General features: G+C 42.0%; 1 protein-coding gene across 3 annotated transcripts; it reads right to left on the reverse strand.

Moving 5' to 3' along the window:
* Nucleotides 1-3922: 3922 nt before the first annotated feature.
* Nucleotides 3923-57785, reverse strand: sf3b2 (splicing factor 3b, subunit 2). 3 transcript variants are annotated; one of them, XM_060897667.1, is made up of 22 exons: nucleotides 57622-57785; nucleotides 57125-57171; nucleotides 47856-47915; nucleotides 47493-47681; nucleotides 46957-47019; nucleotides 46683-46812; nucleotides 34899-34999; nucleotides 34547-34655; nucleotides 34372-34463; nucleotides 32061-32258; nucleotides 31787-31906; nucleotides 31616-31696; nucleotides 31282-31509; nucleotides 27456-27605; nucleotides 23060-23149; nucleotides 21125-21232; nucleotides 11863-11970; nucleotides 10589-10731; nucleotides 10363-10464; nucleotides 6303-6402; nucleotides 5507-5710; nucleotides 3923-4159 (listed from the first exon to the last, which is right to left on the reverse strand). In XM_060897667.1, exons 1-22 carry the CDS (start codon nucleotides 57725-57727, stop codon nucleotides 4088-4090), a joined length of 2601 nt encoding a protein of 866 aa, XP_060753650.1. In that variant the 5' UTR covers nucleotides 57728-57785; the 3' UTR covers nucleotides 3923-4087. The 3 variants fall into 3 exon arrangements, with proteins under 3 accessions (XP_060753650.1, XP_060753730.1, XP_060753801.1); XM_060897747.1 differs by lacking the exon at nucleotides 57622-57785 and adding an exon at nucleotides 57329-57368; XM_060897818.1 differs by lacking the exon at nucleotides 57125-57171 and having other exon boundaries at nucleotides 57622-57644.
* Between the last annotated feature and the right edge of the window lie 11438 nt (nucleotides 57786-69223).

Consider the following 69223-nt stretch of genomic DNA (forward strand, 5'->3'; position numbering starts at 1 on the left):
AAATAGCCTAGTGTAAACTAATTGGTGTATTAACTGTTTTATCCACTCATTGTCTATTTTATTTTCTATCTGAAACTTACCCATTTTAAATCACTCTTGGTTTAATATTTTATATTACTCTTTATCTATCTATCTATCTATCTATCTATCTATCTATCTATCTATCTATCTATCTAGTGTTCCAAGGCCATGACTATGGTAAAACCATAATAAATTGCAATGGAATTGAATTTATTGACTGGTTATATAATGACCTTTCTTATTTTAACATAAGATACGTATTTTAGCCCTCAATTTGGGAAATAACTGGTACCACTGAAAGCAAATAAAAATAAATGTATAGTTTATTCACAAATGCACTCTATAAACCATAAGCATATTGAGTTTGGGTCTTGGCTATCACCAACATGCACCAGAGTACAGGAAATCAAATATACTAGATAGAAAATTGCCCCCCATTCAACTACACACCCACTTTTGGTGAAGGGTATGACTTTCCGAAATTTTCCCTTATTTTGAGTTAAAAATCTGGAAAATATCCCTTTTTTTCAAACCTCAAAGTTGACAGGTATGGTACCCCGCCTTTCGCCCATAGTCAGCTGGGATAGGCTCCAGCTTGCCTGCGACCCTGTAGAAGGATAAAGCGGCTAGAGATAATGAGATGAGATGAGATGAGTTTGTCATTCCATTTGTAAAGATCATTCGTGGTTTTATTTATTTGCCGTTGGACAGCATGTTGGAGTAGCAGGTAGTGCTGCCGCCTCAACTCCAGGGCCGCTGGTTTAATCGTGACCTTAGGTTCGTGCCTGTTACTCCCACCTCCCAAATACATGCCACTGGAATCAGACTGCATGATATTTTTGTCTTTCACGAGGGTCACCATGTCAGATTAGGTGATCATAGTGCCATAAACACTTGCCCAGGAGACTGGCAATACTACAAGTTTGACCTTGACCAATCAATCATTGTTCATGTCTTTGCATGTTGTCAAGAAACTGCCGCTCATGACCCTCAAGGAACACGGTGTAGTTGTTGTCAAACTCGGTGAGAAAATACAAATCTGATACGTTCAACTTTTCATCAGGGAGTCATCGGGCGGCCCAGACACCACATCGCTTTTCTTCCAAGGCCTGTTTTATCATTCCTGACATTCATATTCAGGCCTGCGGCTGGAAATGTGTCAAAATGAGGCTGAAACCATGTTGCCTGATAAACCGCCCCGTATGTGGGAATATGTCTGTTGACGTGGCTCCAACATGGACCATCCTCACATTCAGGGTGTATTCCCGGGACTGACCCAAGGTCCCCCATGAATGATCAGGATAAAGCGGTTACTGAAAAGTGAGCGAATGTTTTTTAAATTTAAGAAACCCTGACATTAGATTAAGCATCAGTTACAGGCAACAAAGACTACTGGACTGTTGTGGCGTCTGAGAAAGATGCTCTCAGCAAAAGACCAGGCACATGAGCATGGAACTCTTCACAGAGAGGAGAAAAAAAAAAATTCTCTCCTCCGGCATCATGTACAGTCCCTTTCACGCATACTTACAATCCCATCCAACAGCCAGTTATTTTCCATGTCTGGTGTTCATCAGAAAAGAAAGAAAGCGCACAGTGCGTTTGCTCTGGTAGCCATCACTCCACAGAGCTTACACAAGAAATGTGTTTATTCAGTTCATCCAACTCGCACACAAAGCTTATAAATGCAATGAATGTGAAAATAGCCGGCTGGTGCTCGAGTGTTTGCTATCTTCCTCATGAACAAAGCACATTTACTACATTTGATCTCCTTAAATGGAACAGAGTATTAATTCCTGGTTTATGAACCTGAATCACTGCCAGGAGGCACTCTCAACGCAGCAAATAAAAGGAGAAGAGAGTGTGCGCCCTGACAGCTGCGACTTAAAAAAAAAAAAATGGCTGCAGCCACTTAACTCGATCCAAGATGAACAAACTCGAGCTGAAGTCCTGCACTGCTACACAAAGCTGCAGAACGGATCCTGTCCAGCTCAGAGCCAGGAGACTTCCTGATAGTGTGTGCGTATACATGGCCAGAGGTTAAGTGTGTGTGCGCGCGCATGCATGGAAGCGAATGTGTACTTAAGTTAAGGCCGTGTGTGAGATGGAGTCAGTTAAGTAGGTCAAGCTGAACTCCAGACATCAGGTGACTCACATTTCTAGCAATTCGGTGCACCCTCTGCTGGCAAAGTCTCCTTGCACACCAGAGCTTCACAAAATGCTGCTGCTTGACATTATAAATGATCTCGGGTGGGTTTCCTAAAAGCCTCTTAACACTAAGAGCATCTTAACTAGGAGTTAATGATGATCTTTGTGCTGTGATGCTTTTGGGAAACTCAAGACAGTTTGTTTTCGGCAGGAAAAAAAAAAAAAAAAATCCTGAATAACGTTTAAACCTCGTGTCACGTGTGCATCTTTATTAGGTACATCCATTAATACCCTGTCCACACTAGGGATTTTGTACCGATACGATACTACTTTCGTACCGCAACACCTGTCCACACGAGCAACTATACCGGTACTGTAGCGGTATAACTGTATCGGTACGAAACCCACAAATGTATGGGTTTCGTACCGGTACAGTATCGGTACTGTAGCGCTTCGCTGTAGTGTGGACAGATGAAGCAGCTCTGTATCGATACAAATATAATGCGCAAGCGAAAACGAAATGACCATGGAGCTACATGGAGCAAAGAAAGGGGGGAGAAAGGGAGGGGAAGAGAAGGGAAGAGGGAGAAAGGGAGATTCATTTTCTTTGTTTCTTTCTCAACTGCCTCGCGCGTTTTATACGGTTCGACTGAATAAATGGCCACCAGAAATACAGACTGTACATTGACAACAAAAAGCACACACGCGTTGTTTCATCCGCCATATTCTCGGAAGGAAGTTACTCGGTAACCATGGAAACATTTCGCGCACATGCATTTCAACTTCCGTGAAAGAAAAACGCAAACATTTCTTGCTAGTGTGGACAGATGCACTAAACTGTACCGGTATACTTTGTATCGATACAGTTATACCACTTTCCTACCGGTATAAGTGTGAACACAGCAATAGAGGCTTAGCTGATCATGGAAAGCCAACGATGCTGCCAGACTGATGGTCATGACGGCCCAAGAGTAGCGCCTGCCCCCACTGTCACGCGAGCAAGAGGCAGCAACAAGCAATAGTGTTTAAGGAGATCGTCAACGATGGCGTAGCTCACTGCGGCTCCGTCTAGTCCAGAAGGAACGATCTAAAGTGGGCCAACCTTGCATGATAAATATTGCAAGCTATATCCACCCTAGGAATACTGACCTATTTACCAGAAAGAATCCAAAATGGCGAGGAATTGACCAAGAAGAAGCGATTTTTGTTGAAATTAGTCCATAACTTCATTAATAATTAAGCAAATTTGGGTAGAAGTTATATGCACCCTAGGTACCCCGACCTTCATGCCAGCAAGAATCAAAATTGGTGAAGAATTAAGGGAGAAGTGTGTGGAAACTACTCATTAGGGCTTATCTTCATTATTAATTGCAATTATGCAAATTTATGCAGAAGCCATATGCACCCCAGGCAGACCGACCTTCCTGCCAAAAAGAATAAAAGTCGGTGAAGAATTGAGAGAACAAGTGATTTTCGTGAAACATGGATGACGACCAGACGATGGACAACACATGACGGCATAAACTCATCACCCGCTGGCCGGATGAGCTAACAAGTTGGCTTTAGAGGAACTATATTTTCACTGCTGATGTTTCTCATCTGAACTACACAAAGACGGGGGATTCTGGACAAGTGACTTTTTGCTTGCCTGAGGCTATCCCGCACTGCAGATTTGAAATTCTGCTTTAATTCGGACCCAAATGGCTATCCAGCATGTAGATGACACCCATTTACAAAAGAATCTGTGAATAACAAATAAAAATCACACGGATTTATTTTATTTACAAAAAAACACACTGAAACATGAAAACATTTGCTTCTCATCAGCTCACACATAGGACACCCTTATTTCTACAGAACTGACTAAAAGGAAAAATATGATCTCGGTATGATTATCGGTGGGCTCATGCTCGTCTCCGGTTTAAAACTTGAACTCTTTGTATTTCTTGGCACCGGTGCGAGTGTCCTGTGGTTGGCCTTTCCTCTTCTTTTGCTGTCGGATGCACACAAAAAGAGCAGTGAACAAAAAGAAGTCTGTAACATTTATAATCCTGCAGAGAAACACATTCCATTCCGTCAGTAAAGAAAAATTAGCATGAGTTTGAAACCTCTCACTCCGGTGAAATTGTGAAGAACAGACTGAGCACTTCAGTTACTGTTAAACATGGCTGTTTCAGGTTATTCATAACAACCCTGAAATTAAAATGTGACTTGAAATGATCGGACTCGTCGTGAAAATGTCTTGCTCGGATTGTGAAATCAATTTTTTTTTTTAAAAAGGTCAAGAAGTATTTCTCAGTACCTTTAAAGAAAAATAAGTCCCGTTGACAAAACCTTTCACAAGGGTAACTTTCCGACAAGTTCACCTGATAATCGTGGAGGTCGTCATTGTAACAGAACCTGCATGAACTAGCTAGAGAGCTAATACATACATGTTATTTCCCAGCTGGGAGGTCCGTATGGTGAAATACCGTGACCGAGGTCTTGAAAGTACTGACTGAGGCCCTCTGGGCCGAGGTCACGGTATTTCACCATACGGACCGACCTTAAGCTGGTAAATAATATATTTATTTTTACCAAATTCTAACAGAAAACGAGAGCGCCCGAAAGGGAAAACCGAGCCGCCATTTTGAATCCTCATTCACGGCTGTAATGCAAATGGCTTCCTCCTCGGTATACAAGTGCACTTCCATGGCAGGAAAAAAAAAAAACCCACTACATTTTGCCGCCTACGTAGTCCCCTATTTATACAAATAGGAGTCATTCAGGATTCAGCCATGTTTTTGCTCGGCGTTAGCAACAGTTACAGGTTTTAGCTTTCTCCTGAAATGTTTTCTTTTATTTCTTCTTCCTCAGGGTAGTAAAACTCGCTTTCGCGGTGAACACTGTCATTATCACTATCCATGCTGTAAAATGAATGCTATTCTCCTGAGAAATGCTGGCAAACATTTATAAGATTTTTGATAATCTTATAAATACATCTTATTAAAAAAATATATAATGTTTGTTGTTGTGAACGAGCGAGTCGCCAGAGGTCCGTAACCGAGGTCCGTACTGTAGGATACGGACCCGCTCGCCAGCCAATAAGAGCGCAGGATTTGGACCACGGAAAAAAAGCTCTTTATTTATTTATTTGCTCATGTGAACAAATTTGGCTGCTATTAAATAAATCATTGGGTATGAGGAGACGAATTGAGACTTGGATAGTAAAAGTCACATTTCATTCCCAGCATGCACCTTTAAATTCACATTTGTATTAACACAAATCCATGTGTCACTGCACACATTTCTGGGTAAAATCTAGTGTGAGAGAGATGAGACTGTGAAGCCGTGGCGGTACCTTCTGTTTGGCGGCGTGCTCAGCCACCATGTCGCTGAAGTCCTCCTTCTCCACCTGAGCCTGCTGCTCGCGCACATGCTCCTCGTATTTCTGCGTCATGGCCATCGGGTCGAGCTCCAGCTCCTCTGGGGCCAGAGCCACCTCCACGCCCTGAGAGTCTCCGCCCAACCCGGTCACCCCGGCCACCTTGCGTGCTGCCCCCGCCTAACAAAAAAGGGGAATTTCCCAAAAAAAAAAAAGGGAGAGAGTGAGAGCTAGCAAAAGAAATAGATCAGACACGGATGGTAAGAGCTTAAAAATCGGTTTATTCGTTAGTATGCACACTGATGCACTCAATCGCCCGAGTCATTTACAGTGTAAACACGGCCGGTCTGGAAGGATGGAGTCTGATTTCTAGTTAATGCAGTTCTGGGCTCACAGATGAACAGGAGGTGAGATTAGAGCATGGCATAACCCACAGAGAGAGAATTACTGCTCCCATCTGAGGACTAAAGCCTGCACAATTTAGGCAGACGATCAAACAGAGCAAACTGACGCTCCCGGCCTCATGCGTCTCAGTCACGCGCTTCTATAAAATCACAGCTTGCGTTGTTCTAGTTTAAAGGAACCGCTAATGATGTATTAATGGGAACAAATATTCTTTTAATGGGGCTTCAAAAACATCATAAACAGTTGCCTGATTGAGTAAAGTATTCCTCACATCATATTCAGCTCTCTGTACATCATATGCGTAATGATCCCTGCACTCATCTCTTTATCTAAAAAGTCCTTTAGTCGCGCATGCGTACACACTCACCGCAGACATGTCGTAGATGTGTGTGGACGCCATCATGGCCGATCCCACAGGGCCTGTTCGCCTCTCCGGCAGCACCGTGTACAGCTGAGGAGTTTCATTTCTGTTCACACGCACACACAGATGAGTTACACCACCACAATATACTAAATATTTCCCAGGAAACACAGTTCACAATTAAATAGTCCATCCTTAAAGCTTAGAACGTAAAAAGCAAAAACAAACCAACCCCCCCCCCCCCCAAAAAAAATCATTTTAAATAAATAGCTGAATTTAATGATCAGACTATTCTGGCTACTGTATGGCTATATGGGCGTGGCCCTATTTATTAGCACTTACAGCTAAAAATCAGTACTTTTGGTTTGGTTTATTTCATGCTGAATGCAATGAAACTAATCTAAATGCAAATAAATAAAAAGGCCAAGTGTCTGGGCCAAATGTAAGGCTGAAAACTCGTGTGATCGCCGCCTAAACAAACCACGCCGAGGGGGAAACATCACAATTTATTCTATTCTACCCACATTCACTGGACATGAGTAATTGCACACTGATTGGCTACTCTACAACTAGGCTATCAGCTCATATACCGTGAGCAGAGAAAAACAAAACGGCAGCGCGTGTTGCTGAACCAACCGAGGATGAAAAAAAAAAGCTACTAGAAAACAAAACCCCAAAAATGCTACAAAACATGGAATAATCTTATTTTTCAAGAATTATTACAGCATTTTTCACAAATTCCTCCGTCATTTCACCGGTTTGTTTGCAAATTTGCAAAAGATGAAAGTAAAAATGCTCCGTTTCTCAAAACCCAGTGAATGTGGATAGAATAAAACAGTTATTCCACTCAGTCTCGTCGTACATGGATTATAGGCGATTCGGTGCTACGCGCCTCGTCAGCCATCAGCTCATATACGACTCGATTTCGTGGAATAACTTCAAGAACTCAAATGTATGACGACTACACGCTGTACATGTGAAAGAACCCTCAGATGCCACACAAGCAGATTTATACAACTCAAGCATTGCTTTTACAAACAAGTTTTGCCACAAGTTTTCCTGCCTTAAAGGAGGAATTAAGGTACATTTTTTTTATAATCAAAATTCTATTTATCTCCTTTTATTAAATATCGGAATGCATTTCTGATCGCTATTTTGTCGCTGCTATAGCAAGTTGAGTGTTTGAAATGCGCTCTGTAATACATATATCAGTCCATATGTCAAAGCAATGGCCGTAAACGAGATTCGTTGAGACCTGTACGAGATATTGTAGGATGGAAGTAAAACGTACAGCGGAAATCAAAGTGACCGACACTGCGTCCGAAATCACTCACTTGTTCACTATCCCCTACTACCTATATAGGGAATTACTACTACAAAATGGCATCCTCACTATATAGTGCCCTATACAGTGAGTAAGGAGTGATTTCGGACACAGGGATTGTCAAAAGACGCACGCGCCCTATTTCGAATGCTGACGTAATCAAGCCGGAAGTTTTGTTTTGATAGCGATCAGGAAAGTTTGAAAAAAAGTAGGCAGTAATCGTCATTTAAACTTGTTTTTGTGCAATACTTCGTTTGGAAAACAGTTTTCAAAATGGCGGCACTGACCCCTGGCTGACACTTCACGTTTCGAGGTCTCATGAAGATCGTGTGGATAAGCGACGCCTCCCGTGGACCAAACGAACTACATTCAGCATGGCTAAAAACCCAATAGGCCGATAAGTATAATATTTAATTGCAATTAGTTGAGTCACGATATAAGGTTACTAAAACCGAAAACACAATTGAATAACACGTTAATTAAGAAATAAAGCAAGTTTTAAAATCACTTCAGTTCTCTTTTAACATTCTGATTAAAATTTACAAGGAGGAACAAGTGACATCGGCCTTGTGAGCGGTAAAGAGGACACGTTTTATTCAAGACTAGCCATACTCCATTTACCTAAAGTGAAAAATATTGACAAAAATACACAGACACACTGGGAAATCACCAGTTATTCATACCAGCTACTAACATCAGCGTAATCAGGAAGTGATCACAGATCTTATACGAAGGTCTCACATAGCCGGAATAACTTCACGGTAGACGATTTTGAGCCTTCTGGGACCTTCCTTTGGAATACGCAAGAGCCGGGGAGCTACTTTGACAACCAGGAGGGTGTGGCTTCGATCCCTGGAAAGTTTAGTCATGTTGAAAACTGCTGTGGGTCAAATGCCCGATGAATTCATCCGCCACAACTGTGAAGGCATCTGTGAGCATCCCTGAGGCACACGTAAGGCTTAATTGGCTATTGCAGCATTCCGTCAGGCTCAAAACATTTTCTGCAGGAAGTGAAAAGCTTGCCTAGGGGGCGTGGCTTTGCCGTACTGCAGCTGTGAAAACCATACACTGCCGTCATTACTGCAAAGCCATTAGGGCTGTAACAATATGCGTATCAAAATCGAAATACACAGAGCCACGATCCGTGTCGCGATACAAGGCAGAATCGCGGTACACCCTTTCAAACTTCTCCTCAGCCCAAAAACAGAGGCGCTTCCAAACTTCAATTTATGAATACTTTACTTTTTATTTAAATTACATTTTAAACTTACTTAAATTACTTTTATTTTTTATATCTATTAGTAAGTCGTTTTTTCGCCGACCTGCGACAATCTTCTGCGAGTCACGCAACGTCCACACTCGCCACTGGCAGAGCATTCATTTCTTTTAAGCGGTCGCCATTCTGGTTGCGACGCGGGGAGCGAATCTGTAAACAAGCAGCTCATTGGCTGGCTAGGTGTGCCACAAGCCAATCACAATCACTTGACCGGAAAGGCATGCAGTGTTGCCAGATTGGGCAGGTTTAGGTGCTTTTTGGCTGGTTTTGAACATATTTTGGGGTGGAAAACGTTAGCAATATCTGGCAACACTGAAGGCATGTCTGCTTGGGCGGAAGCCTTCTGCGGCAGTTACATTTTGACACGCGAGCAATGTTTCACCATAAAAATTCCGTAATTTCCATCTGTTTTCCGCAATCACAGAAAATCATTGGCCCTATGAGAGTGAGACAGTGAGAGAGCCACCCCCCCAAAAAAAAAATCTTAACGGATTTACACGACTTGGAAAAATGACTTTTTCAGAACCGAAAAAAACCAGAGCTTCCGGCTCAACAGTATTATTTTGAGAAATAAAACAATCTTTGGATATACATTTGTTCATTTTTGCATACATATTACTCATTCTCTGCAGTGGTCTGAATTATTTGTTATTAAATAGTTAATGTAAGTAAGTAAATGTTAATAAGTCAAATTTACTACTTTAAAAAAACATTTAAAAAAAAATCGTGGGCGTATCGAATCGTGGGTTAAAAATCGCGATACGAATCGAATCGTGAGTTGGGTGTATCGTTACAGCCCTAAAAGCCATACATCACTGCTGCGACTTCATTTACATATTTACTCCGCCCAAATTTATGCGACTGACCACCTCCAAAATCTACTGGAATGGCCACGGTAGCTACAGCCATGGTTCTCATGGATCAACCGGCTGTGTATGACCTTAGCATTAGGCTCCTTGGGCTTTAACACACAATCTCTCTAGCCGCTTTATCCTGTTCTACAGGGTCGCAGGCAAGCTGGAGCCTATCCCAGCTGACTACGAGTGAAAGGCAGGGTACACCCTGGACAAGTCGCCAGGTCATCACAGGGCCGACACATAGACACAGACAACCATTCACACTCACATTCACACCTACGGTCAATTTAGAGTCACCAGTTAACCTAACCTGCATGTCTTTGGACTGTGGGGGAAACCGGAGCACCCGGAGGAAACCACGCAGACACGGGGAGAACATGCAAACTCCACACAGAAAGGCCCTCGCTGGCCACGGGGCTCGAACCCGGACCTTCTTGCTGTGAGGCGACAGCGCTAACCACTACACCACTGTGCCGCCACACAACATAATACTTAAAATGAAATTATATATTTAAAAAAAACAAAAAACACTACATTCAAGGAACTTTGGACTCATTTGACCACCCTCCCCCTTTGATTTCTCTTCCTCACATACATTCACACACTCACCCATCCATCGCCTCTTCAATCTTCTTCTTCCTGAGCTCAATCAGTTCTGGAGTCTCCATACCAGCAGGAACCGAGGAGAAGCCTCCGGGAGTGATTAACCCGCTGAGACACGGACAGGCAGAAAAATCAGACAAGTTTTCACATCTCATAAGCTTAAAAACATCTTTATCTCAACATGCAGCATAATCAAAAGTGAGCACAACCTCTGGAGTAAAAGCAGCGTTACCTGTCGGCAGGTGTAAAGAAACCGGACTCGTCTGGTTTGTCCTCGTCGCTCTCTTCCTCCTCTTCTTCTTCTGAAGACTCTTCATCTGATGGTTCGAGCTCACCCCATGGGGTTCGGTCCACTTCCTCCTCCTCCGCTTTGGCCTGTTCAGGCAGTTACATTGTTAGCTTAAAGAACTAACAGATTAAGTTCTTTTTTTCCAGCTTAGTGTGTGTTGCATGACGAAAATACATGCACTTAATTGCAAACGTTATTTTCACATTCATTTTACGTACACATTTTGAAACAAAATGTACAAAATGAACAAACTGGAGCCACGTTTTAGTGGCTAAATCTCAAACAGTATGGAATTCTTTCCCTGTGTCTGAAATCGCTCACTCGTTCAACTTCTCCCTATCTAGGGAATTACTCTATAGAGGACTACACAGTGAGCTCACTGATAAAATGAAAAGACACTTTCGGACATTAGTCCGTCACGTCGTTATTTACATCAATACTGTCGCACAATTAAAACGTGCCAGATCAGTCGGCTGGTGGGTTTTCAAAATAATAAACACACGCATGCGTTTTTGTGATCAATCCATATTATACTGAGCGCATTTCCTACATTAATCAATACAAAGTCCCTGCATCTTTCAGTTCTTTTAAAAGATTTAAATCAAGGCTGAATACTTTCTTCTTCGCCGCTGCCTTTTATTCAATCCAATTTCAGACTTTTAATTTCTTTCAGCATGACCGCAATGCATGATGGGATATATTGCTTTGGTTAGTGACCATACATTGTGGGATACTTTGAGTGCACTATATAGGGTGTAAATAATCCTCACTAAGGTTTCAGACAGCGCTACAAAATGGCGTCCCCACTATATAGTGAGTAGGGAGCGATTTCGGACACTGGGTACATCTGCTCTCTTACACTTGTGCAGGAATTTTAACTGGTGTGTGTTAGCACAAATCTTAACGATGCTGGATTTTTACGAAGCTCTTGGTACAATGAGAAACGTTACTATGGGAACGAATCAGAAATATATATATTAAAAAAAAAATAATAATTCACTAGCAGGCTGAATAATGTCTTTGCTTAAAAACTGAAATGTTCACCTTCATCAGTGGTTTATACGATATGAAGATGAACACAACATGCATAATTAATGCTACTGCTAATACTGGCTGTGGAAGTAATTACAAGCTAATTAATATTTCAATGCACTCAAAACACTTAAGCAGCCAGGATGGAAATGATGGTGTGCATTAGTGGGTGTGTTGCTTCTTACTTGGAAGTCTACAGCGTTGGTTCCGAACACGTCACCGTAAAGAGGTTTTCCTGTCTCGTCCACAGGAGGTTTACCCCATCCTCCAGCATGATAACCAAAAGAGCAGTTCTGGGTGGAGAAAAAAAAAATAATTTTTTTTTTTTATTGAACAGCTACTCAAGGTACCAGACTTTAATTATAAAAAAAAAAATGATATAGTGTGTGTGAGATTATTAGTATAGGTAATCGTATGGTTCCTCATAAAATTAAGGATTAATTTCACGAGTGACTTTGAAATCACGAGTGAAATTGATCCTTAATTTTACAAGGAACCATACGATTACTTGTTTATAATATATGGGGCCAAATTCATACTTCGCAAGGATGAGAATGAAAAATATTAAAAAAAGTCAGAAAAAAGCCAGGGGTTTGGGGGCCTACAGGCACCCAGCGGGGCCCAGGGGGCAGGAGCTAATGATTTTTGGCTATTTTTTTTTTTTTTACCCCCAAAGCCATTAAATTTTCAGGGATGCAAACACAACCATGGTCCAAAAAAAGAGTGAGGTAGCGCGGCGACGCGGACCCACCACACACACACAAAATATCAGTCAGACAACAGTTTCAACAAAACAGAACATTTATTAAATTACTATTATTTATTAATTCAGTTCCCAATCCATCTTCAGTTCCCCACCCCAAAGTCAGTCCATCTTTACTCCTTTTTCTTCCTTTTCTTTGCCACTTCCTGAAGTTTGTGTAGTGCCTTGGATGTATGCACCACGAACTCATAACACACACACAGGTTACACATTACCATTTGATCACTCGATGTTCTAAAATAGCAGCTAGTCGGGTGCTAACGGTTAGCATTTTAACTAAGCCAGATAGCCACAAGCTTTAATAAGACCAATTCTTGCACGTATAGAACGGTATTACGGCACTTAAATATTATCTAGGAACAAAAAACAATAGTCATTAACCCATGTAGACACTACGTTGAGAACATATACAGTCATCATGCAACTCCTCAAATAACATTAAGTTTTCCAGGCGTTTTTTACCCCAAGGATAGGTCATGGCTAATATGGTTAGATGAAGGAGCCTAGGTTACGAGAGACAAAGTTTATTTATATATATATATATATATATATATATATATATATATATATATATATATATATATATATATATATATATAAATGAGTGATTCCACGCTTATGGGTACTGAAATGGGGACATGAACTTATTTTTTTTTTTTTAAAGATATTTTTTTGGGCTTTTTGCACCTTTATTGGATAGGACAGTGTAGAGACAGGAAATGAGCGGGAGAGAGAGACGGGAAGGGATCGGGAAATGACCTCAAGTCGGAATCGAACCCGGGTCGCCCGCATTCATGGTATGGCGCCTTAACCACCTGAGCCACGACGCCCCCATGAACTTATTTTTAAAAATTCACCTAAAACCATTTCTTTTTTTTATCATCAGGTCACAAAACATGTAATCTTTAATGAATGATATGTTAAAAGATAACTTTAATTTTCTGAGATGTAATAAAAACATATTTATATGCCAAAGAAGTGTTGTGGACATATATATTCTCAGTTTTAACAATGTAGAATTACTTTTTGAAACATAGGAAGGTGATGTTTTAGCAAATATAATTAATAAACATGTGTAGTAGAATAAACATACACATTCTTTCAATAAGATTTACATGGTATATAGCTAGATTGTAATTAATTTGTAACAGACGCGAGATGGACAATCGTAACAGAAGTAATGGAACAGACATCATTTTGGAACTCATAGGCTTGACTTTGGCATATAAATATGTTTTTATTACATCTCAGAAAATTAAAGTTATCTTTTAACATATCATTCATTAAAGATTACATGTTTTGTGACCTGATGGTAAAAAAAGAAATGGTTTTAGGTGAATTTTAAAAAATAAGTTCATGTCCCCATTTCAGTACCCATAAGCGTGGAATCACTCATATGCACAATTATTTTAACACTTGCGCTTTGATTGTAGACGAGTAAATGACTTCCACTTCAACGCTGATCGTTTACTCCCAGTCACCGAGGCTCCAAAGAAATACACACTAGTAGATGAAATTCAGCAAGTTGATAAATGAACACACCTATCTGAGGAAAAGCCCGGGAGTCACGTTCCTTAGCAACCAGATTGCCCAGCCATCGGTTCCAACCACTGACAGTGTAGCAGCTCGCAGTTTGTAACGGAACGCTGTTGATTATTATAATAGCAGCCAGCAGCTACACTGTCAATCTTACTATCTCTGCTGTCAATGGTTCCATATATCCACCAGGGGGAACCAAACGTTGTATGGTCTGCACAGTACTCGGGTCTATCATTAAGACCAGAGTGGATTACCGGAGAGCAACCCCCCCCAAAAAACCCCTCTTCGGATCTGCACGAATTACACAAGTCGCCCAAAATGCCGGGGGAAAAGCGGAATGCGCCGAAAAGCGCGCCGTTTGCATGCCTGAATTTTATCAGCAAAAAGTTGCAATGTATTTGGAAATAAATTCCCCAAATTCCCCTTCTTGGTGGACTACCACGTGAAAATGATTAATATGGTACAAGAGACTTGTTTTAAATCAATTCACATTTGATGATTTCAAAAAAATTAATCAATGCACCTTTTAATATAAACGAGCTCTACAGTATTATATTTCTGCATTTTTGCTATTCATGTCTTTGAATACTCCAATCCTTTAAAATGAAGTGCAAACCAGAAAAAAGTTCTATCATATAATTCTCTGAAGCTTTCTTCTGATGTTATCATGGTAGCAGGAGGTCTTGCATATTAAGCAGGCAACATTCAACATCACTCATCACTTCCCTTTCAGCTGCTGTGTGGACTAACTAGGTTTTATCTGGACAGGATGTTGTGTAATGTAATACAGATACCATATGGTCAGATGGTGATTTTGAATTAAAGAACAGGTGTGTACAATTGGCATTACATATTGGAAATTTATTTTTTTTAAATCAAAAACCAAGTTCATCTTGGCCTAAAAAATGTGGGCAGACGCTCCTGCGCGGCACATGCCAGCAATTCCCCCCCATGAAACAAGCAATAAGTAGGAGAGTTATACCTGGTATCTGTGTTTTTTGGTGTGTATGTGTGAAGTTCGATAGTCCTTGCCCCTCTACTAATGTAGTTTATCATGTCAGAACACAACGAGCAAAGTACTTTTCCTGGGACGTCTATTTTCTGTATGTGATCACCGAGCTTTGTTGTGATCGACATTGTGTTCTTTCTAACCAAGCCCATCAAAAACAGTTCTTTATTCCTGCACCTTTATCAGTCTCCCTCGCTCGATCCTCTTCTTCCTCATCTAGGACTTTTGCCATTGTCGATATGCTAAAATATCCCGCCTGAATACGTGCGTCTTTCCGATGTTACCAATGTGTATCGTCAAACAGTGTGTACAGTCGGTGAACGGCGATTGCAAGCCACGCGTGGAGAGCATGCGCACTTGTGTTTATACACTGCACGCAATGGGATTTCCCAAAAATTCTACCGCAAGCAAGTCGAACACTGTCGCAAAAGTGAATGTTAATTACGACATGTCAAAAGACTCGAGTGTGTAAACCCGGAGCCCACCAATTTCTCAATGGATTTACATCGCTCTCAAAAACGATCATTTTGGTCTGAAAAACTCGGAAATCCGCCGATCGGCAGAAAATTCTCATCCCTGACTTCGGAAGCCGTTCAAGTTCACAACGTTTGTCATTCACGTTTTCTGAACCAATCAATCAGGGCGCAGGACTATCTTGCACGTTTGAATCGGTTTCTAAAGCATCTTTCATCACGACTCTGTAGTTTTCCTCATTTTTTTTCCCTCACTTCTGCATAAAACTGCGATAGCACCTTGTCTAACTCACAGCATTCATATCCCATAGGAGTCATTTATTTGTCTTTCTGCGGCCCATTCCTTAAACACGGAAAGCCAAAAATTCATCCTTTTTTTTGTATTTTTCATTTGCAGCTTTCAATTGGTTCATCATTTCTTCATCAAATATAATAGCATTGCAGAGTCAGCCATTTTGTTGACAAAATTTGCTAATTTTTGTAACCGTAACCAAGCAACAAACGAGCCAATAGCATTTCAGAAATACGTCCCTGTGTTAAGGAAAAAAAAAAGCTCTCCTTGATTGACCAATCAGTATTGAGTAATTTGGCCCTACACTACTGTTCAAAAGTTTGGGGTCACTTTGAAATGTCCTTATTTTTGAAAGAAAAGCACTGTTCTTTTCAATGAAGATCACTTTAAACTAATCAGAAATGCACTCTATACATTGCTAATGTGGTAAATGACTATTCTAGCTGCAAATGTGTGGTTTTTGGTGCAATATCTGCATAGGTGTATAGAGGCCCATTTCCAGCAACTCTCACTCCAGTGTTCTAATGGTACAATGTGTTTGCTCATTGCCTCAGAAGGCTAATGGATGATTAGAAAACCCTTGTACAATCATGTTAGCACAGCTGAAAACAGTTTAGCTCTTTAGAGAAGCTATAAAACTGACCTTCCTTTGAACAGATTGAGGCCATGTACACACGTAGCCGGGTATTTTTAAAACCGAACATTTTCCCCCCCTCCGTTTATAAAAATGTTTTATCCACACCACCTCATCTTAAAAAAAAAAAAATCCCTTCCACACATAACCGAACATCTGCGTTTTCAATCACATTCATAAGCATTCCAAACCTGTAGATGGCATTATTTCCCCAAATCCTACCCCCTAATCACATCAGAATAGCCCTCTGTTGGCGTCACTTCCGCCTAAACATAAAACATGGCGCCAAGCTCGTTCGTCTGGACAGACTCGGAGACAGAATTGCTTTTAAACACAATTTTGGAGTATAAACTTCAAAAGACGCAAGAAAACGTTGATTGGGAATCTTGTCAAAGCAAATATGTGGACATATTGACCCTGTTTTTGGAGCAGTAGTTGGGCTTCTAAAATTAAACATGTAAATAGCACCTGCACAATAATTAACGCTTTCAAGGCACTACTCCGATCCATTACTCTTTGTCCATGCTTAATCTGGCTTCTGCAGTAAACAAAGGTCGCACGTTTGACGTCAGGGCAGATTTGTCGTCATTTTTTTGGCGCAGATTGTGACGTTCTAAAACGCAAAACTCCGGTTATCTCTGTCTACATGAAAAGGCATACACGGAGTTTTCAAAAATCTTCACTTTGCCCGGAGTTTTTTTAAATATTCGTTTTTGATGAGTTTTCATGTGGATGACAGGCCAAAACGTAGAAAAATATCTTCGATTTAGCAGATACCCAGCTACGTGTGGACGGGGTCTCAGTTTCTGGAGCATCACATTTGTGGGGTTGATTAAATGCTCAAAATGGCCAGAAAAATGTCTTGACTATATTTTAAATTCATTTTACAACTTAGGGTGGTAAATAAAAGTGTGGCTTTTCATGGAAAACACAAAATTGTCTGGGTGACCCCAAACTTTTGAACGGTAGTGTATGTGTTATAATACATATTATATGGACACTAGTGGTTTACTGTGAAATACACCACTTGTATTTTCCATGAGCTCCACCCGGAACACGGAGAACCAAAACCGTGACATAACACTCTTAAGGTCACTTGTGAGTAAATCAGTAAATTGTTTTGATAATTTGGATACCTTTTTTTTGTTAACGTGCCTAGATCATAAGAAAATTGCACGTTGGCTTAAAGACATGAAGTTTATCATCTTGTGTTGAAAAACTCACATTTCTCATAGGAAATACATCGCGGACTGGAGTAACATTTAAATAACGTTGGCTGGCTTTGGGTTTTTTTTCCATGGTATATCAGATATATTCCATTCAGCTAGCATGCCAAGCCAATATTATGATTATTATCCATACACATTCTTTTCAGGTCTTCAACACGTCTCTCTCTTTCAAAGTCTTCCATACAACGAAGTAAGCCTGGCGGCAATGTTTGCCACAGTCGCTCGCTAGCGCGGAAGTTTTATGTCTCCAGCATGTCTTGACAACCATGCAATATCAAACCATATTCAATGCTCATTCTCCATTGGGTAGTGATGTAATACACGTAGAATAAGCGATATGCTAAGGGGTCATCCATAATTTTCACCATTATCACGAGCGTACAAACTGTACGCCGGGGGGGGGGTTTAATGACCAGGCATACACTTTTTAAAAATGAAAAAATGATGATCTGTCAATGTGCGAATCGGTGGCCGCCATGTTAAAAATTTCGCGCCACATCGGTGTTGCCAGCGAGCTCTACACGCTTTCTTTCTTCAATACAACAACAATGGCTGACCCACATTTTGACTGCATTTACAAGTTTATGAATAGCAGAAATACCGCTATTCACAAGACTCCTTCAAACGAGTACAAGCAGTTTTTAAACATTTATTGTTTCCTGCATTCATCTGAGAAGCGGCAGGAGGTAGTTAGGGCAGGACAGGCTGCTTGGAAAGAATCAAAAACGAACGTTTCAAAGCCAAAACGCAACAGCTCCCCTTAAAAAGACAGTTCCTAATTTTCAAAAATCAGACCCTCCAGGATTTCGCGATGTTGCGATTTGCAACTTCAATGCAAATTCAACCAATCCCCGCAAATTCAGGGCGGTGTTGCAATTATAACCAATCACCGCAACTTTTCCGCAAATTTGACCAATCGTTGGCGTCGTCGACAAACTACCTTCCGCCTTACTTCCGTGTATACGTTCAAGAGAAGCAGCATGTGCGAGCAGTGTTGCCAGATTGGGTGGTTTTAAGTGCATTTTGGCGGGTTTTAGACATATTTTGGGCTGGAAAACGTCAGCAGTATCTGGCAACACTGCATGATGCACGAGTCAGTGTTTATATAGGCTTAAATTCTGTTACTGAAAGTGTGTTACGTTTACAGTGAAGGACTGTGTGCACTTTACATTATTTTTTTTTACTTAATACAGGAAATTAATGGATGCCAACATTTTTGCCAAAATGGTATTTTATTTTCCATTGTTTAGGCAGCTTCAGCATCATACTGTGAGATTCTGTTCAAATTGTTTTTTTTTTCTTCTATGAAGCCTGAGACATTTATTTTATTAGTTTATAATTATTGTTTAATTTAGTCTTCAGGAGAGACTGCCTGCACACAGTACTAGTATTAATAGTTTTTTTTTCTTACATGAAAGCTGAGGCATTTATATTATATTTTAAGGTAACTTCATGTTGTGCTGTGAGGTTCTCTGCACTTTAACTTTTGAACCAACAGGTGCATTTGGATAAGTAAAGCCTATTTTTCTGCATTTTTGTAGTCCTGGTAATCTTTTATATTGGTAAAGTTGTTTATAGGACCATTTCTCAGTGTCTTTGTTTTTTTTAATCAATAGTTTTTCAGTACTAACTTAATATTTAACATATCACTCAATTTTAATCACAAAAAGAGAAAACCGCAACAATTTCTCGCAACTTTCACTTCCTCCCGCAATGTAATCACAACAAAAACCTAAAAAACACCGCAACTTTCATCGCAATTTTTTGGAAAACCCCCCGGCAACATCAGACATTTTAGCCCGCAACAATCACAAAAAAGGCCCACGGAATCCTGGGGGGACTGTAAAACGAATCGCCTGCTTTCTATGAAAACTTCTGGACCCGTCTTGTGTCTTCTTTTCTTCTCTTGTGAATCTTTGTATTGTCCTGTCATCTGATTTTAATAAAAAGTAATACAAGACATGGTTTTATTTTGAATTCCTATTCCACGTAGATCCATCATTTTTTTTGTCCGCTAATGTACACTTTTTTTGGGGGGGGGTTGCTCAAAAGTCTACTCTTTGTAGACTCATGATAATGATGAAAATTATGGATGACCCCTAACAATACTGCATGCCATCAATAAACCCGCTAGAAGGGAATAGAATACGAAAAAAAAGTGTCCTGTATGCGTAATATTTAAATAATATTGGCTGGCATCGAGTGGTCTATCAAATATATTCCATTCAGCGAGCATGACACTGAACGAGTCGAAGACAAGTAGCTGAATGGAAAGTATCTGATAGATCACGAAAAAAAGCCAGCCAATATTATTATTAATGCACATTCAATGGAACAATTATAGATTTTACAAAAAGTTAAGAACGGGGGCCTTTCAGGTGTTCAGTGCAGCTTTCGCTTTCAAAATTCTCTCAAAATCTTCTGCCTTTAACAAAGCAAACCTGGCGGCCATGTTTGTTTACAAACTGTCCCAGTTGCTCACTTGTGTGGAAGTTTTACACGTAATACGCATCTTATTGCATTTTCAATTCACTGCAACAGGTTACTGCGGGCGCCGCTGGCAGAACAGAGAAATGCCGATACACTTCTCATTGAATATTCGCATCATGTTGTCTTGATGACCATGCAATGTCGTAAACCATATTCAACGCTCATTCTCCATTGGGTAGAGTGACGTGACAGACATAGGATAAGTGATACGCTAACAATATTGCATGCTATCAAATCAAATGAATGAAACCTGCTAGAAGGGAATAGAACACGTTTTTATTCCATTGAAAAAGTGTCCTGGAAGTATAATAATTCCCGATATTTCACTCCGATGAGGTCACTCCCAGTGATTTCCTGTTGACTGGATGCACGTTTGTCAACATGGTGAACCGGTTCAAAATTACGATTCTTCTGATTAACTTGAGGATTTTTTTTTGTGTGGGGATGTATCAATATATTATAAAGAACATTACACAGTGGCACAAAGATATGAAGTTTATCTTCTTGTGAATATGTTCGCCACTCAAACGTCATATCTTCGTGCAACTGTATAATCTCTATTTTTATACATTACATATAATTTATAATAAATGTTTTAAACACACTTTGAAGCCTTGTACTCAGATGGGTAAGCTTGACAATGTCTCAAAAGCATTTCCTTGTTCAACAGCCTTCATCTCTGGATATTTCCGTCTCCAAATTCCCACAAGCACTCAACTCAACTATGCATTTACACAAACCTAAAAAATATCTGGTCTACAGCGCAGGTTTCCGAGTCCTACAGTAGGCCATATCCTGCACATCCGAGAGTGTTTGTCCTTGTGTTAAAAATCACCCAAATCAAGTCAGTTGATTAGGTTGTTGATTAGATAATTCATTTAAGTAAGTGAGGGGGAAAAAAAAAATGTCCAAGTCAGGAAATATTCCATGACCAGGACTGAACCTGTGGTCTCCAGAAACCAGAGCATTTTTCTTTCATGGAGCTGGTGGTGTTTGGATGCATTTGCCACACACTAACCTCAGGAATAGGGGCGTTGAGGCCAGGAATCTTGAGATTGGGGTAGGACGGGGGAGGACCGTATCTCTGCATCGCAATAAGCCATGGAGGAGGAACCTTATGGGAGTTCTACAGAGAGAGAGAGAGAGAGAGAGAGAGAGACATTGTTATTCACAACATAGCTGTGTCAGAAATGGAGATCAGGGGAAGAAACGTATGACAAAAGTCTGCTCATGCATGCGCACGCAGTTTGAAAACAGCAGAACAAGCGGTTCTCCACATCTGCAGCACCCTCTGCTGGATAAAGTGCACCAAGTGTTGAAAAGGGTGGGTACAATGGAGAAAGGTACCATTTGTTGTTCTTCTCCGAACCAAATAACGGCACCAAAAACACCATGTTCAGTAGCGAGTTGGAGCATTTCATCTGAACAACTACACTCAGATTTAACTTAAACCCTTCACTGTCTGCTTAAAATATAAGCGGTTACCTAAAAATCAGGAAAAGCCTTGGTGTACAAAAACAGTCATTATTATTGTTCCATTTATTTCCCCAAACAGTGGAAATGATCACGTCCCATCACCTCCACTTATGTATAAATGTAATTTAATTTCACAGTAAAGATATTGTTCTTTCAGGATTTACTTAAAGGAGAACTGAAGTCATTTTTAAACTTGCTTTATTTCTTAATTAACGTGTTCTTCAATTGCATTTTCGGTTTTAGTAACCTTATATTCTGACTCGTATTGGCAACTAACTGCAATTAAATATTATACTTATCGGCCTGGTCGTTTTTTAGCGGTGTTGAATTTAGTTCGTTTGGTCCACGGCAGGCGTCGCTTATCCGCGCGATCTTCACGAGACTTGTGCGAGACTTCGAAACGTGAAGCGTCAGCCAGGTGTCAGTGATGCCATTTTGAAAACTGTTTTCCAAATGAAGTATTGCACAAAAACGAGTTCAAATGACGATTACTGCCTACTTTTTTCAAACTTTCCTGATTGCTATCAAAACAAACAAATCTTCCGGCTTGATTACGTCAGCATTCGAAAGAGGGCGCGCACGTCTTTTGACAACGTTGGCAGATGTCGGTCGCTTTGATTTCCGCTGTACGTTTTACTTCCGTCCTACGATGTCTCGCACAGGTCTCAGCAAATCTCGTTTACGGCCATCGCTTTGACATGTGGACTGATGTATTACAGAGCGTATTTCAAACACTCAGAACTTGCTATAGCAGCGACAAAATAGCGATCAGAAACGCATTCCGATATTTAATAAAATGAGAGAAATAGAATTTTGATGATAAATTTTTTTTTGCCTTCAGTTCTCCTTTGATATACACAGTTTGCTCTAGTTACCAGTAAATTTGACATTTGAAACAGCACAGTAATATTTCACAAATTATGAAATTGAGCTTTTTGGGACTGTGATAGGGGCGGCACGGTGGCGTAGTGGTTAGCGCTGTCGCCTCACAGCAAGAAGGTCCGGGTTCGAGCCCCGGGGCCGGCGAGGGCCTTTCTGTGTGGAGTTTGCATGTTCTCCCCGTGTCCGCGTGGGTTTCCTCCGGGTGCTCCGGTTTCCCCCACAGTCCAAAGACATGCAGGTTAGGTTAACTGGTGACTCTAAATTGACCGTAGGTGTGAATGTGAGTGTGAATGGTTGTCTGTGTGTCAGCCCTGTGATGACCTGGCGACTTGTCCAGGGTGTACCCCGCCTTTCACCCGTAGTCAGCTGGGATAGGCTCCAGCTTGCCTGCGACCCTGTAGAACAGGATAAAGCGGCTACAGATAATGAGATGAGATGAGACTGTGATAGTGGAGAGGCGGGGTCTCCTTCTACACCTGTGCCTCAAGTTGTGTGTGATGGGCGGAGGAAATATCTACCCTGATGAGCCAACACTAATATGCACATGGGGAACAAACACACCACGCAAACGAGATCAACATGATGAAGAACTCACAGGGCCAGTGGGCATGCCCAGAGCGATCCTCAGCTCATCAGACAGATCTCCAGGTTTCTTCTCCTTCAGCCGCGTCTCAAACTCCTTCCCCTGAGAGACGGAGCGCAAAGCAGAACCATGAGGAGGAGTCACACAAAAGGCACGAGAGAGACACAGAGCATGAATATACGAAATCCTTTTTCTGAAAACATGTTCCAGAGAAAGGTCAGCGCTACTCAAACAGTCGGCATTTTTTCACTCAGGGTACACATTTGGAGAAATAAGACATTATGCAGGTGTATTTAAAAAAAAAAAAAAAAGTCACATTTCTTGTATTAAACTTACATGTTTACACTAGTGTCATCGGATCACCACAGAGAACAATTTCTAAATTTTGTTTCCATGTTGATTCATTTTTTTATGCCTTTTTGGTCCATTTTGGCATGTTCGACTGTACACTGAACTATAGATCATACAAAACCCCACATCTCTAGTGCATTTTGTGCTACAAGATTGATATGAAATGATAATGTAGCATCTCTGCTTCATTTAATATATGCATATAAAGGAGTCCTTTATCACCCGGCAAAAATTTTGCAGTTCTTTAATAATGTGTCCGTCGTTATGCCAAATGACGTTTTTGGTCAGTGTTCTCAAAAAGGAACCCAAAAACTCAATCACGGATTCTTTTAATGCTATCCATTTTGGTAGTTTCAATCTCTATACACGTCGGAATAATGCACAGAAAAATGTGTTGACTGTAAGGCACCGACACCTTTCAGCGTTGATTGAAAAGGTTCACTGGGATAATGGAAAAAGCAACGTAGTCTCCGTAGCCCTCTCTAAACTCGGGGTTTAATCAGGGTTAAAGAATTTCCCTTAATGTTTTTATAATTACCATGAGAAGTAAAAGGTATAAAAATGCTTTTAGGGTTGTTATACAATCAGGGTACAAAGTCCCTGTTTTACAATCAGGGGTCCAAAATTCAAATTGATTCAAACTGGTTCTTGTACCAGTTTTTGGGTGTCTTCACACTTGGTCCCTTTCAGCCATCTAACCGAACTCAGATCGATGACTCAGCATTTTTTGCGCATATGTGAACACTCCAACCGTACCCAGACCCCTTTAAAGCGAACCGAACTGAGACCACCTCAGGAGGTGGTCTCAGTACGGTTCGCTAAAAATCAACGGTACGGTTCGCCTAATCTGCGCATTGTGAACAAAAAGCGCACCGGGTTCACTTCGCCTTTTTCACTGGAGTTTAACCTTCTTCGTTTGCCGTAGTTGGTCACGTGACTGTAGCAGGGAAACTCAACTTCCTTTTGGAACTTACCACAGCCGCTTTACAGTTCTCTGAACTTACTGACTGATGAGTCGGCCACAATAATATAACTATATTATAAATATATAATATAAATTATATAATAAATTTATTTTCCTTAATCCGCACTATTTTGATCAAAGAATACAGCAGGGCAAGCATGGCAGCAGACATTTTGATTCAAGAGAAAATTACCCAGAATTCCGTGCACTGGGGGTCTGAGGGCTCTAGAGGACCTGGTGCGAACAGAAAGAGGACTGAGGCCCCATCAAAGCTTAACTGGACCAGAAAGAGAACCCAGTCCTCTTTGTAATAAATTCACAGTGTGAACACAAAAAGAACCGAGTTCTTTTTCTGTTGGTCCACTTTTTGGTCCACTTAAAGAGGACTGAGTCTGGTTCCTTTAAAGGGGACCAGGTGTGAAAACACCCTTTAAGTGAAGGACAAGTTAAAGAACAGATTTCAGGTAATTTTTTTGACGTGTGTGTATGGTAGTTTTGTGTAATCTGCTATAAGATAAAGTAGATTAAGTGTAGCTTTAAGCAGGGCTGGGAGAAACAAATGAAGTGATTCTCGGAGAGGACTTTTTTTTGACAATTCAGAATCCACTACTTCCATAGTGCTTTTAAATACAAGGCTGTAAGCTTTGTGTTAGTTGTCTCTAATATTTATGTCCCAATATCTTGACCACATTTTAGGATGAAAATAATCATTTTAGATATGTTATTTTATATTGAAAAATTAGCTGTCTCGGAGAGGACATTTTTTTGACACAATTCCATACTAATTTGATCAAAATAGTCTGAAAACTTCCTGGCATTCAACATTAAAACTTAACTATGTTTCCAATGATATGGAACCAAATATGTGTTTTATGATATAAAGAATGATGTAAGTGCATCCCTTTTGGAGCTACCTGTGGTCAAAAAAGCACTTTTTCTAAATGACACGAGTCATTTTGCTAAATATGACATGTATTGCCATACATTCACCAAAAATAACGTTATCACCAAATTTTTTTTGCATGGTAAATAGAGCTATCACAGGGCTACAATAAACAACCAAGTTTATTTAGTCAAGCCTTTTGATATTGAAGATAATAAGTGTTAAATGTGGTTTTTAGCTTGCATACCCTGATTGCAAAACAACCCTTTATTCATTACAGACTTGAAGTAATTGCACCGAGTGGTGGTTTAATTGAGAAATGTAGTCTCCGTAGCCCCCAATTCTTCGTTAAGCGTTTCTTCATTAGAAAAGATATTTGATTCTTTATTCATACAAATGTTCATTCAATAAAGAACTAGGTAAAATATCCAAATCCCTTCTGTTAGCAGTATTTTTGTTTTATCGCAGCATAAAATGTGAAAAAAATTGCTCTTAGCGATCAAGATTCAAGAGTGTCATTTCATAATTTTCCAATAAAATAAATGTTATTTCCCAGCTGGGAGGTCCGTATGGTGAAATACCGTGACCGAGGTCTTGAAAGTACTGAGCGACGCCCTCTGGGCCGAGGTCACGGTATTTCACCATACGGACCGACCTTAAAGGAACAGTCCACCGTATTTCCATAATGAAATATGCTCTTACCTGAACTGAGACGAGCTGCTCCGTACCTCTCCGAGCTTTGCGTGACCTCCCAGTCAGTCAGACGCAGTCAGATGCACTGTCACTCCTGTTAGCAATGTAGCTAGGCTCAGTATGGCCAATGGTATTTTTTGGGGCTGTAGTTAGATGCGACCAAACTCTTGCGCGTTTTTCCTGTTTACATAGGTTTATATGACCACATGAAACAAGTTCAGTTACACAAATTGAAACGTAGCGATTTTCTATGCTATGGAAAGTGCGCACTATAATGACAGGCGTACTAACACCTTCTGCGCGCTTCGGCAGCGCATTGATACGGAGCTCAAAAGCGCACAGAAGGTGTTAGTACGCCTGTCATTATAGTGCGCACTTTCCATAGCATAGAAAATCGCCACGTTTCAATTTGTGTAACTGAACTTGTTTCATATCACTGGTCATATAAACCTATGTAAACAGGAAAAACGTGGAAGAGTTTGGTCGCATCTAACTACAGCCCCAAAAAATACCATTGGCCATGCTGAGCCTAGCTACATTGCTAACAGGAGTGACAGCGCGTCTGACTGACTGGGAGGTTGCGCAAAGCTCGGATAGGTACGGAGCAGCTTGTCTCAATTCAGGTAAGAGCATATTTCATTATGGAAGTACGGTGGACTGTTCCTTTAAGCTGGTAAATAAATTGTTTTTTTCTTTACCAAATTCTAACAGAAAACAAGAGCGCCCGAAAGGGAAAACCGAGCTGAGCCGCCATTTTGTGTCCTCATTCACGGTTGTAATGCAAATGGCTTCCTCCTCGGTATACAAGTGCACTTCCATGGCAGGGAAAAAAAAAAAAAAAAAACTACATTTTGCCGCCTGTGTAGTTCCCTATTTATACAAATAGGAGTCATTCAGGATTCAGCCATGTTTTTGCTCGGCGTTAGCAACAGTTACAGGTTTTTAGCTTTCTCCTGAAATGTTTTATTTTATTTCTTCTTCCTCAGGGTAGTACAACTCGCTTTCGCTGTGAACACTGTCGTTATCACTATCCATGCTGTAAAATTAATGCTATTCTCCTGAGAAATGCTGGCAAAAATTTAAGATTTTTAATACTTATAAATAAATCTTATAAAAAAACGTGTTTACAAAAAAAAAAAAAAAAAAAGCTACGTTTGTTGTTGTGAACAAGCGAGTTGACAGAGGTCCGTACCCGGGGTCCGCTTGCCAGCCAATCAAAGCGCAGGATTTGGACTGCGAAAAAAATAAATCTAGTTATACCTTTAAAATTTATATTTATATAATTCACCAAAACGGTGGTCTTGATCAACAGGCCATAGCTTCTGAATCAGATGAGGAGACCTCATGAAATTTTCACACTGTAATATTAAGATATGTGGAAACAAAATGCACCGACTAAAAATCTGAAAACCAAACTTTCAAAAAAAAAAAAAAAAAAAAAAAAGACCATTTTGGAACAGAAACGTGTACCGAGTGAAAAAATGCAGAGTTAAACATGAGAAAGGCCAGTGCATTACCTCGTAGTACAGGTCTCCATGGATGGTGAGCTTCGGCTTGATCTGCCACTTGAAGAAGGCGTCATGGAGCTTCTGGTAGTCGATGTCAATCTTTCCCATCTTTGGGCGAACTTTCTCTCGCATTTTGGTCTTCATAGTTTTTGCATCCTCCTGTTGAAAGGACCGAAACATTGAGCCGGTATAACCTTTCCTTTCCTCACATTTTATTCAAAAGCACAGGGGGAAGGTTACACTGTACTGCAACAGCATGGAATTCCAACGAAAGGAACGGCAAAGCTGATTACATGTGTGGAGCACAAACACCAACCGGTTTTCCTCTTCAGTTAGTGTTTGAATTTCACCAACCTCTCTTACAGCCTTTAAAACCGACAAAGATCCTTCAGGATTTTCTAGATCAGTAAATCATTTTGAACTGTTAAGCCAGTATCTCACTGGGCTGCGACAGCCTGCGACTAGCTGGAGACACAATTGCAATAAAATATGCGAATTTCCACTTGGAATCGCACCGAATTGATATTCGCATATTTTACTGCAATTGTTGCGTCTCCAACTAGTCGCAGGCTGTCGCAGCCCGGCTTTCCCTCGGCAGGCAGAGAAGTAGAGGAAGCCTCACGGAAACTGACTTGAGAAGGGTTCGCGACGGCTTTGCGGCTATTTTGAAAGAAATTTCGGCGCGTGAATTTTTTGAACATGTTCAAAATTTCAGCGACGAAGGAGCTACACTTTGTGACTCATGCGAGGAAATTGAGAAGCCCCGCCAATGTTTCAAGACACTTTTGAAACTCTCTCGCGAATGACGTTCGCAATTTGTCGCAGCCCAGTGAGATACTAGCCTTAGGGCGTTCCATCTGAGATGAAGATCATGACGAGAGCAGAAAGCATGTAGCAGCTCCACACACACGGTGAAACTGCAGTATATTTGCACTAACAGGTCACAGGGATTATGGTCTGGCACTAGTGACGAGATACATCAGGCCACAATGTTAACTTTTTGAGGCCATTTGAGGTGTCAAAAGTTTTTACCCCCCTTGAATTTCCTTTTGCCCTAAAATTTTGCGGTATTTCGGCAAGTTTTCAAGTACACGGTTCAAGGGAATACTGATACGTTTTCTAGCGGTAGAATTGAGTTATCTAGACAAAAGTACATGTTTAAAAAAAATTTTTTTTATTATTTTTAAGAACATTTATTTCTGCAACAGAACAAGACAAGCCCTGATAACATGACGCATCAATCAATATCATACTGTATGTCCAGTACGACTATGTAATACGTCTTTTTATATAGGAGTTTAGGACACAAACACACTGTTTTGCTGATAACAATAACGAGCAATCCTGCAAACATGAATTATAAAACAGGAGTCTGTCCTGCAGTGCTGATTTGCCATTGCATTTAGGAGGCAATTAAACCACCCGTCCTCCTCATTTACTGTAGAGGGTGTGGTTTACTATTTGAGACACAAAAGCACTTCTTTCCGTTCATTGAATACTTACCACGAGCTTTTTACACACACGCACGACTATTTGCTCTTCAGCCTTTTAGCAGGATATACAGGTTAAAAAAAATAATCAAAATGTAGAATTGAAAACTATTTGTTTCAACTGATCCTTCAGTTTCACAGAAACAGCAATAAAAAGATGACTTTTTTTTTAGTAGCGATTGCAGAATTGCTTTATATTTATACTCAAGAATCATTCACGCACAGGACAGGCATTTTACAAGGAACTTTGGTATGTCGCAGCCGGGGCCTGAACCTGCGACCTCCTGCTCAGGGAGGCAAACGCTCTACCACTGAACCGCCGCGGAGTTTTAAGAATATAACCGGGAAAATTCTTGCGAATCAGCATCTTTAACGTAACTTCTTATTCACATAACATCGAGACCGGCATAACACTTCCACTCGAGTTTTTTTTCACTGCTCAAAGCGAATAACTGAGCGGGTCCACATTAAACACGCAACTAAAGAGGAGGGGGAAAAGGGTTTGGGACGTTATTATCCACAGCAATGCTTTTACCCTGGGTATAACTGGACGAGGTGGACATAATTGTTCTCAAAGCTGTTCATGAGTCACACATTAATAGAGAACATCATCTACATCTGAGGTCACTGGTCAAATAAAACATTTGCCCATAGTTTATCAAGACCAGAAGCTACACAATCCAAAGATGATTGTGAATATACAGTGGGGCAAAAAAGTATTTAGTCAGTCACCAATTGTGCAAGTTCTCCCACTTAAAAAGATGAGAGGCCTGTAATTTTCATCATAGGTACACTTCAACTATGAGAGACAGAATGAGAAAAAAAAAAAAAAATCCAGAAAGTCACATTGTCTGATTTTTAAAGAATTGATTTGCAAATTATGGTGGAAAATAAGTATTTGGTCAATAACAAAAGTTCATCTCAATACTTTGTTATATACCCTTTGTTGGCAATGACAGAAGTCAAACGTTTTCTGTAAGTCTTCACAAGGTTTTCACACACTGTTGCTGGTATTTTGGCCCATTCCTCCATGCAGATCTCCTCTAGAGCAGTGATGTTTTGGGGCTGTCGCTGGGCAACACGGACTTTCAACTCCCTCCAAAGATTTTCTATGGGGTTGAGATCTGGAGACTGGCTAGGCCACTCCAGGACCTTGAAATGCTTCTTACGAAGCCACTCCTTCATTGCCCGGGCGGTGTGTTTGGGATCATTGTCATGCTGAAAGACCCAGCCACGTTTCATCTTCAGTGCCCTTGCTGATGGAAGGAGGTTTTCACTCAAAATCTCACGATACATGGTCCCATTCATTCTTTCCTTTACATGGATCAGTCATCCTGGTCCCTTTGCAGAAAAACAGCCCCAAGGCATGATGTTTCCACCCCCATGCTTCACAGTAGGTATGGTGTTCTTTGGATGCAACTCAGCATTCTTTCTCCTCCAAACACGACAAGTTGAGTTTTTACCAAAAAGTTCTATTTTGGTTTCATCTACCCATATGACATTCTCCCAATCCTCTTATGGATCATCCAAATGCTCTCTAGCAAACTTCAGACGGGCCTGGACATGTACTGGCTTAAGCAGGGGGACACGTCTGGCACTGCAGGATTTGAGTCCCTGGCGGCGTAGTGTGTTACGGATGGTAGCCTTTGTTACTTTGGTCCCAGCTCTCTGCAGGTCATTCACTAGGTCCCCCCGTGTGGTTCTGGGATTTTTGCTCACCGTTCTTGTGATCATTTTGACCCCACGGGGTGAGATTTTGCGTGGAGCCCCAGATCGAGGGAGATTATCAGTGGTCTTGTATGTCTTCCATTTTCTAATAATTGCTCCCACAGTTGATTTCTTCACACCAAGCTGCTTACCTATTGCAGATTCAGTCTTCCCAGCCTGGTGCAGGTCTACAATTTTGTTTCTGGTGTCCTTTGACAGCTCTTTGGTCTTGGCCATAGTGGAGTTTGGAGTGTGACTGTTTGAGGTTGTGGACAGGTGTCTTTTATACTGAGAACGAGTTCAAACAGGTGCCATTAATACAGGTAATGAGTGGAGGACAGAGGAGCCTCTTAAAGAAGAAGTTACAGGTCTGTGAGAGCCAGAAATCTTGCTTGTTTGTAGGCGACCAAATACTTATTTTACCGAGGAATTTACCAATTAATTCATTAAAAATCCTACAATGTGATTTCCTGGATTCTTTCCCCCCATTCTGTCTCTCATAGTTGAAGTGCACCTATGATGAAAATTACAGGCCTCTCTCATCTTTTTAAGTGGGAGAACTTGCACAACTGGTGGCTGACTAAATACTTTTTTGCCCCACTGTATAGTAAATGTACATAAGTAACCGAGTGGTTCACCTTCTCCTGCAGGGCTTCTCTCATCTCCTGGATCCCGGTGCGTTTGATGAACTCGGGCAGCTCGAAGGGTGGTTTCTCGATACCCCTCTTCCCCTGCAGGTACTTCCTCTTGAAGCACCAGTGGCGTGGTACGGGTACGGTGTTCCTCGTGGCCTTCAGGTGCACCAGCAGCTTGGGCTCCTGCGCAGTCACGTCATGCATCTCCACCACGTCTGGACGAGCCACCAGCTAGCGAACGAGAGGAAACGGTGATCAAAGATTACACATCGTGTATATATAGATAACGGAAAACTCAGGCTTTATATTTCTACATATACATCTTTGTGTGAGAAACCTGTTTGAGCTCCGCTACAGTCAACCTGTTCATCCTCCTCAGCTTCTTCTTGGAGAGTTTCGGCACATCCTGTTTGGTTTCCTGTGAGAACAGAAAGGAGGGGAGATCTAGTTCAATACAGAACACACGAAATAGAACAGAACAGACCCAAACGTTCCAGGGACATGTCACCTCGTCACTGTCGTCGCTGTCTTTCTTTTCCTCTAAAAATTTCTTCTTATACGAGGTGATTTCCTGCCTCTCAGTCTTCTCCGGCTCTTTCTCCTTCTCTTTCTTCACCTCGTCGGTCAGCTGGGGGACACCACAGAAACCCATAAAAACCTGACAATAATACGTCTTAGCAATCAGAGCGCTGCTGTGCTGAAACGTGAGAAGCGCGTAACACCCGACTCTTGGTTTTCAGCGTTAGTTTGCGCTCTCGACTCGGCAGGATGTAAACGCTCACCTTAAACGCTTCAAAGATCCTCTTGAAGAAAATGTAGTTGGGGTCATAGATCTCCGGCTCCTCGGTGACGTACTCGATCTCCACTGCATGATCTTTCTCTTTGTCCTTCTCAGCCTCGTTCTTTCTCGCCTCCACTTGATCATTCTTCTCCTGACTCCTCTTCTTCTTCTTCTTCCGGTTCCTGCGTCTGCGGCTTTTCTGGAGGTCACATTCAAGTTTTAATGGTCACCATCAATGAAGAAAGTGTTGCATTTTGCTGAACTAAAAGTCATTAATGGCAGTAAAAGGCGTGGGGATGCTGGGAGGTGTTTTTTTTGGGGGGGGGGGGGGGGGGATCATCTCTGCATCGGGACAGGCTGCATTGCTCATCCTGTAGTTAATTAAGTTAAATGAATGGCTGCTAAAAAAATGTAAGCCAGCTGATTGAATTATTGCCACAAACAGACTTGTAAACTTACTTCGAACATTAAAAGGAAGAGGAACTGATTGGAGAAGGAATAAATGTTATATTTTCCAAAAAAAAAAAAGGTTTTATCCTCCTCTCACTTTTTAAACAAACTTGTATCATGACTTTAATGATCAATTAGCAGCACACGTCAATTAGCTATGAACACATACAGTTAGGTCCATAAATATTTGGACAGAGGACAACATTTTTCTAATTTTGGTTCTGTACATTACCACAATGAATTGTGAACAAAATTCAGATGCAGTTGAAGTTCAGACTTTCAGCTTTAATTCAGTGGGTTGAACAAAATGATTGCATAAAAATGTGAGGAACTAAAGCATTTTTTAAACAACCCCTTCATTTCAGGGGCTCAAAAGTAATTGGACAAATTAAATAATTGTAAATAAAATGTTCATTTCTAATACTTGGTTGAAAACCCTTTGTTGGCAATGACTGCCTGAAGTCTTGAACTCATGGACATCACCAGACGCTGTGTTTCCTCCTTTTTAATGCTCTGCCAGGCCTTTACTGCAGCGGTTTTCAGTTGCTGTTTGTTTGTGGGCCTTTCTGTCTGAAGTTTAGTCTTTAACAAGTGAAATGCATGCTCAATTGGGTTGAGATCAGGTGACTGACTTGGCCATTCAAGAATATTCCGCTTCTTTGCTTTAATAAACTCCTGGGTTGCTTTGGCTTTATGTTTTGGGTCATTGTCCATCTGTATTATGAAACGCCGACCAATCAGTTTGGCTGGATTTGAGCACACAGTATGTCTCTGAATACCTCAGAATTCATCCGGCTGCTTCTGTCCTGTGTCACATCATCAATAAACACTAGTGACCCAGTGCCACTGGCAGCCATGCATGCCCAAGCCATCACACTGCCTCCGCCGTGTTTTACAGATGATGTGGTATGCTTTGGATCATGACCTGTACCACGCCTTCGCCATACTTTTTTCTTTCCATCATTCTGGTCGAGGTTGATCTTGGTTTCATCTGTCCAAAGAATGTTCTTCCAGAACTGTGCTGGCTTTTTTAGATTTTTTTTAGCAAAGTCCAATCTAGCCTTTTTATTCTTGAGGCTTATGAGTGGCTTGCACCGTGCAGTGAACCCTCTGTATTTACTTTCATGCAGTCTTCTCTTTATGGTAGATTTGGATATTGATACACCTACCTCCTGGAGGAGTGTTGTTCACTTGGTTGGCTGTTGTGAAGGGGTTTCTCTTCACCATGGAAATTATTCTGCGATCATCCACCACTGTTGTCTTCTGTGGGCATCCAGGTCTTTTTGCATTGATGAGTTCACCAGTGCTTTCTTTCTTTCTCAGGATGTACCAAACTGTAGATTTTGCCACTCCTAATATTGTAGCAATTTCTCAGATGGGTTTTTTCTGTTTTCGTAGCTTAAGGATGGCTTGTTTCACCTGCATGGAGAGCTCCTTTGACCGCATGTTTTCTTCACAGCAAAATCTTCCAAATGCAAGCACCACACCTCAAATCAACTCCAGGCCTTTTATCTGCTTAATTGAGAATGACATAACGAAGGAATTTCCCACACCTGCCCATGAAATAGCCTTTGAGTCAATTGTCCAATTACTTTTTGGTCCCTTTAAAAACAGGGTGGCACATGTTAAGGAGCTGAAACTCCTAAACCCTTCATCCAATTTTAATGTGGATACCCTCAAATGAAAGCTGAAAGTCTGGACTTTAGGTCCATGTCCATTATATAACTATAACTTGAATAGGTTTCAGTAAACATGTAAAAAAACAATTTGTGTTCGTGTCCAAATATATATGGACCTAACTGTACAATAAACCTTTCTACTGACGACAGAAAATGAAGCGAAAGACTGCTGGTAAAACTCACCTCTTTTTTAGAGAGTGCGCTTTCTTCTTCATCATCCGAGTACGGACGAGAGCTGTTCATGTCCACATCGGCCGTGTCGTCGTCTTCCTCTTCTGAGAACACAACACACACAGTGTTAACCCTTCCGTTTCCTTGAGCAGTTTGCTCGGCTCAAGGGCGTTCACTGCGTTCTCACCTGTAGGAGCGGCGGTGAGCTGCTCCTGTCGGATCTCCTTCAGCTGCAGGATCTTCTCCAGAGCCTGAGGGATCTTCGGCCCGACTCCCACATCATCACTCTGCCACGCCTGATCACGCAACATACAAGAGATAAAATATCTGGATCAGCAAAGAACAAAGTAGTTATTTTTACATTAAGACCTGCGACTTTCATGTCATTTCCAAAAGTTAAGACCCAGAACACTCAAAATCCCATCATGCACTGCACTGGCTCGTGTCAAGCTGCTGTAGTGTCATGCAAGCAGAACAGCCAGAACACACTGGTGCAGCGATGAAACCATTTTCGTGAAGCATAAAAGAGCAGGTCATACCTCTCTCGCATCTTCTCCAGGTGGAGGTGGTACTCTCTGCCTCTGACTGCTCTGCGGTACCATGGAAACGCCTGGAGGGGGTGGGCCACTGGTTATCAAGGCTACAAGAAGAAGTGTTGAGATGGTGAGAGGTGAATGAAATTTATAGCTCAGCTCACTATTTCAAGCAAGTGGCTTTTTTGTCCCTCTAGAAAAATTTACAAATTGAGAAGATTGTGTTTGCACCCATACATAATGTAAAAATAGCCTTTTGTTACTAGTTTTTTTTTTTTAAATTAGGTAAAGGTGTAGATCTGGAGGGTCCTCAGGCATAGTGTTTTGGTAAACTGGGATGTATGGATGCTGTCACCCCCCCACTATCACACATTCACTTGAGTTTGTTGATGGTGTAGTGGCTGCTGCTTTATGTCCCGGGGCTCCCTCATGTCTATGTTACCTTCTGGCTCTCCCTTTCAGTTACACCGTCATAGTTGTTGGACGCTGTGGCCTGATGGTTAGAGAAGTAGCTTTGGGCCCAAAAGGTCACTGGTTCGATTCCCTGGACCAGCAGGACTGGCTGAAGTGCCCTTGAGTAAGGCACCTAATCCCCCAAGTGCTCCGGCAAGAGTGCTGGCGTACCTCGTGTCCGATTAGCCAAAGAAAAGCTGATGTGATCAGCTCGGGTGGTTCCCGACTGTCATAATTAGCCTTGCCGGAGTCCTTGCTTACACTCGATGCAAAACGTATACTGTTTTTAACCATTCAGTGACACCGGGCATACCCAACAACTTGTGTTTTCACATCTCGATCTCCTGAGATGGAGATGCTGACCTCTTCGGCTCCTCGGACCTGCCTGATCCATCCTGATGCCCTACTTCTGGTTGGAGTCTCATCACATCGCTCCTGTGGGGGACAGCCCCGCATGGACAGTCGAAAGTCGCACTTGGAAGATGCTCTGGACACTTACAGTTTTGCTATGATGGCTGAGGACTACAACTGACATGAGAACTTTAGGACTGCAGTCGTACTCAAGTCTCCAACAGTTGAGAACTTCAAACAGACTTCATATTTAACACTCTGAGGCTGTGGTCCCCCCGGGGGGACTTTTTGGACTGTTCCAAACACACGTCTGAAGCTCCGCGAGTTTTTGTGCTAGAAACATTCAAGTAACACCACTAGAAACCTTGAATCTTCTAGTTTTCAAAAAAAATATTTATATATCAAACAGCCTCTTAACGACACGCCCTTCAGCTATTCACATGTTAAGCGCATGGAACATCAGTGTCGTCATTCGCTCATTGTGTAGCAAGGAGAGGTGAGAAAACGCCCCATTTCACCGGTATAAACAAGCGCACATGTTCACTTGTTTCCATACCAACTGAGAAACTTTGAGGAATGGCCAATGCAAGGAAGATGTCTCACGAGCAGGTGTTGTCATGCTTTTTCGGTTAGCGTATAGGGAGAACTACATTACATTTAGCAGATGCTTTTATCCAAAGCGACTTACAATTGAGAAAAACAATCAAGCTACAGTAAAACACAGGAAATCATAGAGCAAGAAGTGAGTGCATGTTAGATGGTTAGTGGGTTGTTAGGATAGGAGGTGCTCTTTTGCCCCTTTTCCACCAAATCAGTTCCAGGGCTGGTTCGGGGCCAGTGCTTAGTTTGGAACCGGGTTTTCTGTTTCCACTGACAAAGAACTGGCTCTGGGGCCAGAAAAACCAGTTCCAGGCTAGCACCAGCTCTCTGCTGGGCCAGAGGAAAGAACCGCTTACGTCGGGGGGGGGGGAGTTGTTAAGACCAACAACAATAACAAGACCGCGAAAGGTCGCCATTTTTAAGTGACGAGAAGCAGCAGCTGTACAAACGCGAAGTCAGCCATTATTATTGTTGTTGCTTCTTCTTCCGTGTTGTTTTTGCTTCGATATTTGCGCCAAGGTTTATGCAAACGTAGCGACGTAACTGATGTATACAGCAACGTAACTGACGTATACAGTGACGTAATGACGTGGCTTCCCTTAGCACCGCGAGCTATGGAAAAGCAAACTGGTTCTCAGCTGTCTCGCAAGTTGAACAAGTTGTGAACCAGCACCAACACTGGCCCCGAACCAGCCCTGGAACTGATTTGGTGGAAAAGGGGTATTTGAAGAGAGAACTAGTTGATCGAAACGTGCCGTGTTTTCATCAAGTTTTGAAAACATTTTTCTGTTGCCAAACTATGTTTCACTGATTTACAGTAATTAGTTACCTAAATCAACATGCCCTGCATAGTCATAGTTTATCTTCATTGCTAACTTTAGATTTATTATAGTCCGTGCATAAGATTATGAAATGTAGCTCTGGCTTTTAGGGCTTTTCTTTGCAGTAACTTTCCAAGCAGAGAGGTGTGGGAGGGGGCAGGGAGGTACAGGGGCCAGGGCCTTTGACAAATGGACTACTGACAGTGATTGGGGGGGGGAATTACAGGTGAATTACACCTACCTCATCAATATTCATTTGAAAGGCCAACTGGCTTTGAAGAAAACATAGTCTGAAGTTTCTACAATTAGTATTGAAATTACAGAAAATTTCTGAATGCTGTAATTACTTTTATGTAGCCAACACCTATGTTTACAAGGTTCAGACTTCAAAAGTCTTTTTTTTTGTTTTTTACAAGGTTTGAAGACTCTGAAAATAGTTTTTGTAAGGTTGTGTTTGCACTTAATTGAAATAAAAAATTTGATTACATTCACTTACTCTCATATTATTATTGCTGAGGGCATCCAGAATACAACCATGTGTATCACTTTTGCATGGATGTTTTTAGTTAGATGAAATACTTAATGTTAAGGTTTATCAGACTGCCACAGAGCGTCTGACAGGCCCAGGACCTCAGAGTGTTTTACTATAATTCATTTCCTGGTTACATAGTCGTACTTTGACTATATAGAACACCATTATAGAAGCTTTTTATTTATAAAATCGCGCCAGCATATCACCCAGATGAGGATGGGTTCCCTTTTGAGTCTGGGTCCTCTCGAGGTTTCTTCCTCGTGTCATCTGAGGGAGTTTTTCCTAGCCACCGTCGCCACAGGCTCGCTCATCAGGGATAAACAAATTTATTAGGGACAAAATTAGCTGAGGTGTTTAAAGCCTTTAAATTTTCTGCAAAGCTGTTTTGAGACAATGTTGTTAAAAGCGCTATACAAAGAAACTGACTTGACAATTCAAACGGGGGGGAAAAAAAAAAAAAAAATCTATGCAGCCGTCTACAATATGGCTACATTGATTTATGAACCTAGATCTGGTTTGAATTGAAAAGGAAAAGGTTGCTATTAAAGACAATCAGCATACACTCTACTACTTACCAGAGAAAGCAAGTGAGAAATCTGCAATTCATCCCTGAGTCTTAAGCTGAACACTGACAGTTAATAAAAGCTCATCAGGAAATCTCCACAAAAGCACTGCCATGTGCAAAATTTGAGACACTGCAATGAAATACATGAGCAGCACGAAACCTGGTTATGCTAGAAAGGTAGCAGGGGCTAACGCTAACTAAAGAAGAAACCCGTAATGCTCGCGCTTCTGCTCCACTCAGGGCTGTTAAACCCAACATTTAACTGAACCACATCAGATCAGGAGTGAATTCAAGTTTAGAGAATCATTACTTATTTATTGTTTTGTGGATCATATTATATGGCAATGTACTAAACATCGGATCATATCCGATATGCTACTGCACGGCTCGAAAGTCGCGGTGGTCCGGTCGCCCAAGGCGACTTTTGTCATTTGGTGGGTAATTCCTGTCACTAGCCAGCCCGGCTGGCTAGTTGAAAATAAAAAAAAAACATATGAAGTGAAGATTCAGACACACTATCAACTAAAGCCGCCACATATTAAGCGCGTGCCGTGTCTGTGTTCATCGATGTGTTTATCGGCAGGATGGAAAATACCGAAGAATTCCGAATCATATCGTGTACGAGTCAGGCTGTCAGTTTTTTCACTACTGCGCATGCATATAACGCATCTCGTTGAATATCACGGTAATCAGGTTATCAAATTCAATAGATGTGGCCACATTATCACCCATTTAAACACGCGTTTTTGTTGTTTACATCTACCAAAGCTACATTGCGATGTGGAATTTTCTGAAAGGTGTACAGAAACCGCCAGAGACGGGGACAAAGCGACCTCGGTCTGAAGAGGAGAAAAAGGCCGCCGATAAAGCGTACGAGAAGGAGAAACGACAAAGGACTTATAAGCAAACGTGGGAGCAGGGTAGGCCTCAGCTGCGATACGATTTTTACGGAATAATTCATTTTTTTCAAGTTGATTCCTAGTCAATATGAAGCTCCAAATGCTTTCTCTCTCATAAATGGTTAAATACAGAAAGCATGTTGGACATATTTTGGGTGCTATAGTCATGATAGTAAGTATATTTGTTTTCAATACTCATACACCAAGTTGCCAAGTTTTCCAATATATTATTTGTTGATATTATATTATGGTGCTATGTGTTGTTCTCATTTATGTATTTAACAACAGTATCAAAATACTCGGGTCTTGAAATAAATGCACATTAGTCATGAACAATGCTAACTACTCTCTTTTGCATTATTTTTGACAGAAGTAAAATTCATACATGAACAAATTTTGGCGAGTTGATTTTCTGTTTGGCTGGTTACTTTGGAAGGTAACTAGTCCGGCTGGCTGGTGAAAAAAAATATATGAAATTCTAGGCCTGTACTGGTACCGATACGCATAACGTTCAGTTATTCAGTTGGTTTAAAGGCAATGTGAGGCTCCTGTTTGAAAGCTACACTGCCATTCAAAAGTTTTGGGTCACCCAGACAATTTTGTGTTTTCCATGAAAAGTCACACTTTTATTTACCACCATAAGTTGTAAAATGAATAGAAAATATAGTCAAGACATTTTTCTGGTCATTTTGAGCATTTAATCGACCCCACAAATGTGATGCTCCAAAAACTCAATCTGCTCAAAGGAAGGTCAGTTTTATAGCTTCTCTAAAGAGCTCAACTGTTTTCAGCTGTGCTAACATGACTGTACAAGGGTTTTCTAATCATCCATTAGCCTTCTGAGGCAATGAGCAAACACATTGTACCAGAGGTCGACCGATATGGGTTTTTCTAAAGCCGATGCCGATATTTAGAGGTCAGACTCAGCCGATATGAGCTGCCGATTTTTTTGGGCCGATATGCTATCGTATTGTCCTTAATTGGCATGCTAAAATATCATACTAGTAAGAGGACGCACAACACTGGGTGTGATATGATCCAGGTCCGAATGAGATGAATTACGGGATGGATGCAAGAGTCCATGTTACTATGTAGGAGAAAAGCAATAGCTTTGTGATCCCTGTGGTGCAATTTTAAGAAATATAGTCTACATAGAGGAGGAGAAGGAATAAAAAGTAGTGCAGGGTAATAGTAATGCCAGGGGAATCATTTTCTCATTATCAATCAAGGTTCATGGCGAGCACATGCTTGAGCCAGACGTCCTCGCAAGCTGTCTCAAAAACTACATTACCTCCGTTATTTCAGAAAGAAATCCCGAATTGTGTCTGAGACACGCCAGGATTCCTCCTGACACCCGCACTGCAGTCTCTGCTTATGTAAAATAAAAACAAACCCACCCTGGATCACTATACATACACATCCTATGATTACGTAGACGGAGCGTTGGCTGTTCTGACGCGAGAAATACGGTCACCATCTTGGAGTGGTGAGATAAGCGCGAGATCATAGACATCCTATTATTATACTGTCTGCAAGGGGGTGTATGGGGGATGCAAGTGACCGAAAGGCAATGGAGGAATGGGTGGCCTGCTGTAAGTGTGATAAGTGGCTTCACGAGTCATGTTTTAATGTTGTATGCTAATATTATAGACATTGTTATTAAATGCTTATTCATATACTACCTTTTTTATTTATTTACTAGTTTATTCATTTACTACATTTTTTTTATGTTTGACATTAATTTGTTATAAATAAATGTTTTGATATGCTTTAAAAAAAAAAAAAAATAAATATATATATATATATATATATATATATATATATATATATATATATATATATATATATATATATATATATATATTTTTTTTTTTTTTTTTGTGGTCAATATATGGTCATCACACATTGTCCTACTTACCAAACAAAGTGCCCCACTCAATCTGAATACATCAGCTTTGCTGAAGGGGGGTCAGATTGTGTTGAAGGATGTAAAAGGCTCTTATAAATTCACTGACTAGATTAAATTTCCCCTTTGATATGTTCTTAACAGTCTATTTAAAGAAAACATACACACATTTGAATCATTATAATGGATTTAGATTGTTAAAACCGCATTTTATTTAAAAGTGTCCCACTTTACCTGAATTTACCCTATCCATTGCAACAGATTGGTGGTTGTAGCCGATAGAAAAACGTTAAGCTGTTTATATCTAATGTATTTAGTATTCACACATTTTTTGTAGGATATTAAATCACCGTTTCCTCAACTTCAACAATCTCTGACGTCTGTTCACTTAATATCAGGATATTCTATTAACGTGAAGCCAACTATGAATAATAACCCCGCCGCTATCCTTTATCATAGCTACATGTATGAAAAAAAATGCGAGCCAGTGCATTACACTGAGTGCAGCGTATCACCACTCCAAGATGACGGCCCCGCGTCTCGTCAGCGCTTTTAGAATTTACATTGGATGCTCCGTCTACGTAATAGGATGTCTATGTACATACATACATACAGTCTGCTGAGCGCATGTGCACTCTCGCTCATTCTCGCAGCGCGTGCATTCCCTCGCAACAACACCACACCGTGCTTGCTCCCCCTCAGGCAGCCCGCATATTAAAAATGGCGGTTTGTACAGTACAATATCCAGACCTTCGCGCCGCCAGAAACACTCGTTAAGAACGTGGTTTGTGCGGAAATTACAGCTCTGAATCTGCTTCCGTGTCCTTAGGGTTCGTTCAAAATAAACAGGTGCCTCAGGCTCTCAGACACAAACGAATTTCGTCAACTAGGACATTGAAATGTAAGAATTGAAACCTTACCTGTAGGCTATCTCTGCTGACTCCTGAAACGTTTGTTGGCTTGGGTCTTTTGCACGCCGTGTTCTACGTAGCTGTCGTGCCTGACTTTAAATCGGCGTGACCAAATAAGAAAATCGGCCGATGCCGATTCATTAAAAAAAAATGGCAAAAATCGGCCGATTAAATCAGCTGGCCGATAGATCAGTCGACCTCTACATTGTACCATTAGAACATTGGAGTGATAGTTGCTGGAAACGGGCCTCTATACACCTATGTAGATATTGCACCAAAAACCAGACATTTGCAGCTAGAATAGTCATTTACCACATTAGCAATGTATAGAGTGGATTTCTGATTAGTTTAAAGTGATCTTCATTGAAAAGAACAGTGCTTTTCTTTCAAAAATAAGGACATTTCAAAGTGACCCCAAACTTTTGAATGGTAGTGTACATCAGACCAATACATATAAACTACTTTGCATAATAAATTCTCTCTAACACACAATTGAAGACTTGAATAAACACAGGATATGTCTGGCAGCCATCTTGGCTAGGTAATGTACAACAATGCAGTTAAAGGTGCTGACTGCAAAGTTATCTGAAATTAAAAAAAAAAAAAAATTAATTGGGCGTGACATTTTCCGGTCTCACATGTGGAGGAAATGATCATTTTGATGTCCTGAGGGTCGCTTTCCTCTGTTCTGGGACTGAACATCCTGCCTTGAGGTAAACAGTACGGCGCTACGGAAACAGCCGAACATGAGGAGCTTTAACTAATTAGCATAACTATGGAACTGAGTCACACCAAGATGGTGACGTACGGAAAACATGGTGACTCTGCATCGACCTCGGAGAGTTTTCAGTCACAGGGATATTTTTATAAAATATTATATATATATATATAAATAAAATCAATCACACACACACACACACCAACCAACCGGACATAGTGGTGGTGGACAAAGAGCAGAAGAGGGTGGTGGTGATAGATGTGGCGATCCCAGCTGACGCCAACATCAGGAAGAAGGAACATGAGAAACTTGAGAAGTATCAAGGGTTGAAAGAGCAGCTGGAACGAATGTGGAAGGTCAAGGGTTGCGTGGTCCCCGTGGTAGTGGGGGCACTTGGGGCAGTAACCCCCAAACTGGGAGAGTGGCTCCAGCAAATCCCAGGAACAACATCTGAAGCCTCAGTCCAGAAGAGCGCAGTCCTAGGAACATCGAAGATACTGCGCAGAACCCTCAAACTCCCAGGCCTCTGGTAGAGGACCCGAGCTTGAGGATGACATGGATACCACCCCCCTGCCGGGTGTGAGAAGGAGATTTTTTTATTTTTTATATATAAATTTAATTTACAACTTACGCCAAGAACTCCGGAGCCTCAGGAAGCAGTACAAGGTGGCAGCTGAAGAGGAGAAGCAACCCCTTGCTGAGCTTCGCAACATCTTGAGGAAGAAGCTCATGATGCTGCGCCGTGCAGAAGGGCACCGAAGGCGTAGAAAGGAGAGAGCAAGGAAGCATGCTGCGTTTATCTCCAACCCCTTCACTTTCACCAAGAAGCTGCTGGGGGACAAGCGGAGTGGCAACCTCATGTGCTCCATGGCGGAGACGAACACCTTTTTGCACAACACCCTCAGCGACCCAGAGAGGCACCAGGAGCTTGGACCACAGAGGGCCCTCATTAGCCCGCAAGCGCCAGCAGTGGAGTTTGTAATGAGGGAGCCCAGCTGGGCTGAAATACAGGAGGTCGTGAAAGGAGCCAGAACAGCATCAGCCCCAGGCCACAGCGGTGTCCCATACTCTGTGTACAAACGCTGTCCACAACTACTTCGACACCTGTGGAAGCTGTTGAGGGTGATCTGGCGGAGGGGTCAAGTCACAGGGCAATGGAGATGTGCAGAGGGTGTGTGGATCCCAAAGGAAGAGAACTCAAAGGACAGTCAGTCAGTTTAGGATCATCTCACTGTTAAGCGTCGAAGGCAAGATTTTCTTCAGCGTCTTGTCACGACGACTAACAGAGTTCCTTCTGAAGAACAGCTATATTGACACCTCTGTTCAGAAGGGTGGGATTCCTGGAGTGCCTGGTTGCCTTGAACACACAGGAGTGTTGACGCAACTCATCAGAGAGGCTCGTGAAAAGAAAGGAGACTTGTCCGTACTGTGGCTGGACCTAGCCAATGCGTACGGCTCCATACCTCACAAACTTGTTGAGCGTGCCCTCCTGCAACATCATGTTCCCACCAAAGTCATTGACCTTATCCTGGACTATTACAACAACTTCAGGCTAAGAGTCACCGCAGGATCAGGCACATCAGACTGGCATCGACTTGAGAAGGGCATAATAACAGGCTGCACAATCTCAGTCATCTTGTTCGCACTCTCCATGAACATGATCGTCAAGTCAGCAGAGGTTGAGTGTAGGGGACCCCTGACAAAATCTGGAGTGCGCCAGCCCCCTATAAGAGCGTTCATGGACGACCCAACTGTCACCACCACATCTGTTCCAGGTAGCAGATGGATTCTCCAAGGACTAGAGAAGCTCATCACATGGGCAAGGATGAGTTTTAAACCTGTAAAATCAAGGTCTCTGGTGCTCAAGAAGGGAAAGGTGACAGACAGGTACCGCTTCTCTCTGGCTGGAGCCACCATCCCGTCCATCACGGAGCAGCCAGTCAAGAGCCTTGGGAAGTTCTTTGACTGCAGCCTCAAAGACTCCACATCCATCCTGAGAACCAGCAAGGAGCTTGAGGGCTGGTTGAGATGTGTCGACAGATCTGGCCTGCCAGGGAAATTCAAGGCCTGGATTTACCAACATTCCATCCTGCCCCGCATCCTGTGGCCTCTGCTAGTGTACGCAGTACCCATCACAACTGTAGAGGCCATGGAGAGAAAGATCAGCAGTTACTTGCGAAGATGGCTTGGCCTACCCCGAAGCCTGAGCAGTGCTGCCCTGTACGGCAGGAGTAACACCTTGCAGCTTCCGTTCAGTTGACTCACTGAAGAATTCATGGTGACCAGAACTCGGGAAGCCCTGCAGTACAGGGAATCCAGGGATGAGAAGGTGGCGGCGGCTGGCATCCAGGTGCGGACAGGCCGGAAATGGAGGGCTGACGAGGCTCTGGAAGTGGCAGAGTCGCGACTGAGGCAGAAGGTACTGGTCGGGTCCATAGCCTCAGGACGCGCAGGCATTGGCCATTTCCCATCAACCAGGGTGGATAAGGCCCAGGGAAAAGAGCGGCAACACCTCATTCAGGAGGAAGTGCGGGCAGGCGGAACGAGCCAGCAGGATGGCGGGAATGGGACAACAGGGAGCATGGACTAAATGGGAGAACGTTCTAGAACGGAAGATAACCTGGCCCAATATCTGGAGAGCAGACTCCCTTAACATCAGGTTTCTAGTCCAAGCTGTTTATGATGTCCTACCTACTCCATCCAACTTTCATGTCTGGGGCAAAGCAGAGACACCATCCTGCCCCCAGTGTCCAGGACGGGGATCTCTGGAACACCTCCTCAGCAGCTGCCCAGAAGCCCTTGGAGAGGGTCGTTATCGCTGGCACCATGACCAAGCGCTGAGAGCGATTGCTGAGAGCATAGCCAAGGCCATTAACACCACCAAGGGCTACAGCAAGCCTAAGTCCATTAGGTTCCACAAAGCCGGAGAGAAGCCCACCATCCAAGCAGGGGCCAGGTCAGGCCTCCTTACCACTGCCGCGGACTGGCAGCTGGAAGTGGATCTGGGCAAACAGCTGAAGATCCCAGCTAGAATAACATCAACACGGCTCCGACCAGACATGATCATTGTTTCAGATGCCACCAAACAATTGATCATTCTGGAACTCACAGTTCCCTGGGAAGAACGCATGGAGGAGGCAAATGAGAGGAAGCGTGCCAAGTACCAGGAGCTGGTGGAGGACTGCAGGAACCAAGGCTGGAAGACCGACTGCGAACCCCTGGAGGTTGGATGCCAAGGATTTGCAGGGTGGTCCCTCTGCAAAGTCCTCACCATGTTGGGCCTCACTGGTGAGGCAAAGAGGAAAGCCATCAGGTCTGCAACTGAAGCCGCAGAAAGAGCCACTAGATGGCCTTGGATCAAGAGGGCTGATCCGTGGACGAATGCTGCTGGGATACAGGCCGGAGTCTGATCACCTCCGGTCGGGTCACCCAGGCGAGGGTGTCTGATATTGAAAGACCCGAAACACCCAGTGACCCCAGGTTACATCACTGATGATGTGTCCCAGCGCATCAGCAAGATGTATCTTTCACCTATGGTTGACATTCGTGAACAAATCCGTGAAACAAAAGAGGAATCTCTCTTTTCTCTGTTCCTGCTTTTGTGTTCTCGTTTCTTTCTCTGTAAGACCAAAACATTAGGTGTATAACTCCATACTCACAACTGTGGAGTCGAGCCCACGCATTCTAAGGCCAACATCACTAAGCGCTAGCTAGAATGATTTAGTTATCTGTCCAGAAAAATGAGGTCATCTAATCTTGCTCCATCTTGCAGCTGCACTCACTCGTCAGGTTTTCCTTTTCTTTTCCGCTGGAGGGAGAGTCGAGTCCGCCATGTTTGCCCACGCTGACTTGTTTTGGTTAACAGTAGGTCAGACGCCCCACGGTGGTCACAGGATATTGTTGCTCACTTGCTTCAGCAATCTCCGGAATCGTAAAACGCGAGACGCTTTTTACCCAGAATTCAACCTTGCAGTCAGAAGCTTAAAAAGCAATTCTAACTCCCCTCTAACTGGAGTGGAGGAACAGTCAGTCACCTCTGAGTGGAGGAATAGGGGGCAGCAGGTTGGGTGCAGGTCCTGCTTCTGGGGCCCGGGTGCCTGGTGGTCCCACCTGCTGCAGCTTAACCAGCTCCTGCTGCCTCTCGTGCTCCAGCAGCTGTGCAGCCTGGAGACAAACAGGAGAAGCTTAGTGGTGAAATGGGAATGAAACCTGCTGAACACGTTCAAATTAACTCACTTTTTTTAGCCGAGTCTCAGAGTACCAAACTAAAACCTGTGTACATGAGTACAGTGGTTATAATGTTCTTACTCTCTTCTGTTGCTCGAGAAGCTCCTGCTCCTTCAGCTGCTCCTCCATCACTCTGGAATCGCCCTGAAACACCACACATACACACACACACTTACTTCACTTCCATCAGCAGGCACCCAAATTGTGGGTCATAAGAAGGAAGCCATCTTAAATAGACAATATCACATCAACATTGTGATAAATTACGCCACTAACTGCATTTCAGAGAGACACAGTTTGTGTCCAACACTGTTCCTTGTAGCAAGCAGCAGCAGTCTAAAGACTAAAACATACTTTTAGCTACATTTTGAGGTTTGCTTTGGTTAAACCAAAATACTGATACTTTTCATGCATTGTTGGAATGTTTTATGTACAGGATATTTTTCAGACACTCTGCCCACCAATTAATAAGTTGTCCATTCCTGGTATGATTTGTGGTTGCTGAGAAAAAGGGTGTTTCAAACAGACAGAGGTTTAAAAAAAAAAAAAAAAAAACCCAACAGTCTTATCCCCTCCTCAGATTCTTTCAAATCTATTTAAGCACAGCCTTATCATACCTGACCGGCCCTCTGAGCGATCTTCTGCGGGTCGTCCTGTGCCATGCCAGAGGAGATGCCCGGTGGCTCCATGCTCATGCGGATGCCAGGTGGAGGTGGTCCTCCCATTATGCCCATGGCCTGCAGCACGCCCATGCCTGGCGGCAGAGGCATAGATGGCATTGGGGGCATGGGAGGCAGACCTGGCATCTGACACAGTGAGAGAATTTGCATGAGACAAAAGGTACTCTTGTTGGACACCATAACTTTAAATCCCCCAAGTGTCCCATCACTCCAACATCATGCTAAGCAAAACAGTGTTTACTTTTCAACTGTTAGCCGCCTTACAATGATCTGAAACAAGAGCCTGCAGAGATCCCTTACCGTCGTCATGGCCTTGTCATCTCCGCCGGGCAAGCTGGGTTTAGTCAACATCACACCGGTCTGAGGAAACAAATCACAATCTACAGCTCGTCATTGATGAAAACAAGACGCACATGGCTTTTACACCGTTTTGTCAGCATCACGTTTTAGACTGTCGCTGTGAACAATAACTCAAGCCACTGTCTGTGGTACAAGTCGCTTAGTAACAAGAAGACCCAAAATATATTTCACAAGAAACAATTTTGTCAGAAAATAAGAAAACGGTTCCTCTACACTCAGTCTGAGAGTGCAGACAGAAAGGGAACATCAAAAGACTACGGATTTAAAACCTTCCCGAGAACATACAGGGTGTCCAAAACCAACAGGACCTAAACTACAAGTTGTCATACTTATTTATTTGCACTTATTTTCCTCCCATACAGGTGGCATTAAAATAAACTGGATGAAAAGGAAGAGATCTTGCTTCTTCGTCTTGGTTCCTGACTTTTCGGACACCCTGTACATCGCTTCGACAACTGAATGTTCATCCATCTAGATAAGAGCGCCTCTGCATTTCATACTTTTCCACCAGATAGGCGCAAGAAACGTTATAAAGTGACCTGAATGCATTTATGAAAAACTGAAAGAACTTTAAATTGACTTTAAAGCATTGCTGCTGGTGTACAAATCTCTAAATGGTACAGGGCCCAATTACCTCTCTGATATGTTGCAGCGGCCTAACCCAATCAGATCTACCAGATCGCAGCAGCAACATTTACTGGTAAAACCTGTTGTTAAAACAAAGTGTGGTGAAGCAGCTTTTAGCTACTGTGCAGTACAGCTATGGAACCAACTGCCAGAGGACATCAAAAATGCTCCTGCTGTTGGCAGCTTCAAATCTAGACTAAAAACCAAGCTGTTCTCAGATGCTTTCTGCTAACTGATAAATATCATCTTTACATGATTTTAAACTTTACTTTTACAGTCTCTGCATGTTTTAAAATTTACTTAACTTTTCTGTTTTATTCTGCTGTTTTTTTACTTCATTATTTTATTGCTACTATTGTTTAATTCTTATTTCTCTCTTCTTCCCCCTTTATTTTATGTAATTTTATTTTCTATTGTTTACTGTTTTGCCTTTACCTCTGTAAAGCACATTGAACTGCCACTGTGTATGAAATGCGCTATATAAATAAACTTGCCTTTAGTTGTATAGTTTCTGTATAGACTTCAAGTTTAATCTTGAATAATAAAAGATTGTGTTTAAACCTCGAAATGTGAGGTGTGTGAGGGACTAATTTCAGAGGATAAACTTCATATGCAAGTCTTAGGCACGTGCAAAGAAGTTCTGTAGAGCAAAGAGGAGTTCAAAAATAATGAAACTGAATGCTTAAGATGTAAAAAAAAAAAAAAAAAAAAAAAAAAAACTATAAAGAGCAGCAAACAGTAATAAATGAAACAGTCAGTGTTGGGTGTGATGACCCTTTGCTTTTTAAAAAAAAAAATTATGAGTGCTCTGAGGGCACAATATCCCCCGCTGGCAACTCAGCCATAACTCTGGTAAAACGTGACTGAATTGAATGAAATTGCAATATGTGTATTACCGACATACAACAAAGAAACCTGACAAGTTCCATGAAATTCCTCCAAAAACTGCGAGAGGAGTTGATTTCAGAAGGCGAGTACCGTTCCTGGGGCGGATGGATATCAGACATCGCCATGACATAATCCCCCTTCCGGCCTTTCAGCCAGCAGGACACAATAAAAATTGCGAGGGAAGTTGATTTCAGAAAGCAAGCACACCTTGATGAAATTGCCAAAGTACAAGTTTGTTAATAATCAAGGGCATAACTCTGGTAAAAAATTTGCCCAAATTAAACGAAATCTCAATACGTGTATAACTGTAATATAAACTCTTTTACCAAATTGGGTGAAATTCCTCCACAAATTGTGAGAGGAGTTGATTTCAGAAGAAAAACACACCCTCATGACATCGTCAATCAAGCGCTGTAACTCTGGTCAAATGTGACCCAATTTAACAAAATTGTAATGTGTGTATTACCGACATCTAACAAAGAACCCTGCCAAGTTTCGTGACATTCCTCCACAAATTGTGAGAGGAGATGACTTCAGAAGGTGAGCACCCTTACCGGGACAGATGGATGTCGCCATGACATCATCCCCCTTCGGGCCTTTCAGCATCTCTCAGGTACAATTTGTGCAGTTTTATAAAAGTTTTAACATACTCAAAGCAGCAGCCTCAGTACGTTCTTTCGATGCAAACATTTTCCTCGAACATTTATTTCCATGCTGGAAAACTAATGCACTAAGGTTTAGAAATCTAATGTTTTTGAGAAGCCACCTTTGTCACATGCACACTCAAGCACAGTGAAATTTATCCTCTGCATTTACCAGTGAGCAATGAGCGCGTGCACACTCGGAGCAGTGGGCGGCCATGCTACAGCGCCCGGGGAGCAGTTAGGTGCCTTGCTCAAGGGCGCTTCAGCCCATGGCTGCCTCATGTTAACCTCACCACATGTCTTTGAACTGACTCGATAACGTAGATATCAGAAAATAAAAGTCTATGTCCGTAAGCCATAGCCGAATGGATAGAGAAGCAGCTTTGAGATCCAAAGGTTGCTGGTTCGAGTCCCTGGACCAGCAGGATGCTGAACATATCTGTTTAGTCAAGCCATTTGTTAATGGTGTTTATGAGGTAAAGGAGTAGATCTGGAGGATCCTCAGACAGTGTTTTGGTAAACTGGGATGTATGGGTGCTGTCAGTCCCCACTCGCTTGCTCACTCGAGTTTGTGGACGGTGTAGTGGCTGCTGCTTTATGTCCCGGGGCTCTCTCATGCCTGTGTTACCTTCTGGCTCTCCCCTTTTAGTTATGAAGTCATAGTTAGTTGCCGGAGTCCCTGCTTGTACTCAGTGCAATATGTATACTGTTCCTACTTATTCAGGTGACATTGGGCATACCTAACAACCTGTGTCCCCCCCCCCCCCCCCCCCAATCTGTCCCTCTGAGTTATATGTCGGTCCTGGGATAGAGATGCTGACCTCTTCTGCTTCTCAGACCTGCCTGATCCATCCTGGTGCCGTGTCTGGTTGGAGTCTCATCGCATTGCTCCTGTGGAGGACGGCCCCATGAGGACAGTTGGGGGTCGCGCCTAGAGGACGCTCTGGACTCTTGCATACCCCTTTTCCACCAAATCAGTTCCAGGGCTGGTTCGGGGCCAGTATTGGTGCTGGTTCACAACTCGTTCAACCTGCGAGTCAGCTGAGAACCAGTTTGCTTTTCCATAGCTCGGGGTGCTAAGGGGAGCCACGTCATTACGTCGCTGTATACGTCAGTTACGTCGCTGCGTTTGCATAAACCTTGGCGCAAACATCAAAGCAACAACAACACGGAGAAAAAGCAGCAGCAGCAGCAGCAACAACAATAATAATGGATGACTTCGCGTTTGTACAGCTGCTGCTTCTCATCGCTTAAAAATGGCGACCTTTCGCGGTCTTGCTATTGTTGTTGGTCTTAACAACTCCGCCCCCCCACTGACATAAGCGGTTCTTTCCTCTGGCCCAGCAAAGAGCTGGTGCTAGCCTGGAACTGGTTTTTCTGGTCCCAGAGCCAGTCCTTTGTCAGTGGAAACAGAAAACCCGGTTCCAAACTAAGCACTGGCCCCGAACCAGCCCTGGAACTGCTTTGGTGGAAAAGGGGAAGCAGTGGTGCTTTTGTGGCTGGGGTTGACTTTAGGACTGCAGTTGTCGTGAACGGTTTTGCGCTTGGGTTTCTGTCGGTGGGGGGTTTATAGCATCAACGAAGCTGACTTTATGTTAGGACTGTTAATGTTATAGTCATGTTGTCTGTTGTTGCCCAAATGAGGATGGGCTCCCTTTTGAGTCTGGTTCCTCTCGAGTAGGGCTGCGTACCGGTACTGTACCGTGAAAATCGATTCGGTATAGGTCCAAAATACCGGATCATGAAGTACCAGTACTGTACCGAACCGATATAAATTTACACCAAGTATCTGCTTATTTTGTGACTGAAGATGCGTAAATCCTACCACAAAGACAAAAATTTAGCACTGGAAAAGACGCAAAATGCCGCAATGAAACTTGAAATCAGAGCCATCTTTGATTTGAGATCCTCTTGCCACAGTCTCGCGAGACATTGCGAGAGCCTGGCTGATCCAGCGTTCTGATTGGTCAAAAAGACTCAAAATCAGGTCAGCCATTTTTCCTTTGCTGGCATTGGCAGTCTTTGCTGCTTTGTGTAATTTTGCCGCGTAAGTTAAAGGCCGCGGACTGCGCGGAGTCTATAGTACTCTAGTGTAGTCACTTCTCACTGTGAGACAACTTATGACTTTTTGTCCCAAGTTAACTATAGTGTGAGCAGTGGTCTCAAAAGTAGCCAGTTACCGGCGGCAAATCGCCGTCTGTGGCTTGTTATGCCGCTGGCTATTGTCAGTAGAGTCACAAAATTTAATATTAAATATTTCTGACGGCAAAAAAAGTTGTGAACGTAAATTACATCCACTACGTCATGTATGTCCGTTGCCGCGTCAACTTTGTTTACATCCTCGACATGAGTGCAGCCATTACTGCCCCTTGTGCCATATGTAAGCCGTACTCTGATTGGCTTCGAGTGTTCCATGGACTGTGAATGGTTCATACCATCATGTGACTCACAAACGGCGACGAAGAGAGTTGCAAGCGGCTCCATGCTAAAAAGGTCTAGAGGGAAAGGTAAGTACGTTTTGAACGCAAATTTATTCTGTCATTGTGTTGATATAGAAAAATAAATACGTCTTAGTCCACCGTTTCTCAGCCTTGCTTAAGACATTATAATCGCAGATCGTAAAGTTGACTCTGCATTTGACAGCTGCTCGAAAAAACAAACTGCGTGCGTAACAACGCTAATCAAGCTTAAGCTAGACGACCCGCCTCAAATACCCGTCCCGGGTAAATGTTATCCCAATTTTAGATGACCTGTTCGTAGGCCCCTACATGTATATATAAATTCAAGAAATATTTTTATATCATATAATCTTACTTTCTTTGATTTATTTTGGTATGAATCTGGAGAAACTTGTCACCTTAGCTTAGTCAAAGTGCACATCAGACTTAAAATTATTATATCATCCATATGTGGATTTCAGTCGGACTACTTATGTGTTTGTTTGCAAATATTTCTGAAATTTGATAAAATGACTGAGGTATGGTTTCATATTCCAAGTTTCCAAATAGTATTGATTACCCTTTATTTTCACTGTTAAAAGTTACCAGAGGCCACCATTTCTCAGAGCATTTCATAAAATTTTCCGTGCCAAAAAAAAAAAAGGGGGGGGGGGGGGGGGGGGGCCGCACCTCCCTTTGAACCCCCCCCGCACGCTTTGCGTGCATTATGTTTGCCGCTGGCAGACATTTTACCATTTTGCACCCTGCTGTAAATTATTTGTACCCTGCTATTCTCCCAAACTTTGAAGTCCCTGTGTGAGACTGAGAGGGTGACTGAGAAGTGAGGTAGGAAACCTAGTTATGTTCAGTTTTCTTTGAATAAAGATACTGACAAGTTGTCAACAGTTTATTAAATGTTTCTGTCATTATTAAAGAAGTTCAGAAGAATGTCAAATTGTTCAGGTCCAGGTCCGGACCTGTACCTAAACCTCTGTACCGGTACCTGATGTTACGTTTAGGTACGCAGCTCTGCTCTCGAGCTTTCTTCCTCATGCCATCTGAGGGAGTTTTTCCTTGCCACCGTCGCCACAGGCTGCTCATTGCGGATAGATTAGGGATAAAATTAGCTCATGTTTCAAAGGAACAGTCCACCGTACTTCCATAATGAAATATGCTCTTATCTGAATTGAGACGAGCTGCTCCGTACCTCTCCGAGCTTTGCGCGACCTCCCAGTCAGTCCGACGCGCCGTCACTCCTGTTAGCAATGTAGCTAGGCTCAGCATGGCCAATGGTATTTTTTGGGGCTGTAGTTAGATGCGACCAAACTCTTCCGCGTTTTTCCTGTTTAAGCCCCGGTCACACCGCCCGAACTTTGCTGGAGCGTTCCTTGAACGGTAGGGAGGGGGGGGCCGAATTTCGACAACGCTCGTCACCGCGCACAAAACGGGAAAAAAAATCGAAAACACGGGCGTTGGCTTAGCGGTGCACCGCTGAAGCCGGCGTTGCTTTAGCGTTGGTTTAGCGGTGACACGAGCGTTGGTATAGCGGTGTTCTGCGCATGCAGGCTTTGGCTCGGCGGGGGTATTAAAGTTGGTTTAGCGGCATACCGCTTGTGACTACGGAGCTGAACGGATCGTTTTGATACAAGTTCTGATAGATTTTTGATAGAAGCTCCACCATCACACTGTAAAAAAAAAATGGTTGACAGAACTGAAATTATCTAGGCAACGTGATGCATTTGTTTTTTTGAGTTCTCTTTACCTAAATAAGCCAAAGGTTGACACAACACAAATTTGCGAATTCTGCCAACCTTTTGTTTTTAATAAGACAAACTCATGATACTAAGTTTGATCAACAAAGACTTTCAGTTTCATATGTAAAATCTAACTTCTACCAATTTTGTTTTTTGAGTTCTAACAATTTTCACCACACCCCATCATTCAACACAACACAAAGTGTAGTTAAAAAAAAACCTTTTATTCACCATTTTGAAAATTTCACATTACAATTGTGAATTCACAGACTCGTGCCCTATGAACAGGGCACATATGTCTTCTATAAAGTTTTACGGTCAAGAAATTACGATAATTACCTATGAAACTCTGGAGACAGCCAATCGTGTCAACCTCCTTTGCGACCAAAGGAGAAAACGTTGGGCTTGTGGAGAAAGGAAGGAAACCCCGTAGTAGGCGTGTCAATGAACATAAAGTAAGAAAACTTAAAACTTCTTGTTAGAGAGTAGGACAGTCTTTAGAAATTTGAGGGAAACTAAGAAAAACTTGTTTTGCTTAATCAAGTATCTTTGTTAGTTATTTTCTAAGAAAAATGAGTTGTACAAACGTGAGTTTGTTTGTTAGATGTCAAAATTGTTTTTCTGAGTCAGTTTACAATAAAATTGTGAGCTTGAACAACTGTCATTTATATTTTTTACAGTGCAGCTTGTCATACAGTCCATGTTCAGGCCTTCTCAGTATCCACTGTCTGACCCACACAACTCTGTCTCTCCTTCTTCTCTCTTCTTTTTTTCCTAGTTAAAATTCTTATTACTGTTCTGTTGTCTGTATAGCTTTTCCCCTTTTTTCACTGTTGTTTAGTTGATCTTATTATATTTTTATCTATAAAAACGTTTGTTATTAATATTATTTATATTACTTTATACTTTTTTATTATCATTCATATTACTTTATTTTTTGTTTATTGTTTGCTGTCAGTCAGATTATTTCTATTTTCATTATGTTTTTGCTGTCTTTTCCCTAATGTTATTATTTGCTATTATATTATCTTTATCATTATTTAATCATCATTTAATATTAATATATACAACATTTTACTTTATAATTGTTATCCATAGGTACTAGTCATACTTTTTGAAATCAAATTTTATAATCAAATTCCAGTCTAGTCTATACAATGCATTTTCATTGTCTACTAGTCTAGTCAATTTAAGTTAATTTATTATTATTATTATTTTATTATTGTGGTTGTTATTATTTTCACCATTTACATAGTACAGTGAGTCAATATTAAGTCAAATCATAACGTTGCCATTGCTGTTTTACGTGTTTTAATGGGACCACAATGGAAATAAGTGCTTGCGTTTTTATTGTGTAATCCTGATTTTAATGTATTTTGTACTTCATTTTACATTATGATTGAATAAAATCAAATCAAATCAAAAAATCTGTCAACAGCTTGTTGCAATCTGAGGAGGTTCTGATTCTGCTGCTGGACTAGTGCACCAATCATAGCAAGTCTCTCAGCATCCATGGTGACACAGTTTTACAGTAACTTTGAGCAAATTCGATATAGATGAGGTCTGAACTCAACGGCAGCTCGATTCCAAATGAGCTCCTGGTCCATTTCTCCCCGTATTTATAGCCAAATTCTGGTCCCGCTCCGACACCTCTATACCAACGCCAAACCAAAGTTCATCGCCGCCATGGATAGCTGCTTCAACGCCCGACACCATTCCAGCAACCCCGTGTCCGCTCGTAAAACGCTTACAACCGCTCCACCGAAGTTTGTGCAACGTTTAATCGCCGCCCGGGCAACGCTGGTGAAGCAGCGGTGGTCCAGCGTTCAAGATTTCTGCGTTGGCCTCGCGGACCCAAGCGTCCACGAACTTGCGTCTAGCGGTGCCAAACTTTGACTGGGCGTTGGCGAAGCGGGGGTGAACTTTGCCAGGGCGGAAAATTGCCCCCTCCTCACCGCTCGCAATATTTTGTGCAGCTCAAAACTTTCGGAGCGGTAGGAGGGCCCCTCGAGAAACATCAGCGGTGGCCGAGCGTATACGGCGTTGCTTTAATGGGGGCCAACTTTTGTTAAACGGTGGTGAACGGTTACGAGTGGTGATGAATTTTTTTCACCGCTCCAGGAACGCTCCAGCAAAGTTCGGGCGGTGTGACCGGGGCCTTACATAGGTTTATATGACCAGTGATATGAAACAAGTTCAGTTACACAAATTGAAACGTAGCGATTTTCTATGCTATGGAAAGTCCGCACTATAATGACAGGCGTACTAACAGCGCATTGATATCTGAGCTCCATATCAATGCGCTGCCGAAGCGCGCAGAAGGTGTTAGTATGCCTGTCATTATAGTGCGCACTTTCCATAGCATAGAAAATCGCTACGTTTCAATTTGTGTAACTGAACTTGTTTCATGTCACTGGTCATATAAGCCTATGTAAACAGGAAAAACGCGGAAGAGTTTGGTCGCATCTAACTACAGCCCCAAAAAATACCATTGGCCATACTGAGCCTAGCTACATTGCTAACAGGAGTGACAGCGCGTCTGACTGACTGGGAGGTCGCGCAAAGCTCGGAGAGGTGCGGAGCAGCTCATCTCAATTCAGAGAAGAGCATATTTCATTATGAAAGTGCGGTGGACTGTTCCTTTAAGTCGTTCAGATTCTGTAAAGCTGCTTTGCGACAGTGTTTATTGTTAAAAGCGCTATACAAATAAACTTGACCCGAACCCCAGGCTGCTCTGTGGATGAGAGCATCTGCTAAATGCCATTAATGTAATATAACAAAGTTTGTACTAAAAAAAAAAAGTGCCCAAGACTTTTGCACAGTCCAAATGGTGGGAAGTGGGCTTTGTGAAATGTTACCTGCATCATGTAGGATTTCAGTCTGTCTATTAACTCTTCTCTCGGGCCTAAAGACAGAACAGAGCACAGCACACTTTCAGCATTTACACACTCAAAGCTTAAAAAGAAGAAAACTCCAGCGGAAATGAATATATTAGAAACGGAAGTGAGTGAAAAAGGGAGGTTTAAGCCTTGAGGGACTGAGTAAACTGTGCTGGAGCTCACCGTTAGCGCTTTTCCACACAAACATGGCGGACCGCCTCATTCATTTACACCAGGCTCAGCGCCATTAGGAATAAAACACGGCCTTACACAGGCGCACGCAATAAAATACAGAGAGAGACAAAACATTCTGCAACAAGGCAAGTTATGAAATCACACCAAGCTATAGCCGGTTTTGTTTTTCTAATGCTAACGCTAACATACAGCGCTGCTTGCCGTTAGCTGAGCTAGCTAACCGGCGCACTCACTCGGGGGTTGTTTGTTTGTTTGTTTGTAGATGAGCTCGTTTTTCTCACCCATAACAGGCGCTCCGATCTCCGTCAGTTTGGTCTGTAACTCGGGGCCGCTCCATGAGTTCAGGTCCGGGTTCGGCTCTGTGCCCGGGATTCCATCAGCCGCCATCTTTATTTTCTGATTTGCACACAGCGCGCTGCACACAACACATTCACACAGATCTGGCGCAGAGGATCATGGGAACTTCCGCATACGTCCAGCCAACGCGAACGGGGCGCGCATGCGCATACACACAACAATCCTCCTCAGAAATGTGAATGTGTTTGAGCAGATAGATTTCCTCAGAGGATATTCTGTGTAAATTATAGCAATTCTAAATAATTTAGTCAGTAAATATACACATACGGAAGTATCAGAAACATATTTTAAAACAAGTGTTGCCAGGCAAAACAAACCTCACCTGGGAGCACTTACTCATCATGAATATGAAGTGAGTAAGTAAAATGTATTTCTAAAGCACATTTAAACACAGTTTACACTGACCAAAGTGCTGTACAGTGTAAAAATAAATAGATATAAAATATATAAAGAAACAAAAACAACTGATTTAAACATCAGCAACAAAAGACAAACAATTAATTACTGACATGACAAAAGAAAAACAGTTAAAATGTAGGGAATGCTGATGCTAACTTGGTGCATGAGTGTTGAAAACAAATATACTTACTATCATGACTATAGCACCCAAAATATGTCCAACGTGCTTTCTGTATTTAACCATTTATGAGAGAGAAAGCATTAGGAGCTTCATATTGACTAGGAATCAACTTGAAAAAAATGAATTATTCCGTAAAAATCGTATCGCAGCCGAGGCCTACCCTGCTCCCACGTTTGCTTACAAGTCCTTTGTCGTTTCTCCTTCTCGTACACTTTATCGGTGGCCTTTTTCTCCTCTTCAGACCGAGCTCGCTTTGTCCCCGTCTCTGGCGGTTCCTGTACACCTTTCAGAAAATTCCACATCGCAACGTAGCTTTGGCAGATGTAGATGTAAACAACAACAAAAACACGTGTTTAAATGGGCGATAATGTGGCCGCATCTATTGAATTTGATACCGTCATTACCGCGATATTCAACGAGATGCGTTATATGCATGTGCAGTAGTGAAAAAACCGACAGCCTGACTCGTACACGATATGATTTGGAATTCTTCGGTATTTTCCGTCCCGCCGATAAACACATCGATGAACACAGACACGGCACGCGCTTAATATGTGGCGGCTTTAGTTGACGGTGTGTCTGAATCTTCGCTTCATATATATTTTTTATTTTCAACTAAGTGACAGGAATTACCCGCCAAATGACAAATTAAGTCGCCTCGGGCGACCGGACCACCACGAATTTCGAGCCGTGTAAGGCATGGATGACTTTTTCCAGGTCACTGTATGACAGAACAGATTTAAGTTTTGCAATGATCCTTAATTGGTAGAAACTAGTCTTAACAACAGAAGAGATTTGTTTGTCAAGGCTGAGTTGGGAGTCTAGAATAATACCCAGGTTTCTTGCATGGGTTTTGACAAATGGAGTAAGAGAGCCAAGGTTGCCAGAGATAGAATTTCTGGATTTTGGGGGGCCGAAGATTATGACCTCAGTTTTGTCTTCATTTAACTGGAGGAAGTTATTGGCCATCCAGTTTTGAATTTCTTTAAGGCAGTCCAGAAGAGGCTACAAGGAATTTCCAGATTTTAGAGGGAGGTACAATTGGGAATCGTCAGCATAAAAGTGGAATGTAATATTAAATTTTCTAATGATGTTACCCAGTGGGAGCATATATAGGCAAAAAAGAACAGGACCCAGGATGGACCCCTGGGGGACACCGCAAGACGCAGGGGGTGAGGAATATTGGCTTATGGACACTGAAAAGGTTCTTTGCTGGAGGTATGAGTGGAACCATTTTAGAGCAGAACCCTTAATCCCAACCCACTGTTCAAGCCGGGCCAGCAGTGTTGTGTGGTCTACAGTGTCAAATGCAGCACTAAGGTCCAACGGGATAAGAATGGCATTATCACTAAAGTCGAGGGTGAGCAGCAGGTCGTTTGTTACCTTTAACAGGGCTGTCTCAGTGCTATGACGGGCCTTAAAGCCAGATTGAAATGGTTCTAGGATTTCTGCTGAATTAAGGAAGGGAAGCAACTGTGTTAACACAACCTTTTCCATAATTTTTGAAATGAATGGGAGTTTAGAGATGGGCCTGACATTTTTTTAAACATTTTGGATCAAGGTTATGCTTTTTAAGGAGAGGCTGGACTACCACGTGCTTAAAACAGGTGGGAACACTACCGGTGGCAAAGCAGGAATTTAGAATGATTTGAATGCTTGGACCAATAACATCAAATACATCTTTAATAATCAGGGAAGGGATAGGGTTGTGACTCAGGGGCTGTTGAAGTTTTCATGTGTTTTACAGTGTCCCACAGCTCAGTGTATGAAACTGCCTGAAAGTGGTCAAAGGTAGCTGTGGCACTGGGGAGGTACGGGGGGGTTTCAGATACAACAGGAGAAAACTGTGCCCTAATGTGGTCAATTTTCTCAATGAAAAACTTCAGGAATTTCTCACAGCGGTCGGTGGATGCCTCGACCTCTGGGGACACTTGAGGGTTAATAATTGAGTTGATGCAACTAAATAAAATCTTTGGCCGGTGGGAATGTTTTTCTATGATGTCAGAGTAATGCTTATTTATTTATTTATTTATTTATTTATTTATAAGCTTTGCCGCAAAGGCAGGGCGACCCCACAGAGCATAGCTCCACTACGGGGACCCAATCTAAAAAAATAAATAAATAAATAAATAAATAAAGATAATAGTAATTGACAACAATGACGATAATAATAATAGAAAATTTACAACAAAAGTAAAAGAAAATAATAATAATTACAACAAGGCAATAGTAATACTAATAATTAACAACAAAAATGATAGTAATAATAGTAATTAACAACAAAGACGATCACTAATTTGACGACACGTGTGACACTTAATACATATAGATTTAAAGGACTGAGGGACGTTTACATTGTAAAATTGTTCAGTGATATTCATATCGTACTCGTATAGTTCCTTCTTGAACTGGCTTAGTTTGATTATAGTTCTAATATGTGCAGGTAAGATGTTCCATACTCTTGCAACTCTGATGTAGTAACTGTTTTGAAACGTTACAGTTCGTGATGTAGGAACATTTAACAAAGGTCCTTTGACAGTATTCCTTGTTGTCCTTCTCGAGATGTTAATGGAGATGTTAGGGTCGCTATCAGCTGCTAGACGTTTGAAAAGATGAATTAGATCCAAATACTCGAGCCAATTAGTTATTGGAAGTAGTCCAAGCTTGAGGAGTCGATCTTTATCGCTGACCTCCGTTCTAAAAGGCAGGGACAGGATGTATTTGGTTGCCCATCGTTGAACTCTTTCCATGGTGGTGATGAGCGAGACAGTTTGAGGGGCCCAGACTTGAGAACAATAAGCAAATATGCTCCGGATCAGGGTGGTGTAGAGGATAAAACGAACAAAAGAGTCGTGGATACCAATTGATGATGATCTTACAAACCCGAGCATTTTATTTGCTTTGGCAGTTACTGTGCGTACATGGGTTGTCCACTTGAGGTCAGATGACACAAGGATCCCAAGGTCCTTATGAGCATTTATAGATTTTACCTGATCATCATTTAGACGATAAGATGAATTGACAGGCTCAGTGTTCCTTGTAATGGAAAGAAGGCAACTCTTAGAGATATTTAAATCCATACGCCACTGTTTGCACCACTCACATATACAATCGAGGTCCCGCTGAAGGATCACTTCATGTTCTAAGGTCTTAATGGCCCGATAGCACTTGGTGTCGTCGGCAAACAATGCAACAGATGTTGAGGAGACAACTTGAGGAAGGTCATTAACGTAGACGAGGAAGAGGAGAGGCCCAAATATTGAGCCTTGAGGAACTCCAGATGCGACTTTAAGTGGTGGAGATGTAACACCAAGAACTGTAACCCTTTGGTAACGATCTGAGAGAGAGTTCTCAAACCACTTCAGATTACCACAGATCCCAAAACGTTGGAGTTTCCAAAGAAGTAGATGGTGGTCTACCCTGTTGAAGGCATTGGCAAAGTCAAGATAGATGGCATCAGTCTGCACTCTTTTGTCAAGCAATTTGCCAATTTCATGCAGAACTGAGAAAAGCTGAGTTGTCGTGGATTTCCACTTTAAAGGAACAGTCCACCGTACTTCCATAATGAAATATGCTCTTATCTGAATTGAGACGAGCTGCTCCGTACCTCTCCGAGCTTTGCGCGACCTCCCAGTCAGTCAGACGCGCTGTCACTCCTGTTAGCAATGTAGCTAGGCTCAGCATGGCCAATGGTATTTTTTGGGGCTGTAGTTAGATGCGACCAAACTCTTCCGCGTTTTTCCTGTTTACATAGGTTTATATGACCAGTGACATGAAACAAGTTCAGTTACACAAATTGAAACGTGGCGATTTTCTATGCTATGGAAAGTCGGCACTATAATGACAGGCGTACTAACACCTTCTGCACGCTTCAACAGCGCATTGATACGGAGCTCCATATCAATGCGCTGTCGAAGCGCGCAGAAGGTGTTAGTACGCCTGTCATTATAGTGCCGACTTTCCATAGCATAGAAAATCGCCACGTTTCAATTTGTGTAACTGAACTTTGTTTCATGTCACTGGTCATATAAACCTATGTAAACAGGAAAAACGCGGAAGAGTTTGGTCGCATCTAACTACAGCCCCAAAAAATACCATTGGCCATGCTGAGCCTAGCTACATTGCTAACAGGAGTGACAGCGCGTCTGACTGACTGGGAGGTCGCGCAAAGCTCGGAGAGGTACGGGGCAGCTCGTCTCAATTCAGAGAAGAGCATATTTCATTATGGAAGTACGGTGGACTGTTCCTTTAAGAATCCATGTTGGAGTTGATGTAGCTTAAAAGAGATATGATCGATGATTTTGTTGTAAACACAGCATTCCATTACCTTTGAGACAAGCGGTAGTAAGGAAATTGGCCTGTAGTTGGAGACTTCATTAGCTGGGCCATTCTTTAATATCGGGACGATGTTCGAAAGTTTCCATTCGGCTGGTAACTTGCCTAATGTTAGACATTTATTGAAGAGGGAACATAGTGATGTACATATGTATAGTGCACAACTCCTCAACAATCGAGCTGGTATCTTGTCAGGACCAGTAGCTTTTGTTACATTCAGCGATAGTAGGGCGTCTTTTACATCATTTGAAGAAAGTTGTAGATCATCTATAGTGTCAACCAAAGGAGTTTTTACAGCTTCAGATGGTGTATGGCTTTGATAATCTTCAGGATTCAGCGGAGGCTTGAGTGTAGAATAGAAGTAGTTGTTGAACAAATTAGCCACTTCGATAGGATTATTAGCAGCTTCTTTGATTGTTCCGTCGTCGCTTTTCAAGACCATTTTGCAAGGTACGCTTGACTGTTTAGATGTTGATTTAAAGATAGACCAGAACTTCTTAGTGCTTGATTTTAACAGAGTTGGTAGAGTTTCAAAGAATTCCTTACGCTTAAGGGTGATAAGTGCCTTAGATTGTCGACGTAGTGTGCAAAATCTTTCACGTAGGTTAGTGAAACGTAGTTTTAGCTTTGGCTTTTCTCCTAGCAGTCTCTTTTTTCTTTAATAGATGCTTGACTTCACTGTCGATCCACGGGGGAGAGCAGCACCTTTTGATCGTCTTCGATGGAATGTATTCTGAAGCAGCAGCTAAAAAGATATCACTCCAGCATTGCCAATCTGAGTCTATGTCGATATTAGATGTCGGTGATGGCGAAAGATCAGCGAATGTTAAAGAAGCAGAGAGACTGTCCCAGTCAACGTTTTTATAGTCAAAAACAGTTCTTGAATCGCGTGAAGAAATAGTCGCGTGTGTTGTGAGGTCGAAGAACAATAGGGAATGATCAGTGAAGATACCCATTGTTCCAGGTTCAATGCATGTTATGTTTGAAACCATCTCTGGGGAGTTGACAAAAATGAGATCTAAAATGTTATCTTGTCTTGTTGGATGCATATTTAATTGCTGTAAAAAAAAAGTCAAAAGTCAGTTCATGAAAATCCAAAGAACCAGAAGAGAGATTCCTCCCAATGGATGTTGAAATAAAATCAGAGTTCCAAGTTAAGTCAGGAAAATTAAAGTCACCAGTAATCAGTATTTTATCGTACTTTGAAGTGAGTTCGAGTAGCAAAGTAAACAGTGACAGCCATTCATTAAGATCACAATTCGGAGGCCGGTAGCAAACGCAGAGAAGACAGTTTTTAGATTTAAAACATTCAAGTTCAACAGCAATGATCTCCAAATGGTTAGACCAGTCCCCTAAAACGATTCCATTGAAAATTAAGGTCTCCTTTAGGGCTAAAAGTACACCTCCTCCTCGCTTATCAGCCGCGTGATCTTTTCGAATTATGTTCTATCCAGTTGGAATGATTTCAATGTCAGAGATACTGTCGTTAAGCCATGATTCAGAGGCTGTCCACACGGCAACGGATTCAGGTGAATCTGATAAAATTGTTTATCGTTTCGGCCTGGCGTCCACACGGCACCGGCGTTTTGGGTGCCCCAAAACGATATTTTTTGAGAACGGGTTCCAGAGTGGAAAAATCTGGCAACGGCGCCGTTGCGAAGTCGTCTGGATGAGTAGAACGGATTTGTTTACGATGATGTCACAACCACATGACTAGAACAAGCAGCACTCTCGCCGTTTTGTATGAACCACTGCATTGCATTCACTTTTGTATACAGCTTTTCTTTTAAATAAACAAGTAACTGAACCATTTCTTGAATTTCTTTTTTGTATTGGATAAGACTGCTTTTCAAAATGTTCACACAATATAAAAAGTTATATAAATTTTATATATATATATATATATATATATATATATATATATATATATATATATTTATATATAGGGCGGCACGGTGGTGTAGTGGTTATCGCTGTCGCCTCACAGCAAGAAGGTCCGGGTTCGAGCCCCGTGGCCGGCGAGGGCCTTTCTGTGTGGAGTTTGCATGTTCTCCCCGTGTCCGCGTGGGTTTCCTCCGGGTGCTCCGGTTTCCCCCACAGTCCAAAGACATGCAGGTTAGGTTAACTGGTGACTCTAAATTGACCGTAGGTGTGAATGTGAGTGTGAATGGTTGTCTGTGTCTATGTGTCAGCCCTGTGATGACCTGGCGACTTGTCCAGGGTGTACCCCGCCTTTCGCCCGTAGTCAGCTGGGATAGGCTCCAGCTTGCCTGCGACCCTGTAAAACAGGATAAAGTGGCTAGAGATAATGAGATGAGATAAATTATATAAAAATGCTTTTCAAAATGTTCACACACAATAAGAAAATTAAGTTATATAAAACTATGCACACTAATAAAACTAATTTGTACACACAGAAGGCACGATTTCCTCGCGTAGTCGCAGCCATCTTCTTCTTCTTGTGTGTTTTCACGCCGGGTAGAAGAAGGGGTTTATGCGCATGCGTCCTACTTCTTCTATTGTTCTGGTGTCTCCGATGGGACCGTCTTACAGCGCACCTAGAGGTGTGGCATGTGTATTGCACAGTTTTCAGCAAGCGTTGCGTTGCCATATGTACCTGATATTTTACTGGTCCATTGCCCATGTGGACGCGATATTTTTTTTAATAAAATCTCGTTGCCGTTGTCGTGTGGATGTAGCCTCAGTGATGGCAATGATGTCCAGCTCTTCTGCTTAAACCAGATCTTGAAAGGCTTTCAGATTGCTGATTTGAGTCCCATCAGATGACTTATTTAGGCTGCGAAGACTCTGAGCGTTAAATGACAAGCAGCGAAAATTTGATGCGACAATAACATTCCTGGGTGTTGTATCTGAAGCTTGTCTTGGACATGAAACAAATTTGCTAGCCATAAGTAGGAAAATTACGTTAAAAACCATAAAAATATTAGAGACACAAAAGCGCACAAACACATCCGGGACATGAACGTGCGCGTAACCCGGCGAGGACGTGCGCGTAACCCGGCGAGGCTCTAGCTTTCTTAGCAGCAGCCTGGAAATTTGACAGAGAAGTTCGGAACATTTCTAGGGACACCATGAGGTGGTCCTTCTTCCATTTCCGCTCGGCTCTACGACAGACCTGCCTGAGGAGGCGGGTAGACTCATCAAGCCACTGTTGGGATTTAAAATTGGGACGTCTGAATTTAAGAGGAGCCACAGTGTCTAAGATGGCAACACAGGAGGTATTGAAAAGGAGCATTAAAAGGATATTTTGGGATTTTTGACATGAATCTGTATGGCATCCCCATCAATAGTGTCGTGCAAACACACTGACTTACCCCTGACAGCATCCTGTGAGTCCAGTTCTTGTCCAGTTTTGGTCCAGACGAAAGTAGTCCGGCAAGTTTGTTGGGGTCACGAAAGTAAAATGTTTTTCGTCTCAAAACAGTATGTGTTCAAAAGAGTGATATATTTGCATCACAAAACCGTTGCCAAATAAAAAGTCAGACCTCGAAATCGCTTGGCACTATTTTCTCTCCCTTCTTATCACTGTGCGCTGCCGCCAGGTGACAGCCACGGCTGGTTCATTCATTGTTTTAGTGATGGGAATTTCGGCTCTTTTGGCTCTTCTTACTATAAGGAGCCGGCTCTTTCGGCTCCCAAACGGCTCCTGAGATTTTATTTTTGATTTAATTGCTGCAATTAACGAGTTAATTAATTACATTATTATTTATATTTTATCAATAGGATGTTTTCCATTTTATTTTTTAGTTTTTGTAGCCATTGTAAAGCTTTGTAAAGTATAGCAGTGTAACAATGTCCTAGCTATAGAAATAAAACTTACTTACCAATTAATAAATTATTTTCTCACAAACATAATGCAAAACTGTGTTATATTACCAATATAAAATACACAGAAGACATCAACTGTTTATCCTTTATGGCTTTATTTCACACTCGACCTTGAACAAAATGCCACAAAATAAATTATGAAGTATAAATCAGGCCTAAGAAACTATGAAGCAAAGTTGGAAATTATTTTAACAAACACAGAACAATGTGCAACAAAATATGTGGCACCTTGAGCGCATGTAAAAAGAGAAAAAAGTGCCGCACTCTGCTCCACCAGTAACGAGAAGCCGCTGGAACAGCAAATCTACTCCTGTTATAATGACTGCTGTCTCGTTGTATACCGCAGATTAATCTGGCCATGCCAAGGCGGTTGCCGACCGAACCTGTCAATTTATGAGCGACAATTTAGATCATGAGCTTTAGGAATTCACGGCAACAAAACAATGATCATGGTTGTCCAATAGACAATCATCCTTCAGCTGAGCTGAACTCTCTCTCTCGCTCTCTGTCTCTCTCTCTCTCTCTCGCTCTCTGTCTCTCTCTCTGAGGCACCTAAGGACAAAAAACTAATTCGGCTCCCCAACTCGGCTCCCACCGAAGAGCCGGCTCCCGTCGTTCACTTCAAAGAGCCGGCTCTTTGAACCGGATCGTTCGTGACCGACACATCACTACATTGTTTACTGCTTGCAAAGTTAGCGACAACATGTCTGACTACGACGGTGAAATGTGTGCGGAGATTCAGCCACATCTTTGTTGTTACAGCCTGGACAGTCGCAAGTGCGCACCATTTTCACAAATATATTATTGTATAGGTTATAGAAGGTGATAAATTTGTCGCTGTTCTTGCTCTCAAATTAGCTTGTTAGCGCCGCTGATCTGAACTCCTAATCACTGCCAAACAATGGGAAAGGTGTTGATTCCTGCGCAGATGTCAACATGACAGCGCGCAGTGATACCGAGGGAGAGAAAATAGTGCCAAGCGATTTCGAGGTCTGACTTTTTATTTGCCAACGGTTTTGTGATGCAAATATATCACTCTTTTGAACACATACTGTTTTGAGACGAAAAACGTTTTACTTTCGTGACCCCAACAAACTTGCCGGACTACTTTCGTCTGGACCAAAACTGGACAAGAACTGGACTCACAGGATGCTGTCAGGGGTAAGTCAGTGTGTTTGCACGACACTATTGATGGGGATGCCATACAGATTCATGTCAAAAATCCCGAACTATCCCTTTAACTCCTCTGGACTGGAGAGGTGCTGATGTGCAGTGGAAATAGAGGTGGTAATGTCATTTATTAAATAACATCGAGAGAACTTCTTTGCAGTGAAAGAGTTAATATGACGGGAGTAGTGACCAGAAGATCTGGTTGTAAACAGGTGGTGAAATAATTTTACGCTGAACACAATAGGCATATGATCGGAGATAGATGCATCCTCGATGCACATGGAATCAATGGAAAACCCACAGGATAAAATGAGATCCAAAGTGTGGCCATGAACATGGGTTGGCTGAGTGATGTGTTGGATAAGGCCAAAAGAATCCAATAAGGAACAGAACTCACTAACCATCATTAGCACACTAACTGTGAAAAAAAGTCAAATACAAGTGTTTGCGTGTTAACTGTTAAACGCTGTCAAACCTTAGCATTAGCGCTAATTTAAAAACGCTGTCAAAAATGAGCATCAGCATGCTAACAACAAAAACTGTGAAAGACGAGCATTAGCGTGCTAACATTTAACAAAAACACTCAAACACTAATGTTAGCGCACTAACTGTTAACAAAAATGCTGTCAAACACGAGCATTAGTGCGCTAACATTTAACAAAAACGCTCTCAAACTCGTGTTAGCACGCTAACTGTTCACAAAAACCCTGTGAAAAATAAGTGTTAGGATGGTAACTTTTAACAAAAACGCTTTCAAAAACGAGCATCAGCGTGTTAACAAAAATGCTGTCAAACTCTAGTGTTAGCATGCTAGTTTAACAAACCTGTCAAAAATGAATGTTAGCGCACTAACTTAACAAAAACGCTGTCAAACTCTAACGTTAGCATGCTGATTTGTCACAAATGAGCATTACCGCGCTAACTTAACAAAAATGCTGTCAAACTCTAGCATTAGTGTGCTGTTAACAAAAATGCTGTCAAACTCTAGCATTAGTGTGCTAACGTTTAACAAAAACGCTCTCAAACTAGTGTTAGCACGCTAACTGTTAACAAAAACCCTGTGAAAAAAGCGTTAGGACGCTAACTTTCAACAAAAGCGCTTTCAAAAACGAGCATCAGCGTGTTAACAAAAATGCTGTCAAACTCTAGCATCAACACAGTAACTGTTAAAAAACGCTGTCAGAAACGAGCGTCAGCACACTAACTTAACAAAAACCACCAAACACGAACAGAAACATTCACAAACTCTAACATTAGCATGGTAACTATTCATAAAAAACGCTTTCAAAAACGAGCATCAGCGGCCTTAACGTTAACAAAAACACTGTCACACTAACATTTGCTAAAGTGTGCTAACTTAACAAAAACCATCAAACATTAGCATTAGTGCGCTAACGTTGAACAAAAACATTCACAAACTCTGTTAACGCACTAACTTAACAAAAATGCTGTCAAACTCCAGTGTTAGTGCGCTAACTTCACAAAAACGCTTTCAAACTCTAGCCTTAGCATGCTAACTTAACAAACTTTCAAAAATGAGCATCAGCGGGCTAACTGTTAACAAAAATGCTGCCAAGCACGAGTGTTAGCGT

Source organism: Neoarius graeffei, chromosome 1 (assembly GCF_027579695.1).
Source record: "Neoarius graeffei isolate fNeoGra1 chromosome 1, fNeoGra1.pri, whole genome shotgun sequence".
NCBI lineage: Eukaryota > Metazoa > Chordata > Actinopteri > Siluriformes > Ariidae > Neoarius > Neoarius graeffei.

Bases quoted from the DNA above. Each gene is read 5' to 3' on its own strand.
- sf3b2 (XM_060897667.1), bottom strand. From the start codon at position 57,727: ATGGCGGCTGATGGAATCCCGGGCACAGAGCCGAACCCGGACCTGAAC. The intron at 47,916-57,124 runs GTAACATTTCAC...TTGTTTCCTCAG, and splicing joins TGAAATCCTACATGATGCAG to ACCGGTGTGATGTTGACTAA. The intron at 32,259-34,371 runs GTGAGTTTTACC...TGTGACCTCCAG, and splicing joins GCGCACTCTCTAAAAAAGAG to AAAAGCCGCAGACGCAGGAA.